We start from the raw sequence: 72,089 nt of genomic DNA, 5'->3' as shown, positions 1-72,089 counted from the left end.
TCCAACGCTCACTCTCCCCTTCCCCATTCTGCATGTTCCAGTCACCCGCGACCCACATCCTCCCCTGCCCCCGCCGTCTCTCCCCTCCTCTTCTTATTCTTTTTCTTGCTTTCTTTCTTTCTTTCTTTCCTCTACATTTTTGTTTCTGGCGAGAGTTGGAGCTGTAACCAGTTCGCAACTCCACAGATCGGAGCAGACCTCCCTCGCGTGCCACCCCTCCGCCGCTCCTCGTCGCAGCAGCTCCGCAAGCACCATCCCTCTTTCCATTAGAACCCAGCGAGGAGGACAGTCGTAGGAAGGACTGCGACCTCGCCTCGATCTGTCGCTCTTCACGACCTCCACCGTTGACCACCAACGCTTGAAGTCGCGTTTCATCTGCTTGCAGTTCTTGTGAGCATAACCCCCGACTTGGTCAACTTAGTGACTGTTCTCCCTCTTTCTCTTTGTTTCGGCGTGCACAGCTTCCGTCTCCGGCCAAGTAAATTCCAGCAGCATTATTTTGGGTATATAAATTAATCTTGGGATATTTTCATAAATTTGTAGATTTTTAGTATTCGTGGTTAGCTAATTTAGTTTTGCATTGATTATATTCCAACATATATTTCATTAGTGTTCATTTATTTGAGGAACCTTGATAATGATATATTAATGGAATTAAAGTGCGGATTAAGCTAGTTTAGATGCAATATTATTGTAATTATAAAATTATTGTTGAGTGGTGACGTTGTGATTGAAGGAGGATGGAAAATTTGACTTGATTGATTGCCCGACGGATAGGCGGTATGGATTGGATAAATATATGATAAGTTGATGTTTTAGCAAGCGAATAGTCTATTTTTTAGGAGAGGTGCTGCCGAAATTTCGGTAGAAATTAGATTATTTATAGAAATCAAGTATGTATATAATTTATTAGAGCGATTCCCGTATTTCTTATTTGTCTGATGTAGTTATTTTCCTGTATTATTCTTAAATTCCTTAGATCCCTCGGACCTGACTATTCATCCTTCCGGCCAAAATCAGAGTTAGAGCTTCATCCTTCGCAACTGTGAGTAATAATAAATAATGCATATCAGTATTGCATTTGCATGGCATTTATGTACCTTATATATATATATAATATATATATATATATATATATATATATATATATATATATATATATATTATGCATATTTTATAAATATAATATGTTACTATATAATTACGGTTGCGCATTGAGATGAACTTGTGTATTATGTAAAGTGGATTGCTTGATTACTTGTGCTGTGAATTATTGTGCCTTGTATGTGTGGAATTGGGATGAAGTGGGTTACCATGGGTTTGTGATGGCGGTCTACGAGATCGTTGGCCGTATGGGAGATTGGCGCCCCTGTGTGCACCTGATGATATGATATGGATGATATGGAAAACCACAGAGTGACCTCCTGTTGGTATGGAAAAGAAAATAGAGAATGAAAAAACAATGAGAGGGCTGGTCAACTGAGGATTAGACCAGTCGGCCAGATATGGGAGATCGGCTCTCTGGTGCACACGTATGAGAGGGCAAGCCATGTGAGAGGATGGCACGTTGGGGTTTTAGGTGGTGCCACTGACTAATTTCCACTTACTTGATTATTTGAAGGTGACATTACTTGTGGGTAGTAGGAAGCAGCTGATTCGACTGAAACTCTTTAATTTTCCTCTTAGAGCTACAAAAGTAAATTCATAACTTTTTATTATTATTATTATTATTATTAGCTAATTTGTGTTATTAAATATATACACTACTCTACTCCCAAATTATTGTTGAACTCCGCAGTTGTAAGGAATTGTGTATTTTTAAGTGGATGATTTTATTATTTAATTAAGCGCATATGAACTGGTAGCCCATGTTACAAATGTGACGTATTGTGATTAGGTCCTGATTAAATTGTATTCAAGATAATTGCGACTGAGCCATTATTGTGATATTATTGTATATTTTCTAATTTATATGGGCTTACCGTTCCTAATAATCTGTGTGGCATGCATGAGTTGAAAGTTAGGCTTACTACGGGCCTCGGGGGCTTTATGCTTACCTCGGCCCTAGTGCGGTCCGGCCCACGGAATCGGGTCGTGACAAAGGCGGTCTCAGAGCATAAGTCTATGATTTTAGAAATGATTGCGGAGTTATTTCTGTCACGTCTTGATATAGTATCATTTTGCCTCTTAATTATAGCGTGATTACCTTTAGTGTCATATTTTAAGTTAAGCTAAAGATATAATTGATGTTAATAGGATTGGACTTGTTATGTGCTGATAAATTCCACTTTATACTTTGAATTTCAGCATGATGAATAATAAGAGGAGAGCACTCGATAATGCGGAGCAAGATGCTCCAAATGAAGCCTCTTCCAGGCATCCAGCTATCCCTAGACGATGAAGGGGTAGACCTGCTACAAATGTAGTTAATCAAAATGAAGACGTTCAGGAAAATCGAAATGAGGAAAATATGGCTAGAAATCCTTTAGAAATAAACACATTGATGACGGGGCTTCAGCAGGCTATAGCTGCGATGAATAATATGTTGATGCAACAACAGCAGTTCTTTCAAGCTCAGCAACAGCAGCAGTAACAACAAATGCCCCCTCCCGTACCCGAACCGATAGCATATCCATTTCAGTCGGCTCCACCCCCTATTGTTCCGAGGGTCACTAATGATACGGTTTACAACAGATTTATCCGGTATAAGCCGCCTAAGTTCACAGGGACTGAGGATGCTCACTTGTTTTTGGCCAGAATCAGAGAATTTTGGGTTGAGTTAGGCTGTGATGATGAGAGGTCTATTGTGTTTACGGGCTGTAGAATGGAGGGAATAGCGGAGATATTGTTTAGAGATTATGTTAAACCTTCTTCTACTGGGATGTCCTGGCAATAGTTTTCTACTCTCTTTATGAATCGCTTTGTACCAGAAGGGACTAGGAGGGCAAGAATGAGAGAATTTGAGTCATTGGTTCAGGTTGATATGTCAGTGGATGAGTACGCCTCCAGGTTCATAGAGTTAAGTAGATATGCTCTAGGGTCCATATCTGATGAAGGCACTAAAATATATAGATTTATTAGTGGGCTGAATGCAGTATATGCTACTCTATTTCAGCAGAGGGAGCAATACTTTAACGCCATAGTTGACTCAGCTAGGCAGATGGAGACTAAGTATATTTCTGACGGGGTTATTTCATATAGAAAAGGTAACAGAACCGTAGCTCCATTTGGGAATCTAGGTGTGTTAGGATGAGTGGATCCTTTGCCATGGGTACACAGTCTTCACATTCTCAATTCCAAGGAAAGGGAAGTACTGGTAGAAGGAAAGATAAGAAGAAACTTTGGCCGAGAAAAAGTACTTATACCATTGGTTCCAGTAGTGGGTACAGTTCGGGCATTAGCAGATCTAGTGTAACTTCTTGTCACAAATGTGGTAAAGTTCATAAAGGAAGATGTAATTTTGATGCTACTGTCTACTTTAGATGTTACCAAACTGGACATTATGCTAGAGACTACCCACTTCCTCAGCCACGATATGTACCACCCATAGTCCACTATAGGTAGTGTGTCTAGACCCCCTTTTCTACACCTTCTGCATCGGGTTCCAGATTTACAGGCTAGCATGGCCGTAGTTTTATTGGTAGAGGCAGAGGCCAGAGTCCCGGGCGAACTTTATAAGCTACAGGAGCACAATCTCGACCTTTTCACTTGATTCAGGGAGATGCCCAAACATCCAATGCTGTGGGGGCAAGTATTCTTATTATTTGTTCTTTTGAGGCACGATTTTTGTTTGATCCTGGTGCCACCCATTTATTTGCATCTCCTAGGTTTGCTACGAAAATAGATAAAGTACCCGATCAGCTAGACTTTCCTTTGCTGATATCTACTCCTTTAAGTGAACCCATTTACACTAATACAGTCATTCTGGACTGCCCTATTGTTCTTGAAGGCATAGATTTATTTGCGAATTTAATTATTTTAAATGTGATCGATTTTGATGTTATTCTGGGTATGGATTGGTTATCGATGTATGATGCAGAGGTTCACTGTAAAAAGAAAGAAATTATTTTTAATCTACCAGATGGTAAGAAGCTTATTTATAGGGTGGATAAGAATGTAGCTCCTTACAATTTGATTTCTGCAATAAGCGCTAGAAGGATGTTGGGAAAAGGTTGCCAATGGTATTTAGCACTCGTAAAGGAAACTATGACAGAAATCTGTAAAGTTGAAGAGATGCCGATCGTGAATGAGTTTTTGGACGTGTTTCTAGAAGAATTACCCGGTCTTCCTCCAAATCGAGAAATTAAATTCTGCATTGATCTAGTTCCCGACACAGAACCTATATCTATGCCACGTTATAGGATGGCACCTGCAGAATTAAAAGAGCTTAAGGAGCAGTTGCAGGAATTGTTAGATAAAGGCTTCATCAAACCAAGCACTTCACCTTGGGGTGCTCCGGTCCTTTTCGCGAAGAAGAAAGACGGTTCACTTCGCCTATGTATCGATTATAGGCAGTTGAACAAGGTGACTGTGAAAAACAAGCATTCGCTCCCTAGGATTGATGATTTATTCGATCAATTGCAAGGAGCTACCTGTTTCTCAAAGATCGACCTTAGATCTGGTTATCATCAGATAAAAATCAGAGAACAAGACGTTCCTAAAACGGCTTTTAGAACCAGATATGGTCACTATGAGTTCCTTGTTATGTCCTTCGGACTTACCAATGCCCCAGCAGCATTTATGGATCTGATGAATTGTGTGTTCAAGCCTTACTTGGACCAGTTTGTGATCGTGTTCATAGATGACATTCTAGTTTATTCTAGAACTGAAGCAGATCACATACACCATCTGAGGATTGTGCTACAAACTCTAAGGGAGCATCGGTTATATGCTAAGTTTTCTAAATGTGAATTCTGGTTAGAAAATGTAAATTTCTTAGGTCATGTGGTGTCTAAGGATGGAATCATGGTTGATCCCAAGAAAATTGAGGCAGTTATCAACTGACCTAGACCGACTATAGTCATGGAAATTCGTAGCTTTCTGGGTTTAGCTAGCTATTATCGTCGTTTTGTTTAAGATTTTTCTGGAATAGCAGCTCCATTAGCAAAACTAACACAGAAGAATGCCAAGTTTGTATGGTCTGATTCTTGTGAAACAAGTTTTTAGAAGCTCAAAGAGTGCTTGACTACCGCTCCAGTATTAGCCTTACCATCAGGCAATGAAGGCTATATAGTGTTTTGTGATGCATCCAGAGTGCGGTTGGGATGTGTCTTGATGTAGCATGGTCGAGTTATTGCAAATGCTTCCAGACAGTTGAAGAAGCATGAGCAGAATTATCCCACTCACGATTTGGAAATGGCAGCAATCATTTTTTGCATTAAAGATATGGAGGCATTACTTATATGGTGTATCTTGTGAGATATTTACTGATCATAAAAGTTTGAAGTATATTTTTGATTAGAGGGATTTAAATTTGAGATAGAGGCACTGGATGTAGTTCCTTAAGGATTATGACTGCACCATTCAGTATATTGCTGGGAAAGCTAATGTAGTGGCCGATGCTCTAAGTCGAAAATCGTTAGGAAGCTTAACTCACATTTCGGCGGAAAGAAGACCGTTAATTCGGGAATTGGATAAAATGTTTGATGAGGGCCTTAAACTGGAAATACCTGCTTCAAATTGTTTGTTGTCTCATTTCAGAATAAGACCAATGCTTTTTGACAGAATTAAAGCTGCACAAGATAGAGACCCGCAAATACAAAGAATTGTGCAAGAAATAATTACCGGTGGGTCAGGAAACTTTGTGATAGATGATGATGGAGTACTCAGAAAGGGTACTCACCTTTGTGTACCCGATATCGATAATCTTAGAAAGGAGATCTTGGATGAAGCCCACTATGCTGCTTATAATGTGCATCCGGGTACTGCTAAAATGTACCGAGATTTGAAGGAGAATTATTGGTGGACTGGAATGAAGAAGAATGTAGCAGAATTTGTGTCTAGATGTCTCGCTTGTCAGCAAGTAAAAGCAGAGCATTAAAGAGCTTCTGGATTAATGCAACAAATAACGATACTAGAATGGAAATAGGAAAGGATTATTATGGACTTTGTGGTAGGACTACCAAAAACGCCAGGAGGCTAGATTCAATTTGGGTGATAGTGGATCGACTTACCAAGACAGCTCATTTTCTACCAGTGTGATCCTCTTATAATGCTGACAGGTTGGCAAGGTTATACGTTAAGGAGATAATGCGCCTTCATGGGGTTCCGGTATCTATCATTTCTAACAGGCGAACACAATTCACTTCGAGATTCTGGCAGTCATTGTAGAGAGCTTTGGGAACCCGGCTTGACTTTAGTACAGCTTTCCATCCGCAGACTGATGGGCAATATGAGAGGACTATTCAAACTTTAGAGGACATGCTTTGGATGTGCTATTAGATTTTGGAGGAGATTAGGACATGCACTTACCATTAATTGAGTTTGCTTGTAATAACAGTTACTAAGCAAGTATAGGCATGGTGCCTTATGAAGCCCTATACGGCAGGAAGTGCAGATCTCCTATCTGTTGGGAAGAAGTAGGAGATAGACAATTGGTAGGACCCGAATTAATTCAAGTCACATCTGAGAAGGTCCCTATCATTCGGGAAAGGATCAAAGCAGCGTTTGATAAACAGAAAAGCTATGCGGATCCTAAGCATAGAGAAGTGACATTTCAAGAGGGTGATTTGGTCTTCCTGAAAGTATCTCCTATGAAGGGTGTCATTCGTTTCGGTAAGAAAGGGAAATTAGCTCCTAGGTATATTGGACCGTATCCTACAATTACAAGGATTAGGGAAGTAGCTTACCAACTAGAAATGCCTAACGAGTTTTCTCACGTACACATGATTTTTCATGTATCCATGCTAAGGAAATACATTCCGGATCCATCTCATGTGTTGGAACCCCAAGAGGTTCTGGTTGGTGAAGATTTGGCATATGAGGAAACGCCGATTAAAATTCTCAACTTCTAGATTCGTAAACTCCGATCTAAAGAGATTCCTATGGTTAAAGTTTTGTGGAGGAATCATTCCATAGAGGAATACAAATGGGAAGTGGCAGTTGAAATGCAAAGAGAATACCCTCATCTTTTTCCTTCTGTATAAAGCATTCTTGTTTTGCTGGTAATTGAGTTCAAACTATTTCTCTTTGTATGGATTACGACCTTTCTTTGTTGCTTTTATATACTTTGTGCATACTATTACCCTTATTTGTTTCTTTCCAAATTCGAGGACGAATTTTTATAAGGGGGGAAGACTGAAATAACACGAATTTTTATTTTCAAAAATTTTTCATTTAAATTTAATAAACCAACACCCTAGAAAATTTATTTAATTAGTTAAATGTAAATCAATAATTTGTATAGTGATAAATCGAACAAAACCGGCTGAAAAATTGAAAATCAAATGAAAACCACGATTTGGAATGAACCAAACTTGAATTGAACCAAATCAGCCCAAATTCAACGAAACCACTTCTAGAACTCTCCCCTCTTCCTTATTTTCCAGCGCTTACTCTCCCCTTCCCCATTCTGCGTGTTCCAGTCACGGGCGACCAACATCCTCCCCTGCCGCCGCCGTCTCTCCCCTCCTCTTCTTATTCTTTTTCTTTCTTTCTTTCTTTCCTCTGCGTTTCTGTTTCTGGGGAGAGTTGGAGCTGCAACCAATTCCCAACTCCACAGATCGGAGCAGACCTCCCTCGCGCACCACCCCTTCGCCGCTCCTCGTCGCAGCAGCTTCGCCAGCACCGTCCCTCTCTCCGTTCGAACCCAGCGAGGAGGATAGTCGTAGGAAGGACTACGACTTCACCTCGATCTGTCGCTCACCACGACCTCCATCGTCGACCACCACCGCTTGAAGTCACATTTCATCTGGTTGCAGTTCCAGTGAGCATAGCCGCCCAACCTGGTCAACTTAGCGACTGTTCTCCCTCTTTCTCTTTGTTTCAGCGTGCACAGCTTCCATCTCCAGCCAGGTAAATTCCAGTAGCATTATTTTGGGTATATAAATTAATCTTCGGCTATTTTCAGAAATGTGTTGATTTTTAGTATTTGTGGTTGGCTAATTTAGTTTTGCATTGATTATATTCCAACATATATTTCATTAGTATTCATTTAATTAAGGAACCTTGATAATGATATATTAATGGAATTAAAGTGTGGATTAAGCTAGTTTAGATGCAATGTTATTGTAATTATAAAATTATTATTGTGTGGTGATGTTGTGATTGAAGAAGGATGGAAAATTTGACTTGATTGATTGTCCGACCGATGAGCGGTGTGAATTGGATAAATATATGATAAGTTGATGTTTTAGCAGGTGGATAGTCATTTTTTAGGGGAGGTGTTGCTGAAATTTCGGTAGAAATTAGATTATTTATAGAAATCAAATATGTAGATAATTTATTAGAGCGATTCCTGTATTTCCTATTTGTTTGATGTAGTCATTTTCTTTTGTTATTCTTAAATTCCTTAGATCGCTCAGACCCGACTATTCCTCCTTTTGGCCAAAATCAAAGTTAAAACTTCATCCTCCGCCTCTGTTAGTAATAATAAATAATACATATCAGTATTGCATTTGCATAGCATTTATGTACCTTATATATATATATATATATATATATATATATATATATATATAAACAAAATTTTAATTTTTTTTATATATTTATTTTAATATCATCAATATATTTTATACATATTTTATAAATATAATATGTTACTATATAATTACGGTTCCGCATTGAGATGAACTTATGTATTATGTAAAGTGGCTTGTTTGATTACTTCTGCTGTGAATTATTGTGCCTTGTATGTGTGGAATTGGGATGAAGTGGGTCACCATGGGTTTGTGAGGACGGTCTATGAGACCGTTGGCCGTATGGGAGATCGGCGCTCTCGTGTGCACCTGGTGATATGATATGGATGATATGGAAAACCACAGAGTGACCTCCTGTTGGTATGGAAAATAAAAGAGAGAATAAAAAAACAATGATAGGGCTAGTCAAGTGAGGATTAGACTGGTCGGCCAGATATGGGGATCAGCTCCCTGGTGCACACGTATGAGGACGGCTCGTTGGGGTTTTAGATGGCGCCACTGACTAATTTCCACTTGCTTGATTATTTGAAGGTGACATTACTTGTGGGTGCTAGTGTTGTGCCATATGACTGACTGTTGTATGCTCATTTTAGAATATTAGAGTGCATTTTACGTGAATGTTTGTAATGTGTATTATTTACTATTATTCATTGAGTTGCAAAACTCACCCCCCTCTGTCCAAACTTCTCAGGTAGTAGGAAGCAGTTGATTCGACTGAAAGTCTATAATTTTCCTCGCAGAGCTACAAAAGTAAATTCATTGGATGATTATTATTATTATTATTATTATTATTATTATTAGCTAATTTGTGTTATTAAATATATACACTACTCTACTTCCAAATTATTGTTGAACTCCGTAGCTGTAGGGAATTGCGTATTTTTAATTGGATGATTTTATTGTTTAATTAAATGCATATGAACTGGTAGCCCATGTTACAAATGTGACGTAGGCCCTGATTAAATTGTATTCAAGATAATTGAGACTGGGCATGATTGTGATATTATTGTATATATTCTAATTTATATGGGCTTACCGTTCCTAATAATCTGTGTGGCATGCATGAATTGAAATTTAGGCTTACTACGGGCCTCGGGGCCTTATGCTTACCTGGGTCCTAGTGCTGGTTCGGCCCACGGAATCGGGTCGTGACACATATTTATCTTTAATGGTGTCCATGAGTATTTGTTTAAACTTTAATATTTATCTTTAATGGTGTCCATGAATATTTGTTTAAACTTTAATTTCCATAGTACATGTGATTATTTATTGTATTTGAATACCGGAGTATGTCCTTAATTTTTTCTTTTAACATTTTTGTAAAACTAAATTATTATATAAAATAGTATAAATATTTCAAATACACAAGAAAAAACCATGAAAAATAATTTAAGAATTTTTAATACCAAAATAAATTTATTTTCTCAAAGATGTAATGTGATTGGATATTTAATATAACACATGATATTTCAAGTTTTTTAGTTTTAACCAAATAATCAATAATAAATAATCAAACTATAAATTTATAATACAAATATATTTTGATATTGAAACAACCCAGAAAATCTTTTTCAAAATTTTTTCATTTCAAAATTTAATTGTAAATTTCAACCAATGAAATTTAGCGAAAAATATTTATTTATTGCTATACCAGACCCGTAAACCAGTTTGAATTTTTCTGAAAACCAAGTGAAAAACTCGTAAACCAAGCAAAATTGACCCAAATCCCTGAATTGGACCAAATCGATTCGAATCGAACCGAAATGACCAAGAAAACTCTAGAAACCCTTTTTTTTTCTCCTTTCTCTCCTTTTTCTTTCTACGGCCCAGCAACAGACGAGTCGACGAGAGCAAGGTGGCGGTCGACTCGTCTGGTGCTGCTGATCACGTTTTCGACCACCTCTCACGCGGAAAGGGCCTCCATTGACGCGAATTGGGCCCATTTTCATCCACAGTCCATGCTTTTCGATCTCCGATGATTTCTCGCCATTTTCGACAGTTTTAACGTTAAGGATGGGAACCGATTGACTCCCCTCACTTATGCGATCGTTTCTCCTCTGTCAATTCCGACAACGAAGCTCGAATGGTGAAACTACCATTAATGGCGGTACCAAGCGACTATCGATGCTTATTCCAGCCAAACTAGCCATTGGCTCAACAAACAGACGATAAAATTGAGCTCCCTGTGAAAATTCGAGTCTAAGGATGTATGAATTGCGTAGTTTTGGGCAGAATTGATTTTTTCGGCCGCCGTTCATGGAATCATCATCCTTTCCTCGCGCTGATCCTAGAATCATCATCCGATTTTTGACCGGTACATTCTAAGACCCATTTCCTAATTTTTGGTATAAATTCCAAACTTGAAAATTTTAGTTAAATAAGTTGACTTCGAATAAATAGTTAATTAAAAAGCAATCACAGGATTTTGGAATGCATATTTATAATTTCCTTAATTAATAGATGTGATTGATCTATATATAAATTGAAATGGTATATTGATGAAGATGGTTTGGCAGAATACTTCAAGAACAATTATTATTCATTTGAATAGTTTTAATATTAGTTAATCACATATGTTCTTTATAATTAATCCTGCGAATCATTAAGTATGATAACTTGTAAACATTTATGAATTCGATTACTGAATTAAAATTACTTGCAAAGGTGCTAAAAGAATACGATTTCAAGGAAAAATTATTGAAAGATATTATATTTGATCTATAAACCAAATAAAGTCGTGAATTAAATTCCCAATGCAGTGAGCATAGTATATAAGATTAACCAAAGGAGAAGCTAGTATTTGTTGGATAGTAGCTATTGTAGATAAATTATACCATTTTATATATAGACTAATGTAATAATGGACGTACATATATTTTCAATGTTTTTATATGATTAGTGTTGGTTATATCTAGAAAGGGAATTTTTATGTCAAGACGGAGAAGAATACATGAAGCTTTAATCGATACATAGTTAAGTTGTGAACTAAGTTACTTAGATGATGCTTTTATTAAATTATAATTTAACTGAACCATCAATTCTTAATAGCTAGTCTAGAATTAAATAAATGTTCAATGACATTGTTGATATCTTAAGTAAAGAATGATTGAGAATATCATTGAGACAGGTTGTACGTTACTTTAATTCGTAAATTTATGATTTGATTGATTGCCCGACAAATGGCTGTGTGAATTGAGTAAGTGATTAAATGAATGAATAATGGTTATGGCGGACAAGATTAGTTATTGTGAATTGTCCGATGGATGGGCTTTAAGAATTTATTACTGAATTATAGTTTCAGGTGGGTGGTTTAGCCCAATTTCTAGGGAAGGTTCCACCGAAATTTCGATAGAATCTACGTCAATCATATATAGTAATTAAATTAATAGGTTTATTTATATTAATTCTATACCTTGATATTGTTAAAATAAAGTTCTTTATTTATTTTTTTATTATGATTATATTATTATTTTAATACTCTCTTATTTATTTGAATTGGTATAGGAATGTTTATTTGAGCTCTTGCATGCTAGTGTTTGATTACTTGATATGCTTGCATTTAATTGCAATATTTGATTATTTGTGTTTTGACATTCCTATGCCTTATTTGTGTGGAGTTAGGATGAAGTGGGTCACCATGGGTTTGTGAGGACGGTATTGAAAATGATAAAAATATGAAATTTGATCGTTGGCTAGGTATGGGGAGATCGGCGCCCCCATGTGCATCTGATGATATGATATGAATGATATGAAAAACTATAGGTGGCCTCCAAAAAAGAGAATGTAAAAACAATGAGAGGGCTGATCAAGTGAGGATTAGACCGATCGGCTATGTGTGGGGATCGGCTCCTTGGTGCACACATCATGAGAGGATAAGCCATGTGGGAGGACGGCTCATCGGGGGTTTCGGTGACCCCACAGACCAATTTCCACATGACGTTATTAGGTGAAGTTGCTAATAATTGCGAGTGCTGTTGTTATGCCAATTGTACGACCGTTAGCGTGATCATATAACTAGCTGAACGACTAGATTGATATATTTACACATTCGTGTGAATGCATATGTTGTGCAATAATTATTATTTCTTATACACATATCTTGTTTAACTTTTCAGGAAGTAGGTTCCTCTTTATTCCGATTTAAGTTCTGTTTCTTTATTGTAGAGCTAGAAAGAAATTTTCCTAGTTTCAGTGATTATTTTGCTATATAACTATATGTACAACAACCTATGTATACCTGTTTGTTAGCGAACCCTGCAGTTATAGGATTTATGTACGTCTAGTTGTGTATTAATATAGGTGTAATAATTTTTTATTAGCCCATATTATAAATGTAATATATTACAAATTGGGCCCGATCTTTGAAGTGTGTAAAATGTTAAACTTGGGGCCGAAATATAATTTAATTATCAGGTTTACTGCACATGGTAATATGGCCTGAATGGTAGAAATTTATATAGAGATAGTTGAATTTTAGTGATTCAGGCTTATTACGGATCTTGAGAGCTATAAGCTTGCCTGGGCTCTAGTGCCGATCCAATTCATGGAAACGGGTCTCGATAAATATATACGTGAATGTTTGTGAATTCCTAAACCGAAATCAAACCTAAAATTATTATTAAAATCAAATTTAAAATTAATACTTAAAAAAAATAATGATAAATAGCAATAAAAGGTACTTTGTAAAAGAGAAATACCAAGAAAGTAAAAAAATATAAATTTATAATACTATACATATAGATATTAAGATTTACGCAAATTTTTGTGTATTCATAAAACGAAAATCAAACTTTAAATTAAAATTAAAATTAAAATTAAAAACTAATATTTTAAAAAATTAAGGTTAAATAAAAATCTAAAATTTAAAATAATGATAAGTAAAAACAAAAAGTACTTTGTAAAATAAATAAAAGAAGACCATATATATATATATATATATATATATAAGGGACGGAATTCAACGGAAGCCCAAGAGGGTCCTGGCCTCCCAATGAAATTAAAAAAAGAAAATCTTTCCTTATGAAAAATTACAGTTTGATCCTTAAAATATGAAAACAAAATTATATTTAGCCTAAAGTTTAAAAAATTTTATTTGCCTTTCCAAAATAATTGAGATAACACCGCCCCTATATATATTACTTAGATCAAAGTCTATTTAATTTTAAAAGCCGTGCTGTAAGGTTTGTTCATTTGTCTTTGGCTAATGGTTAAATTTGCTCTACCTTTTCTTATTAATTACAATATCAAAATTTAAAATTAACTTTTGAACTAATTATACAATATTACCAAGAATCTAATCATCTCAACAATAACTAAAGAAATAAATTATTCAAAAATAAATATTTACTTCACTTTTTATTATAATCTTCAATGTATAACACAAGTTTTCTATGAAATAAAGCAATTTTTTTAATCCTTAAGATATGACCTAATTAATTATTTGATCCCTTCATTTTCAAAAACTAATTTAACCGTTCTTGAGGTTTTAATCCATCAAATAAAAACATTTATAAGAATCAAATACTCGATCTTATTTAAAAGAGAAAAGCGTCTAATCACTCATTTCAACGCTAGTTGGATTAATCAATAAATTCCGATGCGTGCAAGTAAAATCCTCTCCTACATCTACAACCTCATCCATTCAATTTCATCAAGTGTAGAGTCCATGCTGTCCGTTGATTTATATGCTCATTTCCAGCATGTGGGAGACTAATTCACTTTATTATGTTATTTATTATATGTAAACACATGATTCTGCTTGTGCTATCCACAATTTTAATACATATTAATTTTAATAATTATTTTTTATTAAAATTATTTTCTAATATTTTTATAAATTATTTGTAAATAAAAATTTTACATTTGTTCAAATTTAATTTAATAAATATAGTAAAATATTTTGCAAATTTTGATTATGATATTAAATCACTTTTTTTTAAAATTATAGCAATAATTACAATAATTAAAACAAATATTATGATGAAAATAATTATTACAATTTATCAAAATATATGTTTTAATGAGAATTAATTGAATAATAGTTAAAAAGAAAGAAAAAACGGCAAGTGGAAACCTATAAGAAGAATGTGTCAAATGTCAACGAAAAATAGCAACAAAAAATATTTGTCAGTAATTATCGTTAAAAGTCCATCAAAATACCAACTAAATTCAAGTTATTGAAAATTAAAATTATTTGAAAATATTACAATAAAATTTTATAGGTATTTTGTAGCTAAATAGCGACAAAATAATTTATCACAAATATGTCGGTATTTCATACACAAAAAATTTAACGACCATTTACAACAAAAGTAGCAATAAAATTTCTTTTTTGACAAAATATTTTGTCGGTAGTTTATATACCATCAAAGTAGCGATAAAAATTTTTATCGGTAATTTTGGGGTTGAAAATAATTTTTAGGGTAAAATAAAATGACTCCAATTTTCTATTTTCCCTCATTTTCTGTTGTCCCCATTTTTCCGAACTGCAACCTAGAAGAAGAAGCGTTATCAGAGTCGGTAATTGCTCCTCCCAATAGTGCCGGCAACTCATCCTCTCCTTCTTCTTCAACGCCATTAGAGTCTCAGTCCCTTAATTACTCTCCTTCACAGTCTTCGCAGTCTCCTTCACGCTCTTGCTCTTGCTCTCGATTCCCTTCTCCAGCTCCGTCTTGAACTCGTAAGCTTTGTAGTCTCTTTCTTGTTCAATCTTCTAATGTCATTCTTGTGATGTTTATTTTAACCGGTGTCACTATGTCAAAAATGTTGAACAGACGAGATGGAAGTTTGTTGTTGAGATGAAATTGGCATTTAGTTGTCTTAATTGTCATGAGCCATAGCCTATGTTGTGCTATTTTTAAACAAGACGAGCTCAAGCTCAGATTGAAAATATCTCATCAATCCAATCTAGTAAAACATAGTCAGTTAAAATTTGTACTGAATTGAATTAAAGCATCTCATGAACAACAGAAAAGAGCTGAAGAAAAACATAGTCAGGCTCACAGAGCATTGAAGAAACACGGTTCAAGTGAAACATAGCCCAATCACCTTCAAAACATAATATAAAACACAGTCTTTAATTTCCAATTCTAGATAGACCATTCAAGAAAAATAGCAACATTGTCTAGCCTAAACATAGTCTGAGATTCCAATTTCAAATGGTCAGTTCAAGGAGCCAACCTTTTATTATTATCCGCTCAATGCTAAAGTGGAAATCAAACCAATCCCCATTAAAATCTAAACTCCACAAAGTCCTCTTCATAAGGGTCATGTATATCCAACAGACCAGTAAATATCACTCTAACTTCATAAAGTCCTCTTCGTTTGCAATTTAATAGTTCTCCATTTTAATAATTGAGAGGCTGAACTTATTTGTAGTTTTATATCATTGTATTTTTATTGGGATTATTATATTAATTGCAGCCTATTTTAACTAGATGTTTTTTACACTTGTATTATTTTCAGTTGGGCCTAATGGGCGTTTTGATACATCTACCATCGCTAGATTCTATGCTTATCGTATTACAGATGATGTGATGCAGAGGATGATCGAGATGAGAACCTTGATTAGTAGTTATCCTAATAAACTAGTATCATGTCTATTTAATATAAAACATATAACTAAATTTTGAGAGACTTTTTTTTTGTTCTTTTGTCTTTGTTTTAGTATAGTATCAAATATATTTGCTAAATTAAATTGCGAGATATTATAAATATATGCAGGTGTATTATGGTATATGGTGTTGAATTGAAATTGTTGATAATTACAAGCTTTTGATCCATATTAAAGCAGGTTAATTATGTAAATTTAGACAATTTTTTTAAAAATTTTCTTATGAAATTACCAACAGAATTGCATTAAATTAGCAATAAAATAAGTTTATTTTATTTTATTTAATATACATTAAAATTTAACGATACAATAGCGACAACTTAATGATAAAATACATTTATTTTATAAAATGCATAATAAAATTAGTGACAAAACAACGTTAATTTATTGATAAAAGAGTGACAAAATAAAGATAAAATAGTGATAAAATTAATGACAAAATTCCAATAAAATATTGACAAAATTTGTCTAATATTTAAAAAAAATTAAAGACAAAAATGAATAATTTAGCAACAAATTTTTTGTTGTTAATTTATTGACAAAATGTAATTTTGTTGCTAATTTACCGACAAAATGTAATTTTGTCACTAAATAAACAGCGACGAGTGTTTTACCAACAAAACCTCTATGGCTATTTTGTTGGTAATCCTAAATTAGCATAAAAATATTAGTAATTAATGACAAAATTTGTCGCTAATTTATTTTTTTCTTGTAGTGATATATATATTTTGAATTTTATTACTTAGCTCAAAGTGTGTTCAATTTCAAAAGTCGTGCTCCAGGGTTTATTAACTTGTTTTTCTGACCAATGGTTAAATTTGCTCTACCTTTTCTTATTAATTAGAATATCAAAATTAAAATTAATTTTTGAACTAATCTATATATATATAAAAGTTGAGAAAAAGAGAAAGTTTAAGATTCTTCCTTTGTTCAGCATCCTATTTTACTTTTTTTAGAGAATTTTAAGTTTTTCATTTATTTTTTTATATTTTTAGAGGTCAATTAATTTGATTGTTTCAATTTAATATTTAGCATATAATACTGATAATTATTAAATTTTTAAAACTTAATTTAATCTAATGGAGCTCCAACTTTAAGTTTTAAATATTTGAGTTGATTTAGATTTGGCATCATTATTTATACACTTGTTAAAAACTACAACATGCCAAAGAGCCGACCTCTTTCTTTGCAGGTTTGTTTGTATCGGTTGCTTTCTAATTAAACTTTTCATATCAACTTGCAATACATCCATATCAATATGGAAAAGAAAAAATAGCAGAGAGTGACCCTCCCGATGAGTCACTGTTTTATTGGTCTTATTTTTAAAACTTAAAGGTATTACTTTCTAATACATACATGCATGCTTGGCAGACGATGGAGCTCAAAGTAAGGATACGTTGCAGCGGATGCGAGAGATTTGTGAGAAGTGCAATTCACAAGCTTAGAGGTGTATAATTTTTATAGATTAATTAATTTAATGGGAAATTCAAATCATGAATTATATAATTAATAAATGCAATTTTTATTACGTTTTTAATTTGAATGGTTTTTCTAATTTTCTAATTCTAATCTATATTTACAGAGGTAACAATTACAACTTTTCTATGGATCAATGGCAATCAAGCCATTGAAGCATATGCAGGGATATATCTCTCAGAAAGATGAAATTATCCACGATTTTTTTTTTTTGCATATTTTGTATTTCTGAGGGTTGTTATTTCTCATTGTTTGAACATTTTCCAGTAAATGAAAATCTTTTTATTCTTATTTCCCAATCAGGTCGACTTTCTTATTCATTGTTTTAGAAGTGCCATCTAATTTTAAGATTTCATTTGCAACTATTAGTAGTCTTCTTGGAGTAAATTACTCAATTTTTTTTTTTTTTTTTAGAATGAAAATTGAACTTTATAAAATTAAGCACCAGAATCTGCTACAATCAAAGAGGCAATAACTTGTGGCCACTCTTCAACCCATACCCACTAAGACTCGCTATGAATCAACTCTAAATAAGCTAATTGGTGAGCCACAGCATTAGCAGAACGAAGAGCATAGGACAAAGAAAAAGAATCAAAACTAGAAGCTAAAGAACGGATATTAAAAAGGCGATTTCCCCATTCAGTTGGAGGGAAGTTCCCTTGGCCAAATTGATGAACAAGGAGGAGGCAGTATGTCTCAACAACAACATTTCTGAAGGACAATGTTGCAGCTGACTGTAAGGCAAACACCACAGCCTTTGTCTCAACTTTATGAACCTCCAGCCTGTTAGAGAATCGTTTAATTCCACAAGCCATCACAGTCCCATGAGCATTTCTCACAACAAAACTGAGAAAGCACAACTCTATACTGGCAAGGTAAGCAGCATCACAGTTGACTTTGAGCGTGTCAGTCTGAGGGGGAGACCAAATAAGATGGTCAGAATGTTGTACTCGACTGCTACCATTTAACTGGAACTCATTGACAATGCTAAGAGCTTGATTCACAACCTGCAACTCCTGCAATCTGGAATTCTGGAAAAGGGGCAGATTACGAGCTCTCCAAATGCTCCAAGACAATGCAATCACCAGCTCTAACTGCTCCTGGCAGAAACGATCTACCCAAAAAAAAACCAGTTGTTAGTGGAAATTTCTGCAGGATTAATCATTAATCTCATGGGACTAAGATACCACACACGGGTGGCAAATTCACAATGGAGGAGGACATGCTCAACAATTTCCACACTATTCCCACACACATCACAGATATAATCAAGCTTTATATCCCTTCTAAAAAGAGCCGATTTTGTGGGAAGTTGATGGGTAGCTGCTCTGTAGAAAAAATGCTTGAGCTTTGAGGGCACATTCAAAATCCACAACCTCTTCCAGTATTTATCATCAGACCCGCTAGAAGAGCTAGCTGAAAAGGCCCCATACACAGTCTGAAAAATAAAAGCATAGGCAGTTTTGACGTTGAAATAACCATTCCTTTCATAAATCCATCTGCGCACATCTTGGCATCGCCCCAAGCATATAGGAATTTTAGAAATGCAATTGACCTCTAGACGAGATTAGAGATGACTTAGAAGCTGCATGTCCTAATTCCTCGTGTCAAAATCAATTAGAGAGCTAATCATAGGAGCGGTATAGCGGTATCCAGTACAAGGGGAGAAGAGAAAATTTTATAATAAGGCAGATTTGGAACCTACCTATCTCTCCATATGTTTATCGATGCTCCATGACCCACAACCTATCTAGTCCCCTTCTCCACCACCCAGCGAGCCTCAATAATGCTTCTCCATGCATAGCTCGGCAAATGCCACATGCCTCCATGAAAAGTGATGAGGAAAATATCTCGCCTTAAAAAAGTTGAGCAACAAGGAGTCTTCATTAGAGAGAAAGCGCCATGATTGTTTGGCAAGGAGAGCAAGATTGAACGATTTTAAATCCTTAAAAAAAAGACCACCCTTGAACTTTGAAGCGCATAACTTCTTCCATTGAACCCAACGGATCCTACGCTCACTCTTCCGTTGCCCCCACCAAAAATTCGCCATTAGAGATTCAATTTTAGAACAAACCTCTTTAGGAATTATAACACAGCTCATAGCATAGTTTGAAATGGCCTGGACTACTGACTTGAGAAGCACCTCCTTGCCTGCTCTAGAAAGAGAAAGTTCTTTCCAGCTTTTCAATTTTTTAGTCACCCTATCAATAAGGATGTTAAACGTTAGCTTTTTCTTTCTCCCTATAGAAGCCGGCAGTCCAAGATACTTATTGTGCCTGTCAATAGCTCTGACACCCAATACCGCTTTAGCACCATCATGAGATTCAAAACTAGTATTCCTACTTGTTAGATTTTTGGCATTTCAGTTCCAGCATACTGTCAATATTTTTCTGTTATTTCTTTTTTACAGCATCAAATGGTGGAGTTAGTGGCTTAAGTTAGTGGCTGTTTGTTAGCTCTTAGTTGCAGATTTTTCTTATTCAGTTTTTATCCACCTTATGAGTGGCATCTAAATAGGAAGTTTGTTATTTCAATTCTTGTATAAATTCTGCAGTATTCTTCAATGAAAAATATGCTGGAATTCTCTATCAATTTCATAAGATTCAATCTGTAAATTCTCTACTGTTGTTTGTTTTAACAGTGGTATCAGAGCCCTGTTTATCTTACGAGACCAAACTACAACGAAAGTTTTTTTTCAAAACTCCAAATGGCATCCAGCAGCCAATCTTTAAACCCTCCTATCATCTTAACTGGTCAAAATTATCACATTTGGTCAGTGAAGATGCAAGCTTTTTTGGAAGCCTTTGATCTCTGGGAATCTGTAACAGAAGATAAACCAATTCCTGCTCTACTAGCAAACCCCACCTTAGCACAAATCAAATCCAACAGTGAAGAAAAAGCAAAGAAATCTAGAGCCAAGTCGCTTATTCAAAATTCAGTAGCAGATTCTGTGTTCTACCGAATTATGGCTTGCAAAACTGCAAAGGAGGCTTGGGAGAGGTTGAAGGAAGAATATCAAGGCAGTGATAGAACATGTCAAATGTAAGTGTTGAACTTGAAAAGGGAATTTGAGTCACTGAACATGTTGGAGGATGAAACAATCAGTAAGTATGCTAATCGAATTTCTTTGATTGTTAATAACATAAGATTGCTTGGTGAAGATTTCTCAGATACAAGAATTATGGAGAAAGTTCTTGTGACTCTTCCAGAGAGGTTTGAATCCAAGATTTCTTCTCTTGAAGAGTCCAAAGACCTAAGTACGATTTCATTAAGTGAACTAATGAGTGCAATTCAAGCACAAGAGCAAAGAAGGAATATGAGGCAGGAGAGATTCACCGAAGGAGCTTTCTCTATGCAAAAGCAAAACTCTGGTAAGGGGAAACACCATCCCAACCAGAAAAATAAGGGCAAGCACGATGGTGGAAATAGTAGTGAAAGTTCAAAGAAATCATTTCCTTCTTGCAAACATTGCAAAAAAACAACACATCTTGAGAAATATTGCTGGTGGAGGCCTGATGCTGTATGTGGCAGTTGTAAGCAGGTTGGGCATGTATCCAAAGTCTGCAAATCCAAAAAAAAAAGGCTCAAAACCTTCTCAAGCTCAAATGGCAGACGAAAATAATGCACAGGAGGAGCAACTTTTTGCGGTTTCTTGCTTCTCAATGAATGACTTCTCTGATGCATGGCTTATCGACAGCGGTTGCACTCATCACTTGTGCAATGATGCAGAGATGTTCAGGACTCTTGATGATACCTACAAATCCAAAGTAAAGGTGGGAAATGAAGAATTCCTAGAAGTCAAAGGAAGAGGATCAGTGGCTGTGTTAACAAAATCAGGTATCAAAACCATTCCTGATGTTTTGCACATACTTGAAATTAGCCAAAATTTATTAAGTGTTGGGCAAATGCTTGAAAAAAATTATTCACTTCTTTTTAAGGATCACAAATGCATTATTTTTTATCCTTCTGGAGTTGAATTATTTGGTGTGAACATGAAAAATAGAAGTTTTGTGGTAAATTGGGAGAAAGCATCTGAGCAAGCTTACACAAGTGCTTCGCATTCAATTACAAACTTGTGGCATAAAAGGCTTGGATATTTCAATCAAAGAACAATTGCTGAAATGAGCAAGAAGGGTCTGGTGGAAGATATGCCTGAAATTTCCTATGATACTCAAGTTTGTGAGATCTGTCAGCAAGGGAAGCAATCGAAGCTACCATTTCAAACAAATCAAGCATGGAGAGCCAATCAGAAACTTCAACTCATCCACACTGATGTGTGTGGTCCGATGACAACCAAGTCCTTGAGTGGTAACAATTATTTTCTCCTATTTATTGATGACTGCACTAGGATGTGTTGGGTTTATTTCATTAAACTCAAAAGTGAAGTCTTTTTGATGTGTTTAAACAATTTAAAGCTTTAGTAGAGAATCAATGTAATCTTAAAATTAAAGCTTTAAGATCTGACAATGGTGGAGAATATACTTCTCGCTAGTTTGCTGAATTTTGTAAAAGTACAAGCATTGAACATCAATTGACTGTACCTTACACTACGCAACAAAATGGGGTGTCTGAAAGGAAGAATAGGACAATAATGGAGATGGCCTGGTGTCTTTTAATTGAGAAACAAATGCCAAACCAATTCTGGGTAGAGGCAGTCAATACTTTTGTCTATTTATTAAATAGACTTCCCACAAAAGCTTTGCAAGACAAGACTCCTTATGAAGCTTGGTATGATCACAAGCCAACAGTACACCATATCAGAATCTTTGGGTGTATATGTTATTATCAAGTGTCTGAATCAAAAAGAAGCAAGCTAGACAACAGGGTTGAAAAAGGCATTTTCATGGGCTATGGTTCATCATGTAAAGGGTACAAAATTTTCTGCTTGAAAACTGAAAAAATAACTTTGAGCAGAGATGTAAAGTTTGATGAGGCTGCTGTTTGGTGTTGGGAGAATCAAAAGGATACTCATGCTAATCTCTTTCCAGAAGAGCAACCTCAACTTGTAGCAGATGATTTGGTGGATGACTTACCGGTGAGAGGTACAAAGTCCTTAGAGGACGTTTATGAAAGGTGTAGCTTGGTAGTCAATGAACCAACAAGCTACGCTGAAGCACAAGAATTTCAAGCATGGAGGAGAGCTATGCAAGCTGAATTAGAAATGATCAACAAGAATGAGACATGGCAGCTAGTTGATAGGCAAGCAAATCGCAAGGTGATTGGTGTAAAGTGGGTCTTTAAGACCAAATTTAATTCTGATGGTTCAGTTTGTAAGCATAAAGCCAGATTGGTGGTGAAAGGATATGCACAACAATATGGTGTGGATTACCAAGAAACTTTTGCTCCAGTAGCAAGGTATGATACAATCAAACTCCTTCTTGCTTTTGCTGCTCACAATTCATGGCAAATTCACCAACTTGATGTCAAATCAGCATTTCTGAATGGGTTTTGTTGGCTCAAGGGTCAATTTTTAATCTCGGATTTTGATGATTAATACAAAATGAATAAATTTAAAATTATGATATTTGTGCTAATTTTATTTTTATGCAGAATTTCTTTGGAGAGAGAATCATACAAGGCAAATCCTACTTTGAGTATGAAGAGTTCGAAGACCTAGTAGCTAGGTATTTAGGAATACTTTGTAGGATAGAGAGAAATTCCATATATGAGCACAAAAATCTTTTTATCTCTCAAAAATATTTTTCGGAAAATTAGTTTTCTTCAAAATAATCTATTTTCGAAAATATTCCTTCAAATCGAAAAGATGTATTTTCCTAAAACTAAAGAGATTTCTTTCTTCTCTAATGTTTTTGGTAATAAAATCATTCACCTTTTCGGAAATATATTTTGCAAGATCTAGAGTATTTTAAAGTTATTCTCTTACCTTAAAAATGAAGGAAAATCTCTTTCGGTTTTTGTAAGTGCATCTTTCCGCAAATAATTTTTCTCCAAAAATAAATGCTGTCGAAAATCTTTTCTAAAGCAAAGTGAAAATCGGGTTTTATTCTCTTACCAAAAAGGATAAAATAATTTTTGGTAACAAAGATTTTCAGATCTTCTAAACAAAGAAAGAAGATATTCTGATCTCTTTCCAAAAAGCGACAGCTCCTTCGTTTCCTATATAAAGGAACGTTCACGCCTTAATCATTTGGTGAAGTAAGAGTATTTGTTTTAAGAGCACTCTCTCTCATTGAACGAATCCTTTTCTCTCAAAACTTACTCTACCCCCATTTTCTTTTTATCTCTACACTTAACGTTTTCAATATTTAAAGTGAAAAGAATTTTTACAATTTCTTTTTGAAAAACAATTCTGTGTTCTAATTGATCTTCTAATCTAATAAAATTGTTTTTCCTGTGCTTATATAGGCATTTCCTTCTGTCTATTTAGAATCTGTATTCTATAGTAGACAGGCTCTTTATTTGTTAAACTTTTGAGTGTAATAGCTTAGGTTAGAAGCTATTGAGATAGAGGTTATCAAGCGATCTTCTCCAAGTGTGGGATAGTAATGTCTTGAATCGAGTTTTCTGTACTCTACCAAAAACAGAAAGGGTTGAGGTTAACTAGAACCTTTGGAAAATCTAGTGGGACAAAAGGGTAGATCTAGGTTTTTGATCTATTGCCTTGTACTGTTGGTTTGTCGCTTACCCTTTAAAAGAGATAACTTAGTGGAGGATCTCAAGATGAGTCTTGGGGAGTGGATGTAGGCGAGTTAGTGTCGAACCACTATAACTCTCGGTGTTAATCTCTTTATTTCTGAAGTTTGGTTGTTACTGTCTCTTTTACACTCTTGTTTAATTTCTTAGAAACGCTGAAATTGTTAATAATTCAGATGTTCTCAAAACGGCAATAAGTTTCATCTATTCTAAACGTTAGAACTCTGGTATTCTAATATAGTGAATATACAATGTTCTAACTGTTGTTCTATTTCCAGTATAATTCACTGTTTGGGTTTCTATTTTGTTTTCTAAACTTTATGAGGATGTTCTAATCCTGATAACTCTCCATCATAAAGTTACTTTAACATTTGATTAAGACTCTGTGAAAAAGTTCTAATAACTATCTTTCACATAGTGTTATATGGTTTTGCAAACTTTATGAGGAAGTTCTAAGTTCGATAACTTTCCTTCATAAAGAAGCTCTGATATTGTACAAGTCAGTGTGAAGCTGTTCTAATCAATAGCTGCACTTTGCACAGACTTTCTATATCTGAAATTAGAACATTGTGAGGAGATTCTAATCCATATTCTACTCTCACAAAGTTCTGTGTGTTTTTCCGCTGCACTTAGTATTCTAATTATTGTTTAGAATTACTAAAATTTATTTCAGTTTTTAGAAAACCCAATTCACCCCCCCTCTTGGGTTGTGCCATACACATTCGGGACCCACAATCTGGTATCAGAGCCTTGGCTCTTGACTTACCTAAGCTTAACCGCTTAAGAGATAAGATCCCATGGCAACCCCACTTCCTCTTTCTACTTTAGAAGGTCAATCTGTTTCTAGACCTCCTTTGTTCAATGGCTCTAATTACTCTTACTGGAAAACTAGAATGGAGAATTTTATGAAATCAGTTGATATAAATTGTTGGAGAAATGTTATAACTGGTCCTCGCATTCCCATGAAAACTGTAGGAGATGAGCTAGTTAGAAAAACTGAAGAAGAATATACCGATGGTGACTGGAATGATATTGTTGTAAATGCAAAAGCTATTAATATTCTTCATTGTGCTTTAGATGCGACTGAGTACAACAAAGTATCTAGATGTAAATCTGCGACAGAGGTATGGGAAAAACTTAAAGTAACCTATGAGGGTACAGACAGGGTAAAAGAATCCAGAATAAATATCCTTTGGAGAGAATATGAAATGTTTAGTATGAAAGAAGGAGAAACTATTGCAGAACTAAACTCTAGATTTACTAATATAGTTAATCCTTTGAGAACTCTCGGAAAGGAAATTTCAGAAGATGAGCTTGTTAAGAAAATCCTTAGAATTTTACCTAGAAAATGGGATTCTATAGGAACTGTTATGAATTACAAAGAGACTCCCGTCACTTATGATTATCTTATAAGAGCTCTTGTTTCAGAAGAAATGAAATCTTCCTTGACAACGTAAGATGAGAAAAAGAAAGGACTGGCTTTGAGGGTAGATTCTAGTGAAGAAAGTTCTTCTAATCTTGATAGTGATGATTTAGCACTTGTTGCTAAAAGATTTAAAAAGTTCTATCGAAAGGGTGGAAGGCCACAGAAAAAGTTTAATAAAAAGAACTTTCCATCTAAAAATAGTAACTTGCCTAAGAAAGAACCTTCTGAAGTGGTTTGTTATGAATGCAACAAACCTGGACACATCAAGCCTAATTGTCCTAAACTGAAAAAGAAGTCAACGAAAGAGAAGCTGAAGCAGGCTTTCGTAGCTGCCTGGAGTGATTCAAATGATTCTAATCCTGAAAGCCACGATGATCAAGAAGAAATTGCTAATATCTGTCTGATGGCTACTATCGACTCTGAATCTAAAGAAATCAGCACTCTGGCTTCAACACAGAAAGCTGGAATCAACGAAACAAATGCAATGATCCATGAGAATGATGAAAGCACTGTAAGTATTTCTGAACCCGAATCAGAAAATGATCTTCTAAATACTTACAACAATCTTTGCAATGAGTTTGAAAAACTTGTTAGAAAGCATAAAGTTCTAAAGAAAGATTTCAGAAAATTAAAATCTGAAAGTAATCATCTGAAAGATGCTTTTTATCAAGAAGTTACATGCAAAGATCTTATTATAGAAATCAAAGATCTTAAAAGTTGTAATTATCGATTTTCTAAAAATCTGACACTTCTTGAAGAAAAATGCAAAAATCTGAATTCTGAAAATGAATCCTTGAAAACTGAGATTAGATTCTAAAATCTATTTCAGAATCATTTTCTAAAGAGAAAACAAGTTCTAATAGTGTGAATACTCAAATTTTGAGGCTTCTAATGTTGCTGGTGGCATGTGAAACTCTTTAAATGGAGGAAAGCACGCCTGCTACAGTGCCGTGCCAATTAATTTGACTTTGCTAAAAAGCCAGTTTTCCCGGCCGCGGCGGTGGCGGCCGCCCTTAAAGGCGGCGGTAGCCGCTACCGGCGACAGCGGCTGCAGTCGCCTGTGAATACCCATTTTTTTGAGGCTCAAAGAGCCTGTTTTCCCGGACTGCAAACAGTCCGGCCGGACCGAAGGCCATTTTGAAAGTTCACCGGAAGTATGCCAATATGGTACTTGAAACGTCCGAAAAATTGCGAGGATCGCAGAACTGGTCCCGAAATATTTTTTGGAGGTCCAGAACTCCCGAAAAAGCCTCCGGAATGGAAAATAGAGCACGGGCCAATCCACCCTCAAGGGCGGTCCAGCCCGCCCGCCCTCAGAGGGCGGTCACGCTCGCCCTCAGAGGGCGGTCCAGCCCGCCCCACTGGGGCAGGCACGCCCGCCCTCAGAGGGCGGTCCAGCCCGCCCCACTGGGGCGGGCACACCCGCCCTCCAGGGCGGGCAGAACCGCCCTCAGAGGGCGGGCAGAACCGCCCACAAAGGCGGGCACGCCCGCCCTCCAGGGCGAGCAGAACCGCCCTCAGGTCTCCTTTTTTCCTATAAAATCGGCCCTGGGGCCTCCATTTTGACTCACTCAGTCTGTGTTGACGGACGCTCCTTCTCCCTCCGCTCTTTGCGATTCTTTACTGCTTTCTTGCATTGTTTAATTTTAGTTTTATTTTATTGTTGTGATACTTGGTCACTTAAAAATTAAATTAAAATTAATTCCCTTAACGAGGAGCTTAACCTGGAGTTAAGAAGCGGTCGACGATTAAATCAGGTATATGAACTAAACTCTGCCTATTTAATTTTAGCAATTTCATACATTCTTCTCTTCTACTCCTAATAACTCTACAACTGCATAAATGCATTCACATCATAATTAGGCAAATAAACTGCCTCAATTAAATAAATTTAGGCTAAATGCCCGGTTAATTAATAATCGTGGTATTAAGCCTAAATCCGACAATATTGGCTTAAAATACCTAGTTAATTAATAGCTATGGTATAATTGCCTTTATTTCGAACAGTCCGGCATAAGTCCAATTAATCAATAATTGTGGCTAAAAAGCTTTAATTCAAACACGTTTTTATTGGCAATAAAATTGCCTACATTACAATCCAGTTAGTCAATTTTTGGCAAACACATTGCCCATAAAATAGATTAACTACTTTCAGCGATAAATCGCTTAAATCAATCTTTTGGCAAAATGCCTTAAATTAATCAACTTATTTTGGCTAAAAGCCTTAAATCAATCATTTTGGCGACAAACGCCCGAATAATCACTTTTGGCAAACAAATTGCCTAAATCTTTTGGCTAAACGCCTTCCAATACCAACTTTTGGCACAAATGCCTTAATCACATTGGCGACAAATCGCCTAACCAATTTTTGGCAATAAATTGCCTAAATCACATCAATTTTTGGCAGCAATTGCCTAAATCAATCTTTTTGGCTAAAAGCCACTAAAATCAACATTTTGGCATCAAATGCCTAAAACAATCAATTTTCAGGCAAAATGCCTAAACAAAATGCACAAAGCATACACACACTCATGCATGAAACATCCCCATTCAAAGCCCTTCAAAGAAGGCTATCGAACTACGTCGACTTTGATCTTCCATTCAAACGGAAGTACGTAGGCACGTTAGGGATTTAACCCCGAGCGGCAAGTCAAAATCACATAAACATTTTCATTGGTCCAATTACGTCATCTTCCTTGCAAAGCATTCATTCATAGGATTAGTTCATTAGCATGATATAGTCTCGGGATCCACCTCGGGTTCGTAGACCATGCCTTAACATTGGGTTAATTAATCTAATAATTAGGTTAATTAAAAATTGGAGTCACTTAGGGTTTTTTCCTAGTTTACCCTAAAATAATTAAACAAGGTGGCGACTCATAGATTCACGTGCATTTCTACCCTTAGTCACATGCATTCATATGCCATGATGTTTTGGGGAGGGGTTCACAGTTTGGCGACTCTGCTGGGGAGATTATGTAATAATTTTGTATAAAGCGGACTACAATTGCTGTGTAACTAACCTGCCCTTCGTTAGGGTATTATTTTACTATGTTTTGTTTTGCAGGGTACCTTGACATAAATCGAGTGTTCTTTCTTTAAGAATACTTGATGAGGGGAAATTTGAACTTAATTGACAAATTTAATTAAAACATTTAAATTTGTTGATTTACTTGCACGATTGAGAATCTTTTTCTCCATTGTATAAAAAATGAATTTCAAATGAATTTCTTCTCTCTCTGTTCAAACTTCTGAGTCTGGATAGCAAGTAGCGCTGATCGGCAGGTCTCTTTGATTATGTCGACGGATAGCCAAAGCGTCCTCCCTGTTACCGCAAACCACTCCTAATCGTTTTGGGGGTGGCCCATGGGCATGCGTACTGTTGGACCCACGCGAAACTCTTTGTTTCACATGTGGTTAGGTATATCCATGCTCAAGGTTCAAGGGTCCCTTTATAAGCCTATTCTCTATTTGTGTCATAGCCTATAGAACCTATCCTTTAGGACTGTATGCACCCAATGATACGAATCATATCATTAAACGAAGTATGACGTGATGTTGAGCGCATTCATGACATATCATCTCATTAAAAAAAACATTCCATTTCAAAAGCTGGAAAATCGCATTTTGGTCCCTAAGACCTGAAAAATTACATTTTGGTCTTTAGGCCCAAAAATTCTCAATTTAGCCCCTAAGGCCCAAAAATTCTCAATTTGGCCCCTAAGGCCCAAAAAAAATTCTCAATTTGGCCCCGAAGGCCCAAAAAATCTCGATTTGGCCATAGAGGCCCAAAAATTCCCAATTTGGGCCCGAAGGCCCAGAAATTCCCAATTTGGCCCCTAAGGCCCAAAAAGTCTCAATTTGGCCCCGAAGGCCCAAAAAATTCTCAATTTGGCCCCGAAGGCCTAAAAAATCTCAATTTGGCCCCGAAGGCCCAGAAATTCCCAATTTGGCCCCCAAGGCCCAAAAAATTCCCAATTTGGCCACAAAGGCCCAGAAGTTCACATTTTGGCCCTTGAGGCCCAAAAAATCTCAATTTGGCCCCGAAGGCCCAGAAATTCCCAATTTAGCCCCTAAGGCCCAAAAAATCTCAATTTGGCCCCTAAGGCCCAAAAAATTCTCAATTTGGCCCCAAAGGCCCAAAAAATCTCAATTTGGCCCCGAAGGCCCAGAAATTCCCAATTTGGCCCCCAAGGCCCAAAAAATTCCCAATTTGGCCACAAAGGCCCAGAAGTTCACATTTTGGCCCCTGAGGCCCAAAAAATCTCAATTTGGCCCCGAAGGCCCAAAAATTCTCAATTTGGCCCCTAAGGCCCAAAAAAAATTTCTCAATTTGGCCCCGAAGGCCCAAAAAATCTCGATTTGGCCATAGAGGCCCAAAAATTCCCAATTTGGGCCCGAAGGCCCAGAAATTCCCAATTTGGCCCCTAAGGCCCAAAAAGTCTCAATTTGGCCCCTAAGGCCCAAAAAATTCTCAATTTGGCCCCGAAAGCCCAAAAAATCTCAATTTGGCCCCGAAGGCCCAGAAATTCCCAATTTGGCCCCCAAGACCCAAAAAATTCCCAATTTGGCCACAAAGGCCCAGAAGTTCACATTTTGGCCCCTAAGGCCCAAAAAGTCTCAATTTGGCCCCTAAGGCCCAAAAAATTCTCAATTTGGCCCCGAAGGCCCAAAAAATCTCAATTTGGCCCCGAAGGCCCAGAAATTCCCAATTTGGCCCCCAAGGCCCAAAAAATTCCCAATTTGGCCACAAAGGCCCAGAAGTTCACATTTTGGCCCCTGAGGCCCAAAAATTCCCAATTTGGGCCCGAAGGCCCAGAAATTCCCAATTTGGCCCCTAAGGCCCAAAAAGTCTCAATTTGGCCCCGAAGGCCCAAAAAATTCTCAATTTGGCCCCGAAGGCCCAAAAAATCTCAATTTGGCCCCCAAGGCCTAAAAAATTCCCAATTTGGCCACAAAGGCCCAGAAGTTCACATTTTGGCCCCTGAGGCCCAAAAAATCTCAATTTGGCCCCGAAGGCCCAAAAATTCTCAATTTGGCCCCTAAGGCCCAAAAATTCTCAATTTGGCCCCTAAGGCCCAAAAAATTCTCAATTTGGCCCGAAGGCCCAAAAAATCTCAATTTGGCCCCGAAGGCCCAGAAATTCCCAATTTGGCCCCTAAGGCCCAAAAAATTCCCAACTTGGCCACAAAGGCCCAGAAGTTCACATTTTGGCCCCTGAGGCCCAAAAAATCTCAATTTGGCCCCGAAGGCCCAAAAATTCCCAATTTGGCCCCGAAGGCCAAAAAAATTCTCAGTTTGGCCCCGAAAGCCCAAAAATTCTTAATTTGGCCCCTAAGGCCCAAAAGTTCCCAATTTGGCCACAGAGGCCCAAAAATTCACAATTTGGCCCCTAAGGCCCAAAAAAAAAAAATTTCTTTGAGAACTTAGGGCCATTCGAAAAGTCGAGGTGTCCTAGCATACCAACACTACCCTACCTCACACTATCTCACATACCCTATGAAAACACCTTATATAGGATAGTCTAATCGTTTTGACTATGTCCTTTCACAGGTACCCCTCCAAAGACCACCTGTACCCGAAACACCAATTGAGCTCTCACCCACAAGTCCAACGACCCCGACTGCACCAATGGCATCACTGTCTGACATCCAAAACCTCATGAATCAACTGGAAGCCAGAATGGAGGCTAGAATGAATGAGGCATTAGCTGCCCAGAGAACTGCCCTAATAGCTGAACTAGGTAGTGGTAATGGAAATGGGGCTTCCGCTGGGGGAAGTGGACCTTCTACCTCCAATCAGGGCCCTGCTGCTGAACCAACAAACCCGGCCCTTAACTTGGATGACATGCCCTCCAGACCTGCTTCTGAGCTGGAAGCTCAGAAAATGAGAGAAAAATTGGAACTCTTAGAAAGGTCAATCACTGCCTTTAAAACACACAAGGAAGTGGTGGACATGGACTCCTTGTCCTTGTTCCCCGAAGCGAGACTGCCAACAAAATTCAAAATGCCCAACATGGATAAGTTTGATGGAACCACTTGTCCCAAAATGCATCTGAAAATGTATGTGGGTGCCCTCAACCCGTTTGGCCTGAACAGCGAGCTCCTTGCTCAATTGTTTCAGCAATCTTTGACTGGTGCTGCATTAAGATGGTTTGTTAGCCTAGATCGGTCTAAAATGAAGACCTTGGAGGATCTCTGCTACGCATTTAATTCACAATATCACTACAATATGGAGGTGGATGTTACTCGGAGAGAGCTGGAAACCACTAAACAAAAGAACAATGAGTCCTTCTCCTCGTTCCTTTCGAGGTGGAGAGCCAAAGCTGCTCAAATGATCAACCGACCCTCTGAACAGGAACAAGTTGACATAATAATCAAGAATTTACTGCCTGTCTACCAGTCACAACTTCAAACACAGTACTTGCCTATGTTCCAATCGCTCATTGTGACTGCAACTAAGGTGGAAGACTTAATCTAGTTGGGTCAACTCAAAGAAGACTCATACAAGAAGCAAAATCATGCTGGGTCCAGTGAGACAAATGAAATAGCCAGTATAATCCCCACGAATCCTTTACGTGTTGGGAATTTGGGAAACAATCAGCCAAGGAGGCAATATACTGATCTCGACATGCCAATCCTTTTGGTGTTCCGAGAAGCAGTGAAAGCAAATGTACTGAAGCCCTTAGAAGCAAGGCCATTACCAAACCCCCTGCCCCGGAATTTCAAAGCCGATGAATACTGTGAGTACCATTAAGGACATGGGCATAAGACCGAATTATGCTGGACTTTGAAAAACCGTCTACAAGACCTGGTTGACAATGGGTCCATCATCCCCAAGAGCAAGCTGAACATCAACCGATCCCTTGCCTAACCATGGGATTAATGCAAAAAAAAAATTGCTGAACAAGAATCATTCGATCTTTTCGAACTTTTCTTAGAAATGAATGAAGTTTGTGTCTGAGAAGGTTGAGATCAAGCCTCCAAAAGAACAAAGGAATTGTTCAAGACCAACAACAACATGTCTGATCGATTGAAGCATTGAGAAGAACAAAGTCACTACAGTCAATCCAATCCTATTCCATCACAGTCCACCTAGAGTCTATCTTTTAGGGTCTAGTTTTTTTCTTTTCATTTTCATTTCCATTCAAGTTTTCATTTGTAAATCTAAGTGTCTTTTGTACACAAGTTTTGTCTTATCAATAAAAAAGGGATCAGTTTACGTTCCAATCATGTTTCCCTATTCTTTCTTGTGAAAGCACAAAAAAAATCAAAAAAAATAATAAAAAATTAAAAAAAAAGGATGATAAAAAAAAGATAATAAAGATTGGCAAAGAAAAATGCATTCATTTGCTCTGCACCAACCAAAGCTGGGGGGCATCCTAAGAAGCACCATCAAAGGGGAAGTTTTGAAGGGTAATCATGGAAAGGATCCAGCAAAGGGTACGCAAGACTTCAAACAGTACCGAGGCAAAGCCGATTGAAGGGGTTAGGGCCAGAATGGTTTCTCCGAAAACCCAGGAATGGAAGATGCTCCGACAGAGAGGTGTCTGAATTTTGAGCTTAAAAGCGACAGAATAAAGAAGTTATGTTTGGAATTGGGTTGGGTCTGCACAAAGTCGCAATGCTATCCATACACTGCTCAAGTCATCTCAGAATCAAGTTGCCTCGAAATTCTTTATGGAGAGGCTGCTTCTAAGCAAGCAAAAGAAAAAACGGGTCAAAAGGAACCTCTGCACAAAAGAAAGAAATCAAGGACAAAGCTACAGGAAATCAAGTTGTCAAAAAACGGGTCAACTGTAAGCTCTCCGTTAAATTCAAGCCCATCAAGGGTAGATGACAAATCATTTCAGCCATAAGGACAAAGACCAAGCGGCTGCTCACATTTTGAAAAAGCAAGTTAAAAGAAGCAGTCATTTCCACAAATTGGATGACAACAAACACCTTGAAAATCAAGCGCCAAGCATGGTACAAGTACAAGTGTCCTTATAAACAAGGACCATTTCTCAAAACAAGGAAAAGGAAGAGTCTCCTCAAAATTCCTTATGGAGAGGAGAACCATTGAGGAAATAAGTTTCAAATTCAGGGGAAGATAAAGTTCAAGAAAAGGAATCAAATTAACCTCAAGAATTCAAACATGGCGAAGCCACAAACTCAAAGCATAAAAGCTTCTTCAACACTCAAGCCACTTAAGTTACCACTACAATGTGGGTATTCAAAACTCTTTGTGATGAATACAAGTCATATTTCAGTCAACCAGTGGTAAAACCACTACAACAACAAAGTCAGATTCGCCTAGGGTCATCACTATCATACGAGCTCGAGTCAATAAGTTGATTCAACATCAAGTCGGGAAGGAATCCCGTAAAGACATCAAGCCGGGAAGGAATCCCGCAAAGACATCAAGCCGGGAAGGAATCCTGCGAAGAAATCAAAACAGAAATGAATTCTGCATCAAATCGGGAAGGAATCCCGCAAAGACATCAAGCCGGGAAGGAATTCCGCAAAGACATCAAGTCGGGAAGGAATCCCGCAAAGACATCCAGTCGGGAAGGAATCCCGCAAAGACATCAAGCCGGGAAGGAATCCCGCGAAAAAATCAAATCAGAAATGAATTCTGTATTAATATCAAGTCGGGAAGGAATCCCGAAGAAATCAAATCGGAAATGAATTCCACAATCAACATTAACTCGGAATTGGCTTTTGCCCCAACAGCAAGTCGGAAATAAATTCCGCACCGAGACGGAAAGGAATTCCGCACTAACATCAAGTCGGAGATGAATTCTGCACCAGCCGAGGACGAAGTTCGCATCCCGGAAGGAACTACGAAAGACCTGATTCTTCCCATCCCCCGAAGAGTTCTTGGAGATACGTAGGCAGCCACAAAGGCGCGGTCACAAACATAAGTCTGCATCATAAAAAGCATTTTCTCTTTGCCAATAAAAAAATATATAATAAAAATAATAAAAAAAAGAGAAGAAAAGAAAAATAAAAGCTGGAGTTGAAAACCCGAAAGGGCGGCTTCAGGCAAGAATTGAGCCCGCTAGGCTGAAAACCCGAAAGGGCGGTCTAGGCAAAAGTTAGGGCAAAGAGCCTGCTAGAGTCGAAAACTCGAAAGGGCGGCTACTAGGCAAAAGTTAAGGCAAAAAAAAAAAAAAAAAAAAAAAAAGAGGGTGCTTTCAAAGGTCTCCTTGGGAGTATATAAATCATTTTTTCCAGGAATCACTGAGATCCTTCGAGTCAAAATTCACTACAAGAAAAATTTGAGTCTCTAAATCGAGTCTCTAAAATCAAGTCTCCATCACCAGTGGTCATTCCACAACGAGTCACAAAAATCGAGTCATTCTCAAAAGTTCGTTTTGAAAGCGTCACTCTTTGAGTCATTCCTCGAAAAAAAAGAGAGAGAGGAAAATGTCAATTCGATCCCCGGGATTTCCAAAACAACCCTAAAAAAAAAAATGTCAAACATAATCGTTGAGAGGTAATCCTTTAATACCTCATCTCCACTCGGACCATCGTTTCTTCGATCCTTTCAGACGAGCGATGTCATCCACATTGTCCATTTCCTCGAGTCATATATATAAGTGGCTTTGTTTCTCTTTGATTCCTCAATCGATTGGACAAGTACAACACCAATGTTTTGAAGTATTCCATGGTCAGCACCATTCTGGGGGCAAGAAGTGATAAGAACCTTCACCATTCTCCCATCACAGAAGTAATCACGGAATTTTTAGTCTTTCATTAAGAAGAAATTTTATGTCAGCTAATAAGGGCATCAACTCTCTCAAGCAGGGGGCAAAATCCTCCAAGTCGGATTCAGGGGCAAGTGTAAAAAAAAAAAAAAACATACACAACCCAGGGTGGAACCCAACCATCGTCAATCTCTTTTACACAAACCCAGGGTAGAACCCGGTTAATGGTTAACCTTTTTTTTTTACATAAAACCTAGGGTGAAACCCTAACCAATAACCAACCATTTTTCATCCAAAACCAAGCCATTTGATCATTTCGACTTTAGGTGGACCCTTGGTTCTCAAAGAAAAAAAACAAAATAAAACAAATCTCTTTTCAAGCCCTCATTAAGAGGCAAAATCTCTTTTCAAGCTCTCATTAAGAGGCAAAATCTCTTTTCAAGCCCTCTAAGAGGCAAAACATCTTTTCAAGCCCTCTAAGAGGCAAAACATCTTTTCAAGCCCTCACTAAAAGGCAAAACATCTTTCCAAGTCCTCTAAGAGGCAAAATCTCTCTTCAAGCCCTCATTAAGGAGAAAACCTCTTTTTCAAGTCCTCTAAGAGGCAAAATTTCTTTTTAAGTCCTCAAAGAGGCAAAAACATCTTTAAGTTGCAAACATAAATCCATGCATTTGATCATTTCATTGCATAAAAAGAAACCCACGGCTGGGTTTCCTCCTCTGCCCATCCTCAAAATTTGCTCCTTCAGACAGCCACTGGCTCTCATAAATCATTTTTATGATAGCCAGTGGGGGGCAACTGTGAATACTCAAATTTTGAGGCTTCTAATGTTGCTGGTGGCATGTGAAACTCTTTAAATGGAGGAAAGCATGCCTGCTACAGTGCCGTGCAATTAATTTGACTTTGCTAAAAAGCTAGTTTTCCCGGCCGCGGCAATGGCGGCCGCCCTTAAAGGCGGCGGTAGCCGCTATCGCCGGCGGCGGCAGCCGCCTGTGAATACCCATTTTTTTGAGGCTCAAAGAGCCTGTTTTCCCGGACTGCAAACAGTCCGGCCGGACCGAAGGCCATTTTGGAAGTTCGCCGGAAGTATGCCAATATGGTACTTAAAACGTCCGGAAAATTGCGAGGATCGCAGAACTGGTCCCAGAATATTTTTTGGAGGTCCAGAACTCCCGAAAAAGCCTCCGGAACAGAAAATAGAGCACGGGCCAGTCCACCCTCAAGGGCGGTCCAGCCCGCCCCACTGGGGCAGGCACGCCCGCCCTCAGAGGGCGGTCCAGCCTGCCCCACTGGGGCAGGCACGCCCGCCCTCAGAGGGTGGTCCAGCCCGCCCTCCAGGGCGGGCAGAACCGCCCTCAGAGGGCGGTCCAGTGGGGCGGGCACGCCCGCCCTCCAGGATGGGCAGAACCGCCCTCAGAGGGCGGTCCAGCCCGCCCACTGGGGCGGGTAGAACCGCCCACAAAGGCGGGCACACCCGCCCTCCAGGGCGGGCAGAACCGCCCTCAGGTCTCCTTTTTTCCTATAAAATCGGCCCTGGGGCCTCCATTTTGACTCACTCAGTCTGTGTTGACGGACGCTCCTTCTCCCTACGCTCTTTGCGATTCTTTACTGCTTTCTTGCATTGTTTAATTTTAGTTTTATTTTATTGTTGTGATACTTGGTCACTTAAAAATTAAATTAAAATTAATTCCCTTAACGAGGAGCTTAACCTGGAGTTAAGAAGCGGCCGACGATTAAATCAGGTACATGAACTAAACTCTGCCTATTTAATTTTAGCAATTTCATACATTCTTCTCTTCTACTCCTAATAACTCTACAACTGCATAAATGCATTCACATCATAATTAGGCAAATAAACTGCCTCAATTAAATAAATTTAGGCTAAATGCCCGGTTAATTAATAATCGTGGTATTAAGCCTAAATCCGACAATATTGGCTTAAAATACCTAGTTAATTAATAGCTATGGTATAATTGCCTTTATTTCGAACAGTCCGGCTTAAGTCCAATTAATCAATAATTGTGGCTAAAAAGCTTTAATTCAAACACGTTTTTATTGGCAATAAAATTGCCTACATTACAATCCAGTTAGTCAATTTTTGGCAAACACATTGCCCATAAAATAGATTAACTACTTTCAGCTACAAATCGCTTAAATCAATCTTTTGGCAAAATGCCTTAAATTAATCAACTTATTTTGGCTAAAAGCCTTAAATCAATCATTTTGGCGACAAACGCCCGAATAATCACTTTTGGCAAACAAATTGCCTAAATCTTTTGGCTAAACGCCTTCCAATACCAACTTTTGGCACAAATGCCTTAATCACATTGGCGACAAATCGCCTAACCAATTTTTGGCAATAAATTGCCTAAATCACATCAATTTTTGGCAGCAATTGCCTAAGTCAATCTTTTTGGCTAAAAGCCACTAAAATCAACATTTTGGCATCAAATGCCTAAAACAATCAATTTTCAGGCAAAATGCCTAAAAAAAATGCACAAAGCATACACACACTCATACATGAAGCATCCCCATTCAAAGCCCTTCAAAGAAGGCATATCGAACTACGTCGACTTTGATCTTCCATTCAAACGGAAGTACGTAGGCACGTTAGGGATTTAACCCCGAGCGGCAAGTCAAAATCACATAAACATTTTCATTGGTCCAATTACGTCATCTTCCTTGCAAAGCATTCATTATAGGATTAGTTCATCAGCATGACATAGTCTCGGGATCCACCTCGGGTTCGTAGACCATGCCTTAACATTGGGTTAATTAATCTAATAATTAGGTTAATTAAAAATTGGAGTCACTTAGGGTTTTTTCCTAGTTTACCCTAAAATAATTAAACAAGGTGGCGACTCATACATTCACGTGCATTTCTACCCTTAGTCACATGCATTCATATGCCATGATGTTTTGGGGAGGGGTTCACAAATAGCATTTCTAAACTGAATCGAGTTTCTAATAAGAAAAATGTTGTTTCTAATATTGTGACTTTAGAACATTAAAGTTTCAACAAGAAGAAAAATTATAGTGCACCTGTTACCACTAATCCTCCAGGACCCAATATGAGTTGGGTACCTAAATCTACTTGATATTTTCAGGTGTGCCTAAGGAGCAAGCTGAAAACAGAGATGTGGTACATGGACAGTGCTTGCTCTAGGCATATGACTGGTGACAAAAAGAGATTCACCAGATTAGAAAAGAAAAAGGGAGGTACGGTAAGCTTTGGAGACAAAGCAAAAGGTAAAATCGTTGGTATTGGTGTGGTAGGTTCTAATCCTTCAATAGAAGATGTATCCTTAGTAGAAGGATTACATTATAACTTGTTAAGTGTGAGTCAGATCTGTGATAAAAATAGAAGAGTGATCTTTGAACCTTCTCATTGTGAAGTTCAGAACATGCATGATAATACAACCTTATTCACTGGAAAAAGGTTTGGAAATATATACCTAGTAGATCTCTCTGATATGCATAACCAGGATATATGTTTAGTTTCTATTGATAATTCTAGTTGGTTATCGCATAGAAGACTTGGACATGCAAGCATGCACCTTATTTCTAAACTGTCTAAGAAAGATTTGGTTCGTGGTTTGCCAAAGTTGAAATTTGAAAAAGATCACATTTGTGATGCTTGTCAAATGGGCAAACAAACCAGAACTTCTTTTAAATCCAAGGGCATGGTTTCTACTTCTAGACCTTTAGAATTGCTACACCTTGATTTATTTGGTCCAATTACTCCTTCTAGTCTTGGAGGAAAATTCTATGCATTTGTTATTGTAGATGATTACTCAAGATTCACCTGGACACTCTTCCTTAGAAATAAGGATGAGTCATATGAATGTTTGTTCATCTGTGCAAGAAAATACAAAATGAGAAAGGATACAACATCACGACAATTAGAAGTGATGAGTTTGTGACTAAGGTTAGTGACTACAAAAAGGATGAGTTTGTGAGAAAAATTGTGAGGAAGTTGTCTACAGATAAACAGGGCTCGATAGAATGCTCTAACCTAACAGAGAGCATGAAATGGCTGTAAAAGATTATCGTTCATTATATCTATCCCAAGAGTGCCTCTTTGACATATGTGAATCAGGTAGAATTGTGTATAATGTGGCACATTGTTGACAGAAAACCCCTCAACCTATGTCACATTATTTTTGATAAGCTACATAATAATCCCAAGAAGCTACCTTACGGGATGATTCTTACACCAGTTTTTGAGTTTTTGAATGTTAAATTGGGTGAGCATGTTGGTAGTTTTGTTTCTAAGTTGGACAGCGGGTCCTTAAAGATGAAAGATGAAGAAGAAGAGAAAGTAAAGGAAGAAAAGAAGGAGAAAATGAAAGAAGAAAAGGAAAAAGAAGAAATTGAAAAACAAAAGAAAGTAAAAAGTGAAGCTGAAAAGAAGAAGGAAAAAGGAAAAGGGAAGTTGGAAGAAATAGTAAAAGAAGAGAGGAAATCAGAAGAGCAAGAGAAGTCAGCAGAAAACGCTGAAGAAGGAACACAAGAAGAGGTATTAGAAGAGGAAAGAAAAGAAGAAAAAGAAAGCACTGTAGAAAAAGAAGAAACAGAAAGAAAGAGCACTGTAGAGAAAGAAGAATCAGAAAGGGAAACAGGAGAGAAAGAAGAGCTAGAGAAATCAGAAAAAGGGAAGAAAGTGGAAGAAGGTAGTGACGCTGAGACTGAGAAGCTAGAGATTAGCGATGAAGAAAAGACAACTGAAGATAAAACATAACAAGAGTCTGAGTTGCAATCTACACAAAGAAGCAGGGAAATCATGCTGGGCAGAATAGAAAAGGAACTCATAGAGGAGCACAACAAGGAAATTGATGAGGGAATACAGCAGTGTCAAACTATTATTGAACAAAATCAATCACTCATCAAAACTTTGGAGAAAATGAAGGATGTGAACGCAAGAAAGCTAGCCACTCTCAGAGTGAAAGGGACAACCTACATCCCCTCCTCAGAAAAACCAAAGAATGTGAAGCATACTGCAGGAAAGCACAGGACTCATGGAAAGAAGCCTCCACTACACCCTTCTTCTAAAAGGCCAGAGAATCCTTCTGAGACTGCTCCAGCTCAGCCTTTGAGAAGTTCTAAGAGACTTAGAACTGTTCCTAAGCCTCTCTAATCTATTTTCTATATGTTGTGAACAATTTATTTTGTGTTTTTGCTTTATCTTCGTAGGATTATTTGTTTTTGAACTGTTTATTTTCTTTATTTGTGCTGTGATCTTATCTAACCCTTTTTATATGATGACAAAAAGGGGGAGAACAGGTATTTTGGTGATATTTTGAAAATTATTGGTACGTACTTGGCAACCAAAGTACTGATATATAGTGGTTATCTGTATGCTAATATTTTCTAATTTGTATGTTTACAGATTATCATTTTTCTATATGGTCTATGTTAGTGAGCTACATGATAAGCTATGTTTTTTTTAGAATTTAGATTCTTATTCTAACGACTGTTTTCAGATTGAATATAAGATCTTTTGTTTTCTAAAAACATCAGCTTTTACTCTTTTTCTCTGACCATATGTTCTGTTTATTAGAACTTAGAACATTTTGTCAATTTCTGCTAGTTCTAATATACATATGCTCTGATTGTTAGAACTTAGAATATCTTGCCTATTTTTGCTAGTTCTAAAATCAGTTTCTAAAAAGGCCTCCCTAGTTCTAATTTTTGTAAAACAGTTTTACTGCATCTATTCAGGGGGAGCAAAATACATGTTCTAATCTGCTCTTCTCTAAAAATCTTTTGGCATGATTAGAACTTATATGCATAAAATTCAGGGGGAGCACATGTTTTATGCTTGCTAAATTTATTGGTTTTGTCATCATCAAAAAGGGGGAGATTGTTGGCTCAAGGGTCAATTTTTAATCTCGGATTTTGATGATTAATACAAAACGAATAAATTTAAAATTATGTTATTTGTGCTAATTTTATTTTTATGCAGAATTTCTTTGGAGAGAGAATCATACAAGGCAAATCCTACTTTGAGTATGAAGAGTTCGAAGACCTAGTAGCTAGGTATTTAGGAATACTTTGTAGGATAGAGAGAAATTCTATATATGAGCACAAAAATCCTTTTATCTCTCAAAAATATTTTTCGGAAAATTAGTTTTCTTCAAAATAATCTATTTTCGAAAATATTCCTTCAAATCGAAAAGATGAATTTTCCTAAAACTAAAGAGATTTCTTCTCTAATGTTTTTGGTAATAAAATCATTCACCTTTTCGGAAATATATTTTTGCAAGATCTAGAGTATTTTAAAGTTATTTTCTTACCTTAAAAATGAAGGAAAATCTCTTTCGGTTTTGGTAAGTGCATCTTTCCGCAAATAATTTTTCTCCAAAAATAAATGCTGTCGAAAATCTTTTCTAAAGGAAAGTGAAAATCGGGTTTTATTCTCTTACCAAAAAGGATAAAATAATTTTTGGTAACAAAGATTTTCGGATCTTCTAAACTAGGAAAGAAGATATTCTGATCTCTTTCCAAAAAGCGACAGCTCCTTCGTTTCCTATATAAAGGAACGATCACGCCTTAATCATTTGGTGAAGTAAGAGTATTTGTTTTAAGAGCACTCTCTCTCATTGAATGAATCCTTTTCTCTCAAAACTTACTCTACCCCCGTTTTCTTTTCATCTCTACACTTAACGTTTTCAATATTTAAAGTGAAAAGAATTTTTACAATTTTTTTTTTGAAAAACAATTCTGTGTTCTAATTGATCTTCTAATCTAATAAAATTGTTTTTCCTGTGCTTATATAGGTGTTTCCTTCTGTCTATTTAGAATCTGTATTCTATAGTAGACAGGCTCTTTATTTGTTAAACTTTTGAGTGTAATAGCTTAGGTTAGAAGCTATTGAGATAGAGGTTATCAAGCGACCTTCTCCATGTGTGGGATAGTAATGTCTTGAATCGAGTTTTCTGTACTCTACCAAAAACAGAAAGGGTTGAGGTTAACTAGAACCTTTGGAAAATCTAGTGGGACAAAAGGGTAGATCTAGGTTTTTGATCTATTGCCTTGTACTGTTGGTTTGTCTCTTACCCTTTAAAAGAGATAACTTAGTGGAGGATCTCAAGATGAGTCTTGGGGAGTGGATGCAGGCGAGTTAGTGCCGAACCACTATAACTCTCGGTGTTAATCTCTTTATTTCTGAAGTTTGGTTGTTACTTTCTCTTTTACACTCTTATTTAATTTCTTAGAAACACTGAAATTGTTAATAATTCAGATGTTCTAAAACGGCACTAAGTTTCATCTATTATAAACGTTAGAACTCTGGTATTCTAATATAGTGAATATACAATGTTCTAACTGTTGTTCTATTTCCAGTATAATTCACTGTTTGGGTTTCTATTTTGTTTTCTAAACTTTATGAGGATGTTCTAATCCTGATAACTCTCCATCATAAAGTTACTTTAACATTTGATTAAGACTCTGTGAAGAAGTTCTAATAACTATCTTTCACATAGTGTTATATGGTTTTGCAAACTTTATGAGGAAGTTCTAAGTTCGATAACTTTCCTTCATAAAGAAGCTCTGATATTGTACAAGTCAGTGTGAAGCTGTTCTAATCAATAGCTGCACTTTGCACAGACTTTCTATATCTGAAATTAGAACATTGTGAGGAGATTCTAATCCATATTCTACTCTCACAAAGTTCTGTGTGTTTTTCCGCTGCACTTAGTATTCTAATTATTGTTTAGAATTACTAAAATTTATTTCAGTTTTTAGAAAACCCAATTCACCCCCCCTCTTGGGTTGTGCCATACACATTCGGTACCCACAGGTTTCTCAATGAAGAGATTTTTGTAGAGCAACCTGATGGTTTTTTAATTCCTGGTAAAGAGGATCAAGTTTATCTTTTAAAGAAAGCTTTGTGTGGCTTAAAACAAGCTCCAAGAGCTTGGTACGAAAGGATGGACAATTATCTTATGCAACTTGGCTTTAGCAGAAGTCAAAGTGAAGCTACCTTGTATGTAAGAAATACAGATGATGAGCTTTTAGTTGTTTCAATTTATGTTGATGACATGCTTGTGACAGGTAGCAAACTTGAACTTATTCAAAAGTTCAAGAATGAAATGGAGAAAGTCTTTGAGATGACTGATCTTGGAATCATGAAATACTTTCTTGGGATGGAGGTGCTGCAAACTAATGATGGTTTTTTTATAAGTCAGCAGAAATACATTTCTGATATTTTATACAGGTTTAAAATGCAAGATTGCAAACCTGTAAGCACTCCAATTTCTACTGGTTTAAAGCTAGGCAAGGATGAAAATACTGAAAAAGTAGATACAATCCTCTATAGAAGTTTAATTGGTAGTCTTCTGTACCTTACAGCTAGCAGACCTGACATTCTACTTGCTGTAAGTTTGCTCTCTAGGTTTATGCATTTACCTAGGGAAACCCACTTTACAGCTGCCAAAAGGGTGTTAAGGTATATAAAAGGAACCAGCACATTTGGGATGTTCTTTGCAGCAATTGCAGGGGAGAGTTTGAAGTTGGTTGGTTACTGCGACAGCGATTGGGGTGGCTGTATTGAAGATTCAAGAAGCACTTCTGGATACTTATTTTCACTGGGCACAAGTTTTTTCAGTTGGAGCTCAAAAAAACAAGAAACTACAGCTCAATCAACAGCAAAAGCAGAGTACATTGCTACTGCCTCTGCTGTAAACCAGGCTATTTGGCTAAGGAAGATGCTAAAAGATTTGCAGTGTGAGCAGACAGAAGCTACAAAGATCATGTGTGATAATATTTCAGCAGTTTCAATCTCCAAAAACCCAGTGTTTCATGGTCGAACTAAGCATATCAAAATTAAGTTTCATTTTATCAGAGAAGTTCAACAATCTAACGAAGTGCTACTTGTACATTGCTCATCTGAAAATCAGCTTGCAGACATTTTTACCAAGGTCATTCCTAAGGAGAGATTTGAAGACTTGAGACAAAGAATTGGTGTTTGTCACCGAAATGCCAAGGAGGAGTGTTAGATTTTTGGCATTTCAGTTCCAGCATACTGTCAATATTTTTCTATTATTTCTTTTTTTTACAGCATCAAATGGTGGAGTTAGTGGCTTAAGTTAGTGGCTGTTTGTTAGCTCTTAGTTGCAGATTTTTCTTATTTAGTTTTTATCCACCTTATGAGTGGCATCTAAATAGGAAGTTTGTTATTTCCATTCTTGTATAAATTTTGCAGTATTCTTCAATGAAAAATATGCTGGAATTCTCTATCAATTTCATAAGATTCAATCTATAAATTCTCTACTGTTGTTTGTTCTAACACTACTAAACACGATTTCTGATTTCTCCAGGTTAACCTTCTACCCCGATGCTTTCTCATAATCCTGCAAAATTTTTAAAAGCACACTCACCTCACTAGTATTAGCACGGCCAAAATGACACTATCGTCAGCAAAGAAAAAATGGGAGATAGTTGGTGCTCTCCTACAAATTTTCAAACCATGGAGTCAACCATTAACTTTTGCCTTGTGAATCAGACTTGAAAGAACCTCTGCATAAAACAAGAATAAGTAAGGTGTTAGTGGGTCTCCCTAGCAAAGATCTCTACTCAGATAAAAAATTTCCTGGGGTTCACCATTAATCAACAAAGAATATGAAACAGAAGTAACACAACTCATCAAAATCTGGACCCAACCAGGATTAAAACCCAATTTTAACATCACATCACATTAAAAAGACCACTCAACTCTATTATAGGCCTTACTCATGTCTAATTTGTAGGCAAAAAAGCCTTCCTCCTGTAATCCTACTTTTTATACGATGAAAAAGTTAAAAAGCCATGAGAGCATCATCCCTGATAAGTCATCCAGAGACAAAAGCTGATTGCGACTGACTTATAGTGGAAGAGAGAAAAACTTTAAGCCAATTTGCTATAATAAGCTGCCCAACATGTTAGATTGAATAGTACAATCCTCAAAATCAATTTCGATTCATAGTTTAATAAGTTAAATTGAAAATCATTTTGGCTCACCAAATAACAATTAACCAAAAAGAGGTTTTTTGATTGAAACAATCAATAACTCTCTTTTTGATATATTAAAATTTTCAGGGAAAAAAGTTTTTTAATTCTTGAGGATGGTCTAATTAATTACTTGGTCTTTCTATTTTCAAAAACTACTTTAAGAATCCTTAGAGGTTTTAATTCATAAAACAAAAACGTTCTTCCGTCCAAAAAGGTACCATTTTACCATTAAGTCAAAGAAAAAATAAAAATTAGAAGAGATTAGATAAAAATAAAGACAAATGTAGCCTTGCTCCTTCTCCAAATCATCAATTTCAAGCACCATCAAATCCTCCATTCTCCACTCAATTCCACGATTCACCACCACCATTAAACCACAAAATTATCATCTGGATATCCTTCTTCGTTTCGTCAAAACTAATTTTCTGGATAATTTGTATGAATTATGAATTAGAGAAAATAAAAGCCAAAAGCTATGAAACACAGTGAATACATAGTAAAATGAATACATAGTAAAACTTGCTTATATTTAAAAAAATAGAACTTTATTTAAACATTTCCTTGTATATGATAAACATTTCTATTAGGAGATTCAATAGACAAAGTATTTAAGGAGTATTTTGCGTTTTTCACCATTGATGCTCTTGACTATGTGTTTTCAGGAAATCGTTTTCTCCTATTACAAAAAAAAAAAAGCCTTTTAGCAACGGATGAATCGATCGATAATCTTTTTTTTTTTTTTTTTTTTTATCACTAAAAGAGAATTAGTGACTGATTGGTGACAACAACAATCTGTCGCATAATTCCTTATCGCTAAGACGTCAACGACCAAATTATATATTGGTCGCTAATTAGCGACAGATGAATGGGTCGCTGACATTGCTAAAGTGGTCACTGAATCACTTTCAAAAATCACCGATTCTATTGTTATTCGGTGGCTAAATCCGTCGCTGGTAGTAGCTAAAGTTCTGAAGTATTCACCACTGATTTTAGTGACTAACAGACATCTGTGGCTAAACCGCCTTTTTTTAGTGTCCATTTGCTTTTAACTGTGAAAACAAGACGAAGATAGAGATTATTAAGGAAACTGAGAATTGAGAGAAAAATGGGAAAGACACGTGTTTTTCCAATTGATTTTTATGTTATTAATGAAAAAAGAGTATTTGAAAAAGAAGAAGAAGATTGTATAGAGGTTTGATTTGAAGGAATAAGAGGAGAGGAGAAATCTGATAGAGAAAGAGATAATATAGCCATGGAAGAAAGACTCTAATACCATGAAGAGTTAAAGAATGATGGGTGTTCTTCCCTTGTGTACCACAATGTATATATCATGAATATGAATATAATTCGATAAGTGCAAGAGATATGTACAGAGAATTATAGAGATAACTGTGTCTAAGATCCTTGATTTTGTTAATTTATAATATTATCAAAATTTTAATTTAGGGCATATTTATTATAAAATTTTAATTTTTCATTTTATTTTTTTGCGAAAAAATTTTGAAGTTCGAAAATCAGTGTATTTAAAGACCAAATTTAAAAGGAAGGGAATCATGATTACTGTTTAGTAACGACACACGGGCCACCGTCACCGTCATTGTAAGATTAATTTCTTTTGATATCTAAAGATATATTTTAAGTTCTTTGCTATTCAGACTGCTTAGTTAGACTTGTAAAAATTTCTAATCACTCTCTCTCTCTCTCTCTCTCTCTCTCTCTATTTCTTTAAAGATAGAGAGGATAGAGAGAGAGAAGGACAGAGACAGAGATTTCTAGTCCTATTATATCTCTCCACCATTCGGACACTTCTTCATAGCCCCTCTCTTCCCCTCTCAAGATTTTCACTTTTCTCTGGTTGGTTTGATAAGAAAAGATTGAGAAATGGGTTTGTGGGCTTATTTTATTTTCACTATTATTTCTCATTTCTTGGTTCTTCCTTATACAATAAAAGCTACTAGTAGCTGCGATTTCTTTACTGGTACTTGGGTCATTGACAGTTCATACCCTCTTTACAACTCCTCAATCTGTCCTTTCATTGAGAGAGAATTCAGCTGCGAAAAGAATGGCCGTTCCGATTTATTATACACCAAGTACAAATGGCAGCCATTTGGTTGCGATTTACAGAGGTACGACACCGTTTATATCTTGTTTTACTTGGTTTTTGTTTCATTATACTGTTCAAGCTGGCTCTGCCATTGCTGAGTTTTAGCTAGATAGGCACTGCTACAGTGGGTTGATAACTCCACCAGCCCGTGACATAGAATTCCATTACTTTATCTTTGTTTTTTTCTTTCCATCTATTTTTACTTTTTGGTTTTCTTTTTGGATAAGATATGTATGATAATGATTATTTAAGGAAATATAAAGTTAGCTTTTTTGAAACATATTAAAATAAATCAGTTTTGAATTTCCATAAAAAAAAAGTTTTTAACACTTTAATTTTTATCTTCAATATTTTTTTTTTCATACATCCTTCTTGTTTTAATCAGAACTTAATCTGAAATCTTTGAAATTCTTTAAATCAAATTTACTATTCTTTCCATATGTAACAAAATGGTAATAAAGTAAGTTTTTATTTTCAAAAGATCTAGTAAGGTTATACTACCAAAATAAGAAATTTCCAAATGCACATCAATTGCCAAATTAATTACAAAAATAAACTACGTAATTTAGTATTTTTTATATAAATTTCAGAAAAATGTTAGTCAAACCCATGTCTAGCTTTTTTTCTGAAATACATTTATTACTTTTAAAGATAATGAGATATCTTTAAAAATAATAAATAAAAATATAGTTCAACTAATAAATAAAAGATCAACAGTAGCTAGGCCTTCCTTGATTTTTATTTATTAAATCAATATATTTCACTTGTCCAATGGTTTATTTTTTATTTTTTATTTTTTAAGGCAGAGAGAACAGTTAACTGGTCAGTTAGATTCATATTATGTTTAACAAATATTTATTAATTTTTATTTCGCAAAGAATCCAATGAGCTAATTTTGAGATCTTGAATATGAATAAATAAAAAACATCCTGTTTTTCTGTGGGCCAATCTAGGAACAAAAAGTGGTAGCTCTTGCTGTCACTATTTGATTGCGGATTGAATTCAATATTTGGTTTTATACACGAATTTAATTTGATTTAATCTTTTTTATAAAAAGTTGAATATATTTAATTTAAACGGATTAACTGGCCCACCTAGCTCTTGCAATGGCTTTATTAACAGAAACTGTTAAAAAAGGTTGTCTGGCCGTGATTGGTTATTGCACGTGAAACCAAGTATGTTTGGGGACAGTGGCTTTTACTTTTAGCGTTTAGCTTTTGGTAATGGTGTCTGATCTGAGGAGGAGGTGGTGGTGGTGGGGAGGGGACAGAGATTCTTTTGACATCTTTTCTAACGTTATGAGAATAAAAATCCTAAAAAAAGCGTATGTTTGTTAAGCTCATGGTCACGAGACCTGCGGTGGTATGTCTTCTCTTTTGTTTTTTATTTGCTGCCGTCACTGCCTTGCATCGCTTATTTCAATTTTTTTTTTCAAATGCATAAATTCACAATTAATCTAAAATGATTATGAGTTGAGGAGGGGACTACTCATTGGCTCGGTGGTATGGCTCCCTTGTCTTTCAAATGCATAAGTTTGTAATACTGTTGGTTGCGATAGGTTGGACGGTGTGGATTTCTTGGAAAGATTTAGAGGGAAAAGCATAATGTACGTTGGTGATTCCCTAAGTCGGAATCAATGGCAATCATTGACTTGCATGATTCACTCTTCAGTGCCTAATGCTCAATACACTATTGCAAGAGAAGGAGATGTTTCTATATTTACATTCACGGTATGCCTCTTTCTTTTGATGGGAATCTTCTTGTTGGTTAAACCTATCATTCGATTAGCCAATCATGGGGTCCTTTTTGGTTACTTGTACATCCAGTGCAAGTAACTTGTGCAAATGATCTTCTTTGCTTGTAGGTTTTTCCTAGAATTGTCCATCTACACCATAAGGCCCACCTTTTGCAAATGCTTTTCTTTCATTTTGTTTGTTAGATAGATCAACTTCTTTTGATTGGGATTGGAGATTAACTTAAAATTTTCAATGCAGGATTATAATTTGGTGTTTTACACTTTTAAATACATAGAAACAGGATTAAGGGATTTACTTACTTAGATTGAATTTATGCACAAGTACTTTCTTAGGATTAAAGTGCCAAATTTCATGGTAGGATTTGATTCAAAATTTATCTAGGATTTGTAAAAAGATTTTTGGTATTCATGTAAGACAAATATTGTTAAAAAATTTGTTTTTATTTATGTGAGAAATATTGTTAAAAAATTTATTTTTATCTATGCGAGAAAAATAATTGATATGAGATTAAAGCGCTAAATTGCAAGTAGTTATGTGCACGGTAGTGCAAGGATCTTTTATGCAACTCTAACTTTGTGGTACCTTAAACTTTATGAATGACTTATCATGCATCCACATTGATAGCAATAGTTTTAGATTTTTTTTGCTTCTATATCTAAAATATTGATTTGACGTATAATTAACATAACTTTTGCAACAACAATGTTCATATTTTTCTGCTATTTATTAAATATTTAATTAATCTAATTTTGTAAATTTTTGGAGGGCTATATATAATTTTTGCAACAATATTATTGAAAATTTAATTAAGGTTGAGCTTCTAATTCAAGATTGAGCAAGTTGGCATCAATATTATTTTTGAAGAAACGAACGAATTACACCTGACATAGTTGAAGTTTAGGGAATTGAAAGGTCTAAGCTCAATCACGGAGGTTTAACAATGATTTGACGACTCCAAAAACTGGTAGTTAGCTTAGTTGAATAATTATGTATGATTATGCAGGATTACGAAGTCAAAGTGATGCTAGACCGCAATGTGTACCTAGTGGATGTCGTGAGAGAAAATATTGGGAGGGTGTTGAAATTAAATTCAATCGAGGGTTCCAAACTTTGGAAAGGCATTGACATGCTCATCTTTAATACGTGGCATTGGTGGAACCGCAGAGGACCCACTCAACCGTAAGTGCATAACTCTTACAAAATAAAATTTATTGTTTTTTAATCATTGAATTTTAATTTTTATTTTAATGAGAGGTTACATGTTGGAACTCCATAATTGAGCTGAAATATTAACATGGTACAAAAATAAAGGCTAAATTACAAAAATGAAAAAAGCTTGAACTTTGATGTGTTTGGCAAATTTAGATAATATTTTTAATTTTGTCAATTACTATCTAAATTTATTTTTCTTTTCAATTAGAGCAATTGTTTAGAGTCTATTAGTTTGTTGCTTATTTGATCGTTAGTTGCTCCTATAGCACTTTAACTCACAATTATATGGTTGTTTTTTGGTCATTCATCGATCCTTGCATTTAAAATTTCTAAATTGAAAGATTGCTTTGTTAAAACAATCCCCTTCCATCTCATCACAAATTTAAAAGAATCTAATATGGCTTTACGCCTAACGGACTCTTGATACACCCTTAGTGACCAACTTGCATTGTCAAAAATCCCAAGATCCAACAAATAGATTTTTTCGCTTCAAAAGCTACATCACTTGATTGCACCACGAATTTTGGACGTAATTCATAATTGACAATAAAAAATAATTATCGATATTGATTGACGAAATTCAAAGTACTACTCAAGTTTAGATTTTTTTTATGATTAAGCAAAAATAAAATATTTTATTTAAAAAGTCAGATTTTATTTTAATAGAGTGATTTGGAATATATCTATTAATCTAATTAACAAATTATGCTACCTACATAAAAATAGTTAAAAAAAGAAAACCCTGTTCCCTTAGTTTTTCTTCGAAACTTTGTGGTATAATATCATGTTAGCATTTTAGATGTGGTATAGTCCCTTTATTTTTATATTTTTTTTATTTTTTATAATTAAGAGATGTAATTCCCCTCTAGCAGTAGAGTGTAAAAGTTTTTTAACTATCACAGTAAAGCGTGTATTTTCCAGAAATCAAACTTCTGTTCTTAACCTTTTGGAGATTAAGGTTGTTTATCATCTCAACCATCACCTTGTTAGTAGAAAGTTTTTAATTGTTCTACACATGTAATTTCCATGCAAGACTACAATTTCCCTGGCCTAAAATTCTCAATTCTTTAAACTAGTATGTTGATGAAACTACACTTAGAATAACTAGTTTGCACGATCTTTATCTTATTAGAAATTAGTAGCATACTGTTACACGGAAGGTTCTGGAAGCCACTAGAATTCGTGGGAAAGGTCTACCAAGGCCAAGAAAGAGCTACCAAGTTTAAGAAGCTTCTGGATCCATGAAGAAAACTCTAGCCCACAAGGTATTTAGGTGTATAATCTATAATATTCTAAATTATTCTACACATGTGTAAAGTGGATGGTAAAATATCTCTAAATATAGAATGATCCACTAAACCTCCACCACACATTTCTTGTAAAGAATTGTAATCACATGTTAAGGAGGTGGAAATTTCTATAAATACCTCACCTCCCCTCATTTGTAAATCATCCAAGCATTTGAGTAATAAGAGATCTACAACAAAGCTCTTACAAGCTCTCTCGTGTTCTCCTCTCTACTTAGCTTACATTTTCGCTCCAACACGACTCCAAGGCTTACTTAGTGCATCCTAAAGTCTCAAGGGTGACTAAGTGCCGCGCGGATAGGCAAAAGAAAAACCTATCTCCGTGACAGGTGGTATTAGAGCAGATTTCATCCTAGGTACCAAACCTTTTATCTCAACCTATGGCAAGTGAGGAAGCTCAAGTGGTTGTTACTGAAGAACAACAACCCGAGCAAGCTGAAGCCATTCGAGGCCGTGAGCAGGTGCGTGCTCGGCCTAAGCGAGGAAGTCAAAGGCACGAACCCCTCCCATGGATCCTGTGGAGCAGAAAATTATAGCTCTTGAGCGATCTTTGTCCACTCAAGAAGCTATTGTGGGAGAACTCTCCAAACAAATTGACAATATTGTTCAGGAGAATGAAGAGATCACTCGGGCCGCCAAATGCATGATTGCAGAGCTTGGCAAAGCCCTACGAGAGGAGCTTCAAGCCCTTGTTGGTAGGATGATCAAGGTACGAATATTCACCGAATTTGAATTAGTGCCCTACGTAGTGAAGTAGATGCGATCCGTTCCGAATGTCGGGTGCACCATCATATGAGTAGTCTTGCCTTAACCAGTTTTACCACCAGTGCTTTGGTACCTGGTTTGAAGGTGCCCAAGCCTGCGACGTAGAACGGTACGCGTAGCGCCTCGATGGTGGAGAACTTTCTCTTTGGCCTTGACCAGTACTTTGAGGCCATGGGGGTATTGGATGATGCTGCCAAGATTAGCAATGCCCCCACGTTCCTCTGGGACGCTGCTCAACTATGGTGGTGAAGGAAGCATGCGGAGCGTGAGAAAGGCATTTGTGCTATCAATAGATGGAAGAAATTCAAGGTAGAATTGCGGAAGCACTTCGTACCTCACAATGCAGAAAGTGAAGCAAGGGGTAGACTACGTCATCTACGACAAAGCGGTAGCATCTCCGATTACATCAAGGAGTTTACTACCCTTATGTTGGAGATCGACGATCTATCCGACAAAGACGCTCTCTTCTACTTTAAGGATGGGCTAAGTGATTGGGCAAAGGTAGAGTTAGAACGGCATGACGTGCAAACACTTGACGATGCCATTGCCATAGCTGAAACTCTAACCGACTACTCCACACAAATCAAGAATAAGAAGCCCAATCCTGGTAAGAGTGGGGGAGAGAAGCATAGTCAGAAAAAAGGATCAGAGTCACAAGGAGGGCGGTTCATCCAAATCTTCCTGCGAAAAATATGATAAGCCGTCCAAGAGGTATGATTCCAAACCTCCGAAACCTTCGATCATTTGCGATGGGCCGCATTGGACAAAAGATTGCCCTAATAAGAAGGCAATAAATGCGATGCATGCCGAATATAAAAAGCAAGAGGCAGAAGAAACCCAAGCCAACTTGGGATTCCTGCAATATTTGTGCTCCATAATAATAACCCTTCCTCCTAGCATCCCCAAGATGAAGGGACTGCTATATGCCGATGTAGCCATTAATGAAAAATCAGCTAGCGTCATGCTAGACATAGGGGCTACGCACAACTTTATTAATATCGAGGAGGCCAAGCGACTAGGCCTGGATATCAATGGAGGCAGTGGCATAATCAAGACTGTAAATTCGAAAGTGAAGCCAATTGTCAGATTTGCAAAGGCTGTAACAGTTAAAATTGGATGATGGTGCGGTAAGCTAGACTTCACTGTCATGCCCATAGACGATTTTGACATAGTATTGGGACTAACATTCTTCCGAAAGGTATGCGCACTCCTTTTCCCTTACTCAAGTTCCCTAATTATACTTGAAGGAGAGAAGCCGTGCATTGTCCCATTGAAGTGCATAGAGAAATCACCATCTACGATCTCGGCTATGCAATTCAAGTGGGGCTTAAGCAAAGCCGAAAACTTTATAACATCAATAAGGGAACTAAATGAGGGTGAAGAAGTAACAAATCCTAAACAGTCTTTGCCTGAATGTGTGCAAATGATTTTGGATGAGTACAAGGATGTCATGCCTCCCCAGTTGCCGAAAAAGCTCCCTCCTAAAAGGGAGATTGATCACCAAATTGAGCTGGAGCCTGGTGCCAAGCCACCAGCCATGGCTCCTTATCACATGTCTCCTCCGGAGTTGGAAGAACTAAGAAAGCAACTCCAAGACCTCATTGATTCAGGGTACATCTAACCCTCTAAAGCTCCTTATGGCGCACCAGTCCTCTTCCAAAAGAAGAAGGATGGCTCTTTACGAATGTGCATAGATTATCGGGCCTTGAACAAGATCACTATCAAGAACAAATACCCGATACCCTTGATAGCTGATCTCTTTGATCAATTGGGGAACGCAAGATGGTTCTCAAAGTTGGACCTGCGGTCAGGTTACTACCAAGTACGCATAGCGGCAGGAGATGAGCCAAAGACGACTTGTGTAACTCGATATGGTGCATTTGAGTTCATGGTGATGCCTTTCGGTCTAACCAATGCCCCAGCAACATTCTGCACTCTCATGAACAAGCTGTTCCACCCATTCCTTGATAAGTTCGTGGTGGTATACTTGGACGATATTGTGGTATACACCACTACCCTTGAAGAGCACGTGCAACATCTCAAACAAGTCTTCCAAGTTCTTTGGGAAAACGAACTCTATGTAAAGGTGGAAAAGTGTTGCTTTGCTCAACAAGAAGTGGAATTTCTTGGGCATCAGATCAAGGAAGGCAAGCTAATGATGGATCCAGCAAAGGTGAAGGCTATTCAAGAATGGCAACCTCCATCAAACATCCCTGAGCTAAGATCCTTCTTAGGCCTGGTAAACTATTATCGCCGCTTCATAAAGGGATATTCAGCCATCGCGGCACCCTTAACAAATCTACTCAAGAAGAATTGCTCATTTCATTGGGCATGATAGTGCTAAGATGCCTTTAAACAATTAAAGCAAATAGTGTCCGAAGAGCCTGTCATGGTGCTGCCCAATTATACAAAGCCTTTCTAGGTACACACTGATGCCTCAGATTACGCTATTGGCAGGGTACTAATGCAAGAAGGCCATCCCATTGCCTATGAAAGTCGAAAGTTGAATGATACCAAACGTTGGTATACCGTCCAAGAGAAAGAAATGACAGCCATAGTTCATTGCCTACGAAAATGGCAACACTACTTGCTTGGCAGTAAGTTTGTGGTCAAGACGGACAACGTAGCTACCAGCTACTTTCAAACTCAAAAGAAGTTAAGTCACAAGCAAGCTCGATGGCAAGACTTCTTGGAAAAGTTCGATTGTCAGCTTGAGTACAAGTCAGGGAAGGCCAACGTTGTTACTGATGCATTGAGTCACAAGGCAAAGTTAGCCAACATTAGTGCTAGCACCCCACAAAGTGACTTCCTGGAGAGCATCCGAGAAGGCATGCAACACGACACCTTTGCCAGGAACTTGCTCAAACTAGCAAAAGAAGGTAAGACTCGAAGATTTTGGGAACATGACAGAGTACTTTATTCCCATGGTAATCGAGTCTTTGTGCCGAAATGGGGGGATCTTAGTAAAGAAACTCTTAAGGAATCCCACGATTCAAAATGGGCTGGACATCCAGGTGAGACTCGTACTTTAGCCTCTGTAAGAGCTCACTACTACTGGACGAGGATGCAAGATGACTTCGAGACATATGTCAAGACTTGCCTTGTCTGTCAACAAGAAAAGGTAGAACAGCAACCTCCCACGGGTCTACTTGAACCACTTCCCATAGCGGAGCGACTTTGGGAGAGTGTCTCGATGGATTTCATCATCGCACTGCCAAAGTCTGAGGGATATGGTAGCATCATGGTGGTGGTTGATCGATTTAGCAAGTATGCTACCTTTCTTCCCGTATCAATCGATTATAAGGTTGATGAAGCAGCCCATATGTTCTTCAAGAACGTGGTGAAGTTATGGGGACCTCCTCGAAATATCGTAAGTGATTGAGACCCCCTTTTCACTGGCAAGTTTTGGCGAGAGTTGTTCAAGCTGAAGGGGACAGACTTGAACTTCTCAATTAGCTTCCATCCCCAAAGTGATGGGCAAACAGAGTGTACTAACGCGTTGTTGGAGTTATGCCTTCGACATTATGTCAGTGCCCATCAACGAGATTGGGCTAAGTTACTTGACATTGCCCAATTCTCATATAATCTCAAAAGAAGTGAATCCACTGGCAAAAGTCCCTTTGAGATCATTATGGGACAGCAGCCCCTCACTCCCAATGCAATCGCAGCTTCATATGCAGGCAAAAATCTAGTAGCTCACAAGTTTGCGAGGGAATGGCATGAAGAAGCTGACGAGACTCGTGCTTGTCTCGATAAGGCTGCTTGGCGAATGAAGAAATGGGCCAACACCAAGCGGCGACCAAGAGTGTATGCTGAGGGAGACAGGGTGCTGATCAAACTCCTTCCTAACCAATTCAAATCATTTGCGCAAGGTGCATAAAGGGTTAGTGAGGAAGTACGTGGGACCATTCCCCATCATCAAATGAGTAGGGAAGGTTGCTTATCAAGTTGAACTCCCTCCCAAGTTGAAGATTCATAATGTCTTCCATGTTAGCATGTTGAAACCTTATCATGCGGATGATGAGGATCCAAGTAGGGGCGAGTCTACTCGAGCACCAACTGCTGTCGTTACCGAATTTGACAAAGAGGTTGATAGCATTCTCAATTCACGAGTAGTACGGCGATGCGGAGTGCCAAACTATTACGAGTACTTGATCAAATGGAAGAACTTGCCCGAGTCTGAAGCTAGCTGGGAGCATGAAGATATTCTTCGGCAGTTCAGCGAACAGATAAAGGAGTACAACGCAACGAGGGCGTCGTGAGATTGAGTGGGGGAGAGTGCTACGCAGAAGTTTCTGGAAGCCGCTAGAATTCGTGGGAAAGGTCTAGCAAGGCCAAGAAAGAGCTACCAAGTTCAAGAAGCTTCTGGATCCATGAAGAAAACTCTAGCCCACAAGGTATTTTGGTGTATAATCTATAATATTCTAGATTATTCTACACATGAGTAAGGTGGATGGTAAAATATCTCTAAATCTAGAATGATCCACTAAACCTCCACCACACATTTCTTGTAAAGAATTGTAACCACATGTTAAGGAGGTGGAAATTCCTATAAATACCTCACCTCTCATCATTTGTAAATCATCCAAGCATTTGAGTAATAAGAGATCTACAACAAAGCTCTTACAAGCTCTCTCTTGTTCTCCTCTCTACTTAGCTTACATTTTCGCTCCAACACGACTCCATAGCTTATTTAGCGCATCCTAAAGTCTCAAAGGTGACTAAGTGCCACGCGGATAGGCAAAGGAAAAACCTATCTCTCTGACAATACACTATTACTTTGATACACCTCACGTATTTGGCATGCTCGCAAAATGCTAATTTCAAGTTGCTTGCTAGTCAAATATTGTTTTTAACAAAAAGTAAACAGTAAAATAAAAGATAATTTCTTGTACTTTATAAAAATTAGATTCATCATATTTTTTTGTATGTTTATACAAGAATGTATTTTATTTTCTAATTTTATTTTATTTTATTTTATTCTTTAATTGATTATGTTTTTATAGATGGGATTATATTCAAGATGGAAATGAGATTAAAAAAGATATGGATCGTATGCTTGCTTTCAAGGAGGCACTCACAACATGGGCAGCCTGGGTTGATTCAAACATTGATCCTACAAGGACATTGGTTTTTTTCCAAGGAATTTCTCCATCTCATTACAAGTAAGACCTTTAACCCATTTAGTGTTAAAGAAACTAAATATCTTAACTTCCCCTTCATGCATAAAAATGTATAGCTTGTGGTAATTGCATATACGATCTGAACAATGATACAAAAATATATATATATATATATATATATATATATATATATATATTATTTTTAAATTGACAACTTGTCTCTTTCTTCCAATGGTTATTGAGAAATGGAAGGAAAAAAAAACATAATCATCACAATTGGATACAAAAACATAATCACCATAGTCGAACACAAAAAATTTATACTCCCTCTGTCTTCAATATTTGTTCAAATTAACCATTTTATTTTAAAGGTGGACAATTTTTAAGAATATAATTATTTTGTTATTTTATTTCTTCAATTTTATGTTAGAATCAATAGGAGAAACATTTTAGAAGTAAAAAATAGTGATAAGGTGATCCACAAAATCTACCACACCTAGATACTTGCTAAATGGGCAAGAGGTCTATAAACTTATATACATTTTCAATATCCAATGTGAAATTGAAATACACATTCCAAGACATCAAAGCTAATTTTAATTAAATAGTTAATTTGAATGTTAAATCAATAAATGGAGCATATTCCTTATTTCATGTTCTTAATAAATTTGGTACTCAGTGGGACCCTGTGGAATGAACCAAGTGCAAGGAGTTGTGTGAGAGAAGAAGAGCCAGTGTCTGGGTACACGTATCCAGGAGGATTGCCACCAGCCGTGGATGTGCTAAAGGGTGTACTAAGAACAATGAAAATGCCTGTGAAATTGCTTGATATAACACTCCTCTCTCTGCTACGTAAAGATGGACATCCTTCTATTTATGGGCTTGGCGGGTCCACTGGCATGGATTGCAGCCATTGGTGCCTTGCTGGTGTTCCAGATACATGGAACGAAATTCTTTATAATCTCATTCTTTAATGACAAAAAGATAATATATATATATATATATATATATATATATATATATATATATATATAGGAATTGTAATTTTTTAAACAAAATAAAAAATTTGTTACTGTGTATCCCTAAAACATGTTTCAATTTAGTGGAATTGGTTAATTTCATTTTAAAAAATAAATTTCGGTTTTATGTTATTTGAGTTGTGTATTTTCTACAATATTTTATTAGGAGTTCTTCTTTTCGATTTAATCTTGTTTGCGAGTAACTTTAACTATGATATTAATTTAGATAGATAGTCTAGACAAATTATATCATATTATATCTCTATAAAAGGGTGAATATTCGGTTGATTTAAGTCGAATAAGAGCAACCCTAGTTAACTAACTTTTTATATATAAAAGAAATGGATAAGCATTGTCCAGAGAATCAAATCAAACTAATTTGAAAAAAAAAATTTTTTTGACATCTATTAAAAAACGATGAAGCTAGTTTATTTAAATAAATCATTTTTTTTTTAAGAATGAAGAGTATGTTTAGTAAAATTAGTTGTATTAGTAGCTACTAGCTATTTTAGTAATGGCTAGTTATTAAGTGTTTGAATAGATTTTCATAAAACGCTAAAAGTTGAATGTTACATAAGTTAACATTTTATAAAACGCTGTTTTAACTTCTAAAAGCTAGTTGAAATGCTATATTACCGAACACTAGAAAAAAAGGGCGGTTAGTGTTTTAACCAGTTAAAATTACTTAAAAAGTTATTGCTGAATACAGTCAAAATAAAACAACTTAATTCAGTTTAGTCAGTTTTACCTTTATATGTAGTACTTTGTTTATTTTTCTAGTTTTTCTCTCTTTTTTTTTATTGAATAGAGTTTGTAGCAGCAGGGAACTAATAGCAGTCATGGTGGGTCTGGATCTCGCTTCGTAGCCTTATCTAAACTGCTGGAGGATAGAGTAACTAAGAGAGAAGACCTGGTTGAGGATAGGGAGGTGTCAGGGAGTCCGCTTTTTAGCCTTTGGAGACTAATGCAAACCATGCAGAACTTGTACATGATTCAGTATGTCACCGCTTTAACTCATATTCAGTATGTCACCCCTTTCTACAATGTCAATGCCGGACTGCAAACAGTCCGGCCGGACCGAAGGCCATTTTGGACATTTACTGGAAGTATGTCAATATGGTACTTAAAACGTCCCGAATGTCGCGAGGATCGCGGAACAGGTCCCGGAATATTTTTCGGAGGTCCCGAACTCCCAAAAAGGCTCCCGGAGTGAGGCACGGTGTCCGCACCGGCCACGGCGGCGTCGGGGCCGCCGGGCATGGCGGCGCCTGCAGCCGTCCACTGCGGAGCCGGCCGCCGGCCGCCGTGCACGGCGGCAGCAGCCGCCCAGCCTGGGCGGCACCTGCCGCCCCACGCATGGGCGGCAGCGGGGCCTGCCGCCCCACTTCCTGGCGAGGCCTGCCGCCCATCGAGGGAGGGGCTGCCGCCCCGTGCGGTCGAGGCTGCCGCCATCGCGCGCGGGGCCTGTCGCCCCGCGCGTGCGGGGGGGGGTGTGGCCTGGCCCCCCCACCCCCCTGGGCGGCACCTCTCGCCCAGCTGGGCGACACATGCGCCCAGACCGGGCGGGGCACTGCGCCCCAAGACTGGCGGCAGCTGCCGCGCTCCAGCGGCACCCCCCGCCAGTTGTGGGCGGGCCTGCCCCCCACCGACAGGGCGGCAGTCTGCCTCCCTCCCGGGCGGCAACCTGCCGCCGAGCCAGGCGGCACCTGCCGCCCAGCCTCTTGGGCGGCAGCTGCCGCCAAGCCAGGCGGCACCTGCCGCCCTGGACCCGAAAATGGCCTATAAATAGACCATTTTCAGCCTATTTCTGGTGCGCCTTGTCTGTTTTGATAGACGAATCCTTCTCCCTCTCACGCTCCTTGCGTTTTCTTTACCGCTTTTTGCATTTAATTTAATTTTTATTGCATTTTTATTGTGATATTTGGACATTAAAATTAAACAAATTAAAATTAATTAATATTTCCTAAGCGATGAGCTTAATCTGGAGTTAAGAAGCGGTCGTCGATTAAATCAGGTATGTAAACAAAACCCTGCCTATTTAATTTTAGCACTTCATGCATATTTCTCTTCTACTCTTAATAATTCTACAATTGCATAAATGCATCCACGTCATTATTTTTTTTTGGTAAATAAACTGCCTTAATTAATTTGATTAAGCTTAAATGCCCGGTTAATCAATAATCGTGGTATTAAAGCCTTAAATCCTACAATATTGGCTAAAAGAGCCTAGTTAATTAATAGCTACGGTTCAATTGCCTTATTTCGAATAAATCTGGCTTAAGTCCAATTAATCAATAATTGTGGCTAAAAGCCTTAATCAATCACGTTTCGACAATAAATTGTGATTAAGCTCGAACGCCCGATTAATCGATAATCGTGGCATTAAAGCCTAAATCGCACATTTTGGCAAACTAATTGCCTAAAACAACACATTTCGGCCAAAGGTCCAAAATCAACCATTTTAGCGACAAATCGCTTAAAATCAATCTTTTGGCAAAATGTCTTAAAATCAACCATTTTCGGCTTAAAACCGTAAAATCAACCATTTTAGCGACAAATTGCGTAAAATCGACATTTTTGGCAAAATGCCTTAAAATGAACCAATTTTCGGCCAAAGGCTTAAAATCAACCATTTTAGCGACAAATCGCTTAAAATCAATCTTTTGGCAAAATGCCTTAAAATCAAGCATTTTCGGCTTAAAACCGTAAAATCAACCATTTTAGCGATAAATCGCGTAAAATCGACATTTTTGGCAAAATGCCTTAAAATGAACCAATTTTCGGCCAAAGGCTTAAAATCGACCATTTTAGCGACAAATCGCGTAAAATCGACATTTTTGGCAAAATGCCTTTAAAATCAACCATTTTCGGCTCAAAGCCGTAAAATCGACATTTTTGGCAAAATGCCTTAAAATGAACCAATTTTTGGCTAAATGCCTTAAAACCAACTTTTTTGGCGACGAACGCCTAATCGAATCAATCGATCTTTTGGCAAAATGCCTAAACAAAAATGCACGAAGCATACACACAATCATGCATAAAGCATACACACAAAAATGCACAAAGCATACACAAAATCATGCACAAAGCATACACACAAAATGCACAAAGCATACACAAAATCATGCACAAAGCATACACACTCATGCATAAAGCATACCCATTCAAAGCCCTTCAAAGAAGGCCTATCGAACTACGTTGACTTTGATCTTCCATTCAAACGGAAGTACGTAGGCACGTTCGGGATTTCACCCCGGGTGGCAAGTCGAAATCATCAAAATCACATAAACATTTCATTTGGTCCAATTACATCATTCACCTTGCAAAGCATTCATTCATCGGTTAGTTCATCAGCATGACATAGTCTCGGGATCCATCTCGGGTTCGTAGACCATGCTTTAAACATTGGGTTAATTAATCTAATAATTAGGTTAATTAAAAATTGGAGTCACTTAGGGTTTTTTCCTAGTTTACCCTAAAATAATTAAACAAGGTGGCGACTCACACACCCACGTGCATTTCTTCTCATTCATCATATGCATCACATGCCTATGATATTTGGGGAAGGGGTTCACAGTTTGGCGACTTCACTGGGGAAAATTAATTATGTAATCTTTTTGCATAAAAGTGGACTACAATTGCTGTGTAAACTAACCTGCCCTTCTTTAGGGTATTATTTTGTTGTGCCTTGTTTTGCAGGATATCCTAGCACGAATCAAGTGTTCTTTCTTTAAGAATACTTGATAAGGAAATTTGGACTTAATCGTAAAATATGATTAAAATGTTAAAACCTGTTGATTTATTTCCACGATTGAGAATCCTTTTCTCCATTGCATAAAAGAAATGAACTTCAAATGAATTTCTTCTCTTTCTGTTCAAACTTCTGAGTCTGGATAGCAAGTAGCGCTGATCGGCAGGTCTCTTTGATTATGTCGATGGACAGCCAAAGCGTCCTCCCTGTTACCGCAAACCATCCCTAATCCTTTTAGGGGTGGCACATGGGTATGCGTACCGTTGGACCCACGCGAAACTCCTTGTTTCACATGTGGTTAGGTATATCCATACTCAAGGTTCAAGGGTCCCTTAATGAGCCGATTCTCTATTTGTGTCATAGCCTATAGAACCTATCCTTTAAGGCTATATGCACCCAATGATGCTGAATCATTCCATTAAAATGAATTATGTTTTGATATTGTGTGCATTCACGCATTCATCCCATACTTCACAAAAAAAAAAGGGGTCTAGAAAATGATTAAAAAAAAAAAAAAAAGACTCTTACAAAAAAAAACATTCCATTTCAAAGCTGAAAATTCACATTTTGGTCCCTGAGACCTGAAAATTCACATTTTGGTCCCTGAGACCTGAAAATTCACATTTTGGTCCCTGAGACCTGAAAATTCACATTTTGGTCCCTGAGACCTGAAAATTCACATTTTTGGTCCCTGAGACTTGAAAAATCACATTTTTGGTCCCTGAGACCTGAAAAATCACATTTTTGGTCCCTGAGACCTGAAAAATTACATTTTAGTCCAAAAATTCACATTTTGGCCCCTAAGGCCCAAAAAAAAAAATTTTTTTGAGAACTTAGGGCCTTTCGAAAAGTCGAGGTGTCCAACCCTAAGCACTCTACCTTACATATCACATCCCATTGGGTCTTATCCTAGGTGTCCTAGCCTACCAACACTACCCTACATTGTTTGGTCATACCAACCCACATCACAAGGGTCAAGTCCAAATACCTTACCCTTACACTACCCTACCTCACACTATCTCACATCCCCTATGCAAACACCTTATATAGGATAGTCTAATCATTTTGACCACCCACAGGTACCCCTCCAAGGACCACCCGTACCCAGCCACACCTACAGTGCTATCACCAACCCCACCAACTTCAACTGCACCAATGGCATCCCTTATTGACATCAAAAACCTCATGGAACAAATGGAAGCCAGAATGGAGGCTAGAATGAATGAAGCATTGGCTGCCCAGAGGACTGCACTAATAGCTGAACTAGGTATGGGTAATGGAAATGGGGCTTCCGCTGGGGGAAGTGGACCTGCTACCTCCAATCAGGGACCTGGTATTGAACCGACAAACCCTACCCTTAACATGGATGACATACCCTCTGGAACTGCTTCTGAGCTGGAAGCTCAGAAAATGAGAGAGAAACTAGAACTCCTGGAAAGGTCTATTACTGCCCTTAAGACACACAAGGAAGTGGTGGACATGGACTCCTTGTCCTTGTTCCCCGAAGCGAGACTACCAACAAAATTCAAAATGCCCAACATGGATAAGTTTGACGGAATCACTTGTCCCAAAACGCACCTGAGAATGTATGTGGGTGCCTTCAACCCGTTTGGCCTGAACAGCGAGCTCCTTGCTCAGTTGTTTCAGCAATCTTTGACTGGTGCTGCATTAAGATGGTTTGTAAGCTTGGATCATTCCAAAATGAAGAATTGGGACGACATATGCAATGCTTTCAACATGCAGTACCATTATAATATCAAAGTGGATGTTACCCGGAGGGAGCTAGAAACCACTAAACAAAAGAACAATGAGCCCTTCTCCTCATTCCTTTCGAGGTGGAGAGCCAAAGCTGCTCAAATGATCAACCGACCCTCTGAACAGGAACAAGTTGACATAATAATCAAGAATTTACTGCCTGTCTACCAGTCACAGCTTCAAACACAGTACTTGCCTACGTTCCAATCGCTCATTGCGACTGCAACTAAGGTGGAAGACTTAATCCAGTTGGGTCAGCTCAAAGAAGACTCATACAAGAAGCAGAATCATGCTGGGTTCAGTGAGACAAATGAAATAGCCAGTATAATCCCCACAAATCCTTTACGTGTTGGGAATTTGGGGAACAATCAGCCAAGGAGGCAATATACTGATCTCGGCATGCCAATCCTTTTGGTATTCCGAGAAGCAATGAAAGCAAATTTACTGAAGCCCTTAGAAGCAAGGCTATTACCAAACCCCCTGCCCCAGAATTTCAAAGCCAAAGAATACTGTGAGTACCATCAAGGACATGGGCATAAGACCGAATCATGCTGGACTTTGAAAAACCGTCTACAAGACCTGGTTGACAATGGGTCTATCATCCCCAAGAGCAAGCTGAATAACAACCAATCCCTTGCCTAACCATGGGATTAATGCAAAAAAAAGAAATTGCTAAACAAGAATCGTTCGATCCTTTCGAACTTTTCTTAGAAATGAATGAAATTTGTGTCTGAGAAGGTTGAGATCAAGCCTCCAAAAGAACAAAGGAATTGTTCAAGACCAACAACAACATGTCTGATCGATTGAAGCATCGAGAAGAACAAAGTCACTACAGTCAATCCAATCCTAGTCCATCACAATCCACCTAGAGTCTATCTTTTAAGGTCTAGTTTTCTCTTTTCATTTTCATTTCCATTCAAGTTTTCATTCAATTTAAATTTGTAAATCTAAGTGTCTTCTGTACGCAAAATTTTGTCTTATCAATAAAAAGGGATCAGTTTACGTTCCAATCATGTTTATACTCTTTCCATATCCTTTCCTGTGAAAAAAAAATCAAAAAAAAAATAATAATAAAAAATTGAAAAAAAAAATGATGACAAAAAAAAGATAATAAAAATTGGCAAAGAAAAATGCATTCATCCTTTCATTTGCTTTGCATCAATCAAAGCTGGGGGCATCTTAAGAAGCACCATCAAAAGGGAAGTTTTGAAGGGTAATCATGGAAAGGATCCAGCAAAGGGTACGCAAGACTTCAAACAGTACCGAGACAAAGCCGATTGAAGAGGTTAGGGCCATAATGGTTTCTCCGAAAACCCAAGAATGGAAGATGCTCCGATAGAGAGGTGTCTGAATTTTGAGCTTAAAAGCAACAGAATAAAGAAGTTATGCTTGGAATTGGGTTGGGTCTGCACGAAGTCGCAATGCTATCCATACACTACTCAAGTCATCTCAGAATCAAGTTGCCTCGAAATTCTTTATGGAGAGGCTGCTTCTAAGTAAAAAAAAAAAAACGGGTCAAAAGGAACCTCTGCACAAAAGAAAGAAATCAAGGATAAAGTTACAGGAAATCAAGTTGCCAAAAACGAGTCAACTGCAAGTTCTCCGTTAAATTCAAGCCCATCAAGGGTAGATGACAAATCATTTCAGCCATAAGGACAAAGACCAAGCGACTGCTCACATTTTTGAAAAAGCAAGTTAAAAGAAGCAGTCATTTCCACAAATTGGATGACAACAAACGCCTTGACAATCAAGTGCCAAGCATGGCACAAGTACAAGTGTCCTTATAAACAAGGATCATTTCTCAAAACAAGGAAAAGGAAGAGTCTCCTCAAAATTCCTTATGGAGAGGAGAACCATTAAGGAAATAAGTTTCAAATTCAGAGGAAGATAAAGTTCAAATTAACCTCAAGAATTCAAACATGGCAAAGCCACAAACTCAAAGCATAAAAGCTTCTTCAACACTCAAGCCACTCAAGTTACCACCACAATGTGGGTATTCAAAACTCTTTGTGATGAATACAAGTTATATTTCAGTCAACCAGTGGTAAAACCGCTACAACAACAAAGCCAGATTCGCCTAGGGTCATCACTATCATGCGAGCTCGAGTCAATAAGTTGATTCAACATCATCAAAGTCAGGAATGAATCCCGTAAAGACATCAAGTCGGGAAGGAATCCCGCAAAGACATCAAGCCGGGAAGGTAACCCGCGAAGAAATCAAGTCAGAAATGAATTCTGCATCAACATCAAATCGGGAAGGAATCCCGCAAAGACATCAAGTCGGGAAGGAATCTCGCAAAGACATCCAGTCGGGAAGGAATCCCGCAAAGACATCAAGCCGGGAAGGAATCCCGCAAAGAAATCAAGTCAGAAATGAATTCTGCATCCACATCCAGCCGGGAAGGAATCCCGCAAAGACATCAAGCCGGGAAGGAATCCGGCGAAGAAATCAAGTCAGAAATGAATTCTGCATCAACAATCAAATCGGAAATGAATTCCACAATCAGCATCAAGTCGGAATTGAATTTTGCCCCAACAGCAAGTCATTCCGCACCAAGTCGGAAATAAATTCCGCACCAAGACGGAAAGGAATTTCGCACTAACATCAAGTCGGAGATGAATTCCGCACCAGCCGAGCACGAAGTTCGCATCCCAGAAGGAACTACGAAAGACCTGATTCTCCCCATCCCCCGAAGAGTTCTTGGAGATACGTAGACAGCCACAAAGGCGCGGTCACAAACATAAGTTTGCATCATAAAAAGCATTTTCTCTTTGCCAATATAAAAAATATATATAAAATATATATATATATATATATATATATATATATATATATAAAGCAAAGAAAAAAAATAAAAGCTGGAGTTGAAAACCTGAAAGGGCGGCTTCAGGCAAGAATTGAGCCCGCTAGGCTGAAAACTCGAAAGGGCGGTCTAGGCAAAAGTTAGGGCAAAGAGCCTGCTAGAGTCGAAAACCCGAAAGGGTGGCTACTAGGTAAAAAAAAAAAAAAAAAAAAAAAAAAAAAAGTGCTTTCATGAATTCTTTTAGAGAGTCCATTTTTGTAGGATGAACACTAAGTTCCTTCGAGTCAAAATTCACTACAAGAAAAATTTGAGTCTCTAAATCGAGTCTCTAAAATCAAGTCTCCATCACCAGTGGTCATTCCACAAGGAGTAACAAAAAATTGAGTCATTCTCAAAAGTTCATTTTGAAAGCGTCACTCTTTGAGTCATTCCTCGAAAAAAAAAAAAAAAAAAAAATGTCAATCCCCGGGGTTTCCAAAACAACCCTAAAAATGTCAAACGTAATCGTTCAGAGGTAATTCTTTAATACCTCGTCTCCACTCGGACCATCGTTTCTTCGATCCTTTCAGACGAGCGATGTCATCAACATTGTCTGTTTCCTCGAGTCATATAAGTGACTTTGTTCTCTTTGATTCCTCAATCGATTGGACAAGTACAACACCAATGTTTTGAAGTATTCCATGGTCAGCACCATTCTGGGGGCAAGAAGTGATAAGAACCTTCACCATTCTCCCATCACAGAAGTAATCACGGAATTTCTAGTCTTTCATTAAGAAGAAATTCTATTTCAGCTAATAAAGGCATCAAACAGGGGGCGAAATCCTCCAGGTCGGATTCAGGGGCAAGTGTTAACATACACAACCCAGGGTGAAACCCAACTATCGTCGACCTCTTTTTACATAAAACCTAGGGTGAAACCCTAACCAATAGCCAACCATTCTTCATCCAAAACCAAGCCATTTGATCATTTCGACTTTAGGGGGACCCTTGGTTCTCAAAGAAAAAAAAAAACACAAAAATAAAACAAATCTCTTTTCGAGCCTTCTAAGAGGCAAAACATCTTTTCAAGTCCTCTAAGAGGCAAAATTTCTTTTTAACTCCTCAAAGAGGCTAAAACATCTTTAAGTTGCAAATATAATTCCATGCATTTGATCATTTCATAAAAAAAAAATAAAAATAATAATAAAATAAAAATCACATTCGGCCGCAGAGGCCCAACAATCACAATCAGGCCCCAGAGGCCCGAAGAATCACAATCAGGCCACAGAGGCCCGAAAATTCACATTCAGGCCCCAGAGGCCCGAAGAATCACATTTAGGCCAAAGAGGCCCGAAAAATCACAATTCAGGCCACAGAGGCCCGAAAAATCACATTCAGCCCGCAGAGGCCCGAAAATTCACATTCAGGGCACAAAGGCCCGAAGAATCACATTCAGGCCAAAGTGGCCCGAAGAATCACATTCAGGCCAAAGTGGCCCGAAAAATCACAATCAGACCCCAGAGGCCCGAAAAATCACATTCAGGCCCCAGAGGCCCGAAAAATCACATTCAGGCCCCAGAGGCCCAAAAATCCCAATTCAGGCCCCAGGGGCCCGAAAAATCACATTCAGGCCACAGAGGCCCGAAAAATCACATTCAGGCCGCAGAGGCCCGAAAAATCACATTAAGGCCGCAGAGGCCCGAAAAATCACATTCGGCCGCAGAGGCCCGAAAAATCACATCCAGGCCGCAGAGGCCCGAAAAATCACATCCAGGCCGCAGAGGCCCGAAAAATCACATCCAGGCCGCAGAGGCCCGAAAAATCACATTCAGGCCGCAGAGGCCCGAAAAATCACATTCGGCCGCAGAGGCCCGAAAATTCACAATTCGGCCTAAGGCCCGAAATTCAAAACTCGGCCTAGGGTCCGAAAATTCACAACTCAGCCCAAGGCCCCACAATCCCAATTTGGCCCAAGGTCCGAGTTTCGCCTTCAAAATTTGCTCCTTCAGACGGCCACTGGCTCTCATAAATCATTTTCATGATAGCCAGTGGGGGGCAACTGTGAATACTCAAATTTTGACTTTTCTACAATGTCAATGCCGGACTGCAAACAGTCCGGCCGGACCGAAGGCCATTTTGGACATTTACTGGAAGTATGTCAATATGGTACTTAAAACGTCCGGAATGTCGCGAGGATCGCGAAACAGGTCCCGGAATATTTTTCGGAGGTTCGGAACTCCCAAAAAGGCTCCCGGAGTGAGGCACGGTGTCCGCACCGGCCACGGCGGTGCCGGCCGCCGGGCACGGCGGCGCCTGCCGCAGGTCACGGCAGAGCCGGCCGCCGGCCACGACGACTCCGGCCGCCGGGCACGGCGGCAGCAGCCGCCCAGCCTGGGAGGCACCTGCCGCCCCACTCCTGGGCGGCAGCGGGGCCTGCCGCCCACACTTCCGGCGCTTCCTGCCGCCGCCTGGGGGAGGGCTGAGCCCCGTGTTCGATGCCTTCCGCCCAGGAGCGCGCGGGGCCTGCCTAGCCACTCTGCGAGGGCCTCCCATCAGCGGGCGAGGCGTGCCGCCAGACCTCTGGGGACCTGTCTCCCCTTCTTTGCGCGGGCGGGGCATGGCCCACCACCCCTGGGAGACACCTGCGCCAGACCGTCGGGGTCCTGCTCCCCCAGACTGGGCGTCGAGCTGCCGCCTCTCCAGGCGGCCCCCGCCCTAGTGTGGGCGGGGCCTGCCGCCCCACCGACAGGGTGGCAGCTACCGCCCTCCCGGGCGGCACCTGCCGCCGAGCCAGGCGGCACCTGCCGCCCAGCCTCTTGGGCGGCAGTGCCGCCAAGCCAGGCGGCACCTGCCGCCCTGGAACCCCGAAAAATGGCCCTATAAATGACCATTTGCTCAGTCCTATTTCTGGTGCGCCTTGTCTGTTTTGTAGACGAATCCTTCTCCTCCTCTCACGCTCCTTGCGTTTTCTTTACCGCTTTTTGCATTTAATTTAATTTTTATTGCATTTTTATTGTGATATTTGGACATTAAAATTAAACAAATTAAAATTAATTAATATTTCCTAAGCGAGGAGCTTAATCTGGAGTTAAGAAGCGGTCGTCGATTAAATCAGGTATGTAAACAAAACCCTGCCTATTTAATTTTAGCACTTCATGCATATTTCTCTTCTACTCTTAATAATTCTACAATTGCATAAATGCATCCACGTCATTATTTTTTTTTGGTAAATAAACTGCCTTAATTAATTTGATTAAGCTTAAATGCCCGGTTAATCAATAATCGTGGTATTAAAGCCTTAAATCCGACAATATTGGCTAAAAGAGCCTAGTTAATTAATAGCTACGGTTCAATTGCCTTATTTCGAATAAATCTGGCTTAAGTCCAATTAATCAATAATTGTGGCTAAAAGCCTTAATCAATCACGTTTCGACAATAAATTGTGATTAAGCTCGAACGCCCGATTAATCGATAATCGTGGCATTAAAGCCTAAATCGCACATTTTGGCAAACTAATTGCCTAAAACAACACATTTCGGCCAAAGGCCCAAAATCAACCATTTTAGCGACAAATCGCTTAAAATCAATCTTTTGGCAAAATGTCTTAAAATCAACCATTTTCGGCTTAAAACCGTAAAATCAACCATTTTAGCGACAAATCGCGTAAAATCGACATTTTTGGCAAAATGCCTTAAAATGAACCAATTTTCGGCTAAAGGCTTAAAATCAACCATTTTAGCGACAAATCGCTTAAAATCAATCTTTTGGCAAAATGCCTTAAAATCAAGCATTTTCGGCTTAAAACCGTAAAATCAACCATTTTAGCGATAAATCGCGTAAAATCGACATTTTTGGCAAAATGCCTTAAAATGAACCAATTTTCGGCCAAAGGCTTAAAATCAACCATTTTAGCGTCAAATCGCGTAAAATCGACATTTTTGGCAAAATGCCTTTAAAATCAACCATTTTCGGCTCAAAGCCGTAAAATCGACATTTTTGGCAAAATGCCTTAAAATGAACCAATTTTTGGCTAAATGCCTTATAAAACCAACTTTTTTGGCGACGAACGCCTAATCGAATCAATCGATCTTTTGGCAAAATGCCTAAACAAAAATGCACGAAGCATACACACAATCATGCATAAAGCATACACACAAAAATGCACAAAGCATACACAAAATCATGCACAAAGCATACACACAAAATGCACAAAGCATACACAAAATCATGCACAAAGCATACACACTCATGCATAAAGCATACCCATTCAAAGCCCTTCAAAGAAGGCCTATCGAACTACGTTGACTTTGATCTTCCATTCAAACGGAAGTACGTAGGCACGTTCGGGATTTCACCCCGGGTGGCAAGTCGAAATCATCAAAATCACATAAACATTTCATTTGGTCCAATTACATCATTCACCTTGCAAAGCATTCATTCATCGGTTAGTTCATCAGCATGACATAGTCTCGGGATCCATCTCGGGTTCGTAGACCATGCTTTAAACATTGGGTTAATTAATCTAATAATTAGGTTAATTAAAAATTGGAGTCACTTAGGGTTTTTTCCTAGTTTACCCTAAAATAATTAAACAAGGTGGCGACTCACACACCCACGTGCATTTCTTCTCATTCATCATATGCATCACATGCCTATGATATTTGGGGAAGGGGTTCACCCTAGGAACAAAGATAATGTTGATAAGGGGAAGACAAAGGTTGGCTTATTGTGACCTAAAAGTGCAACTAGGAAAGTGTTAGCTTCCTCAGCTGACCCTAATAAACCTACTCTAGGGATTTTATGGCCATCTCTACTAGGTCTAAGGCCAAGGCTCAAATGGTGCAAGTGAGTCCTTTTTTAAGTAGTAATACCAATTCGGAGAATTTTAGAGCCTACTCTTAATAAGGCTCCACTTGTAGCTGACACTTCTTCTGCTGGTGCTGGTATGGTTTTGCAGGCGGGTTTGGTCCAGGGGGTCCCTTGGTAGGCCATCGGATAATTTGTTGGATCTGTCTATGAGTAACATTT

At 37.9% G+C, this 72,089-nt stretch overlaps 2 protein-coding genes across 3 annotated transcripts; both read left to right on the top strand.

The window, feature by feature from the left end:
* Positions 1-20,431: 20,431 nt before the first annotated feature.
* On the top strand, positions 20,432-44,494 carry LOC119370285 (retrovirus-related Pol polyprotein from transposon TNT 1-94). The gene is given in 5 exon segments (XM_089724423.1): positions 20,432-21,295; positions 21,297-22,112; positions 22,115-22,946; positions 23,058-23,169; positions 43,297-44,494. Coding segments are annotated over 5 exon segments (3,822 nt in total).
* A 2,636-nt stretch (positions 44,495-47,130) lies between these two features.
* On the top strand, positions 47,131-58,880 carry LOC105631128 (protein trichome birefringence-like 41). Of its 2 annotated transcripts, XM_012213128.4 has the most exons (5): positions 47,135-47,611; positions 49,148-49,319; positions 50,350-50,525; positions 57,637-57,795; positions 58,433-58,856. In XM_012213128.4, the coding sequence occupies exons 1-5, from the start codon at positions 47,367-47,369 to the stop codon at positions 58,725-58,727; spliced, it is 1,047 nt and encodes a 348-aa protein (XP_012068518.2). In that variant the 5' UTR covers positions 47,135-47,366; the 3' UTR covers positions 58,728-58,856. The 2 variants fall into 2 exon arrangements, with proteins under 2 accessions (XP_037493990.1, XP_012068518.2); XM_037638062.2 differs by lacking the exon at positions 57,637-57,795 and having other exon boundaries at positions 47,131-47,611; positions 58,433-58,880.
* Positions 58,881-72,089: the final 13,209 nt, after the last annotated feature.

Source organism: Jatropha curcas, chromosome 7 (genome assembly GCF_041381405.1).
Source record: "Jatropha curcas cultivar XTBG-Jc1 chromosome 7, XTBG_Jcur_1.0, whole genome shotgun sequence".
In the NCBI taxonomy this organism is placed as follows: Eukaryota; Viridiplantae; Streptophyta; class Magnoliopsida; order Malpighiales; family Euphorbiaceae; genus Jatropha; species Jatropha curcas.
This window is presented reverse-complemented; position numbering and strand designations above follow the sequence as displayed.

Coding starts and splice junctions, on each gene's coding strand:
- LOC105631128 (XM_012213128.4), top strand. CDS start 47,367: ATGGGTTTGTGGGCTTATTTTATTTTCACTATTATTTCTCATTTCTTG. Junction 49,320..50,349: donor TTTCTATATTTACATTCACG/GTATGCCTCTTT, acceptor ATGATTATGCAG/GATTACGAAGTCAAAGTGAT. Junction 57,796..58,432: donor ATTTCTCCATCTCATTACAA/GTAAGACCTTTA, acceptor TTTGGTACTCAG/TGGGACCCTGTGGAATGAAC.